Raw genomic sequence first — 65568 nt, forward strand, 5'->3', positions numbered from 1 at the left:
TCGAACTGCATCCATAAGTATAAATTATTCTTTTGAAGTGGACCTCTATCTCACCACTATGCCCCATGTTCCATGTAAAGATAATCCAAGGACTTGAATGCTCTACTTGACATGGATTAAGCCCATAAGGAAAGGGATGATGAAGCTCAAAGACAAGAACAGTTGAAGATGGCTGACACATGGTTTTTCATTCCATGAAGCCCAGAAGGTGTACCCGGTCAAGGCAGAAACCCCACCTGAGGTTTAAAGTTAAAACTAATGTTTCAAGCAGTACTTTTCCTGCAAATTGATGTTTATTAGGTAATCAAAAGTTAGAAAACATAGATGAGGAGTGAATAAAAGATCATCTCAGATAACCCACAAGGGAATACTTGAGTTGGTAAGATGAGTTTTGTCTAAGGAAGCTTGTGATACTCAGTTCAATTCAAGCTGAATGGTTCAACAGTCAACCATTCTGAATGACCAGCACACCACTTCATGGTTCCAATTGATGGGTCTTGTCTCATGCTGCACTAGAAGTCAATCATTTTGAAATTATTGTTTCCATAAATATCTATCATGTTCAATTAAAGGTAAAATAATACCAAAAATGATTAGTTCATGCAAAACCCATATACTGAATTTGTCATTTCAAATTTTTGAATAATAAATAATGGGGAAAACATATCCCTCTACCCTCTTACACTCTCCTCTCTATTCATGGATTGCTGCGATTTCCACCTCATCAACTTAGGTTATGCTTAGAAGATAAGAGAGAGAAAAAGTATTAGTAAAACAAAAACTGTGACATGGGAACCTCAGCTGCACTCAAGTGGTGACACTTCAGATTTCAATTTTTTCATTTTTTCAGTCTTTTATCAACCAGAACTGAATAAAAACTGGGCTGAATAAATCAAATCAATCCAATAATCATATTCGAGTACAGAATGTAGAAACTGAACCAGACAAAACACTATCAATCTGAGCACCTCAGATCTGCATTTGGTTTGGATTCAGATCACTTCAGGATTGGAACAAAACTGAAATTCCAGAAACCGGACTAATTGACAGACTTAATATGAACTGTGCGGCAACCTAAGAAGCTTCTATTCTTGTTCCTTTCCCTTCTTTCATTTCAGAAAAGAAAAGAAATTAATTTATAGATTAAAAGTAATTTAATTTATTGATAAGCCAATGAATGTAAAACAACAGGAATCAACTTTATTTGATATGATACAAGAGATAAGGAATGCGAGCAACTTATAATAACCAACTCAATGGAAGAAATGATGAAACTATTTTAGTATGACAACGACAATACTTGTCGTAGAACGTGTTTCCTCATATGCTTTAAGATATAACTAACCAGGCATCCCTTCAAGTTTGAGGAGTTTCTCCTTCTGCATCGCCTGGGGAACCAGGAACAAATGGTACAAAACCTCGGCCTCCAAATACTGGCCTCATGAATCTGTCATCAAACTTCCTCCAGTAGTAGTGAACAGTTGTTGTGGGGTGGCTCATTAGCAAGCCTAGACTACCTCTCCTGGGGACTGTTAATTGAACACCCTCATCACTAGGCCCTCCATCTTCGAGAAGTGAGATATGTAGCTCTTCAAAGCTTGGGAGTTCAGCTGCATTCACATTTGATGGCTTTTGTTGAAACAGCAAAGTATCAATCAGAGGCTTTGTTACCGATCCAAAGACCTATTGATGGAAAGCAATTTAGTTGGCTATCATAAAGTTCTTATAAGCATGTTAATATTCGAAAATTTGTTTTTAGACATCTACTTTCATGTACATAGAGACTAGAGAGATGTGCTTAGGGAATATAACTCACCTTCTACATACCTCAAAGTTACAATAGACTAAAGAGAAAATGAAAACCATCAATGCACTCATGAGACGTACCACTGTACTGAAGAGGACAATGATTATGGTGCAAGTGATCATTCGTGCACGCTCTTCTGTGGCTTTTGATGTTGAACCAGATCCTGTAAACTAAAATGTAGAATGTATATTGTAAAAGTTGATAGGTTTAGCCTCTCATGGAAGTATCTGCAGATCTTGGATTTACCTGATCATATGATAAAGCAATAGTCACTGCACCTCTTATTAGGCCTGCCCACCATATTATGAACTGAAATCGGAACAATCACAAGAGTTAAAAGAGGTCTCTTTTTTTCTTTCAAAAAGAAAAAACTTCTGTTACCAAGATAAAGTGGAAACTGTCTGGTAATTTCTTGCAATAGGTTTGTCATGAAAATTACTTGTTCACGTAGTGTAATCTTTGTACTTTCTTTTTTCTTAAAGTAGTTAGAAAGGTTTGCAAGAAGGAACACGAATGCAGCTCTTCCAACCAGCACTAAAGCGAGTAGTGTCACGCTGATAGCAATTGAAATCCCTGGACTGAAACAAACAGGTCAGCATGAACTGTCAGCTGTTGTATGTGCTACTAGTGTGATGCAGTAAACAACAGTATGAGATCAGCCTCCAAAAGAATAGACTACTAAAACATGCCAAGACAGTAACACTAGTGCAGCAAGAAATATCTATGACATTCCTGCTAATTAGGGTCTTAAGTGTGATGTTAGATACATGTAGTTCTTATTATATAACACACCACCACCGATTGGAGCTAACCCTATTTCTCTCAAATCAGCAGCACAACTTTTCTCCTACTATCTTCTTCCCTCTTTCTCTAGTTTCTTATTGTCTTCTCTTCTTCTTATAGTTATTTTTGGTTGTTCTCAATCCATCATCATCACAAACATCATATTGCATATCCAGATCAAATCAACATAATTTTTTCTTTCCCCAGAAGGATAAGAAAGACAACTTAATAGATCAAACCAATCATCATAAACAGTACAAACATCTTATCTATTAGTCAAATAATGTATGTGTTAGGCGAAATTTGCATGAAATACCATTCTCGGTTGAGCCGGGTCTATTCAATCACATACCTAACCGAGGAAAAGCTCCATGAGTGGTCAAACCAACTTGCACCAAGGACGTTGCATACTGGAGATATCTCTTCCAAGACTCTTCCTCAAAAAATTCCTATGACAAACCGAATCTCTTGTCTTATTCGAGGACCCATGTATCAATGCATTAAATGCTCTAGAGATATGTGTTGATATTACGTATGTATACACTAATTGCACCGTACGTATCAGAAGATCCTCTGGTGTTGAGTATATATGCCTAGAGCTTGCTTCCCACCGGGTTGTCGGGGGCTCCAGAAAAGGTGTTGTCACACTGACGGCCAGTAGACGACGGGATGAGTTGAGCAACTCAACCTCATTGAGAGGGATTGATGTAGGAGAAACCCTAGAAACTAGGGGACCTACAAAGTGGGCTACTAGACTCTTAGAATTAAACGCCTATTCTTGACAGATAGTAAAGAAAGGAATTTTGCAGCACTTGCAATCTGATTTATCATGCATGTAAGACAGCTAAAGTAGAGAAATAAACACGATAAGTCCTACTGGTAAGCACAACTAAACAAGAATCAATAGGCAAACAAGGGGATGGGGATCTTGGCACCATAACACTAAATTGAATGCAAGAGTATTAAGAAACTTAAAGAAAATTAGAGTTGTCCTAATCAATATTAGATTTCTAACAAGGAATTCAACAATTAACAATGTAAAGGGAGTCTTGGGAAGTTTTTGTTTTAAACAAATAAATGAGAAATATTTTAGAAGAGATAATGTTACCTGTTGATCTTGGCTGCAAAACAAGGGTTAGAAGAAAACATCTAGGAACAGAAATAAGATAAAGAAAAAATATTTTGAAGTAGTGGGAATCCTAGGAAAAGAGAAAATAATATTTTGAAGTAATGGGCGTATCCTAGGAAAAAGAGTAGGTGATAAGAGAGAGGGAGAGAAAGAAAAGAAACAAAGAGAAGGGAAAGAAGACTAACAAAAGACAACTAGACTAACAAAGAAGGAAGAAAATAAAAGAAGGTTTTTTTTTTTTTTTTATTCTGCTAGAAAAACAGAACCATGGGTTTGGGGAAGAAGAAGAAGATTTCCAGGAAAGCAACTAGGTCTTTTTTGAGGAAAAAAAAATAGATCTTTGAAGAGGAGAGCAAGGAGAAATTTTCTAGTGGGAAACAAAGGTGAAAGGAGGAGAGAAAGCTTACCTGGAGAGAGGGAAGAAAACCAGCACTGCCAAGGGAGAGAGAGAGAGAGAGAGAGAGCAACGTGAGCTTTTTCTAATTCTTTTCTTTCATTCATAAATTGCCAAAAACGAATTTGATACAAGGTTTAAATAAAAAAATTGATTCCTCACAACCCTACATGTTTAATTCCCAAAATAACCCCAACTTAAGTTGTATATATAACTCAAACTCAAAATCATTCAAAATTGGGCCCAAACAGACTCTAGGCCCAGCCCATAAAGACTCAAACATGAAATCAAAATATTTCAGTAGTAAACTACTACCCAACCCACTAAGACTAAGAAAAATAACATGACAAACTGCCTATGAGTAGTGTTTCTCATCGAACCATAGGATCCTAGCAATCTAATAACCTCTGAACTCATCATCCATCCACATAGATGCTGTCGTGGGATGATCTCTACGTCGGCGTCGCTGATAAACTCGAAACTGCTCATTGATGTCTTCATCAGGGATCCAATGATCCTCACACATCCAATGGTCCACCATCATCAAGCAAGGCTATAAATACCAATCATTTCGCAGGTGCCTAGTAATGTTCATTAATTCCCACTCACCTACTCAGCAACTCCATCTACCTGGGAATTATCTCCTCCTAGCGAGGATTCGTATTATTCCTTGTCTGACTTGACCTTTGGAGGCGACTGCCCGACCCCTAAGTTGGCCCACACTCATCTGTTTGTTTGGTGCAGTTCCTTGAACGAACCGTGGGAGAAAGCCTTGATCCACGGTTCAACCGAAGGTGGCAGATTTTATAACAACATTTGGTGTCGTCTGTGGGAAAGGAGTCAAACTTTTAACAAGCCATTCCTACTAAAGTTGCACAACAATAGCTGGAGAAACTTTGGCTAATCACGGCTTTGTGTCTCGTAGAGGAGGTGGAAAGCAAAAAGGGAAAAAGCCTTACACCCACAAGGATACAGCTCCCAGGGATCTCCCACAGCTACCCTTGCATGAAGAAAGCCCCCAAGGGCGCGCGATAGCTTCCAATGAGGATCTTCTAGTACAAGAGACATATGCCCCTCCTACGTTTGACCCAACACGGTGATGGAGAGTCAAATGCTGGAGATGGGCAACGTCTTTAAGAATATGATGGCACAATTGAGTTAATTGTTGCCCCCTAGGGACCCTATAGTGGTTCGCTCCAAGACTATAGTTCCCTCCCCCATCGGTCAATAGTTGGGGGCCCAAGGAGTAGGCGAGTGGCGTTACTTCTTGACCAATTATGTTAGAGCCCGGGAAGAAGAAGCTAAAAGGCATTGTTTGCAGCGTGAAGGATCCAAGGCTCACTCTTTAGTCTTCCAAAGACTTGGCAATCACAAGCCCCCACACTCCGTCCCTCTCAGCACCTTCTTGTGGAACCCCTACATCTCGAGGAATCAAAAGAGAAGAGAAGGGAGGACAAAAATGACGAGGCTGAATCAAGCGGCTCCAAGAGCATAACAGTCCCTATTGGGAGGCAAACCAATCATCAAGATGAGCAATTGTAATAGGCAAATTCAAGACATGAATAAATGGTTGTGCAAGCTCGACAAGAAGGTTCTTGATGAAATGCATGATGTTCTGAGCCAAGATCCCTTTGTCCCCGAAATCATGGCAATCCCTTTGCCGATAGGTTTCCGAGCACCAATATTCTCTCTATATGATGGAATTACCGACCCCCTAGTGCACATCAGCCACTTTAACATCATGATGACTATGTGAGGAGGTGGAGACGCTATCAAAAATTGGGACTTCCCCGGAGCTCTGACAAGACTAGCCACTACTTGGTATCCTCGTCTGGCTCGACACTCCATCCACAACTTCACGGAGTTAGGTTATGCCTTCGCTGCACGCTTCAACTGTGGAATCAAAAAGGAAAAAACCGAGGATAACTTGTTGGCTCTGAGTCAAGGCCAGCCAGAGTCTATCAAGGACTTCATTGCGAGATTCAACAAGACCTCGATAAAAATCAAGGATCTAGATGATAAGGTGGCTTGCACAACATTCAAAAGGGCGGTAACAAGCAAGAGACTCATCGCGTCAATAGTGGAGAAGAGGCCAAAGACTTTGGACGAACTGCTGGACCTTAGTTACCAAATGGCAACAGTCAAGGAGGTCTTGGAAGCCAATAGAAATGGCAACAAGGATGAAGGAAAGTCTGGTAATTTACAAGAAGAGTGATCAAGAGGAGTTCCCTGGTAAGAAAAACAACCCTAAGAACTAGAGAGGTAAGCAATCCTAAAGAAGCAGGCGCATGGTCAATGAGGAAGACGCAGCGTTCCCACCTTTGAACAAGTCATGATCTGCTATCCTCATGTAGATCCAAGACTCATGGCTTTTAAGGAAGCCTGAAAAGCCGCATGCTTGTCCCAAGGACAAAGCAGACATGTCCAAATATTGCGCCTACCACAAAGACACGGGGCACCATGCAAATGACTATCCCATACTGAAGATTGAGATAGAGAAATTGATTGCTAGGGGTCATCTCACCCAGTTTGTAAACAAAGCCAATCGACCTGGTGAGTGAACCCACTATGAAAGTGGAGGAGGTCCATGGTAGTAGAAAGAAAAGATATATAGGGGAAGGAGCCAATGTTTGTCAATAATGAGGAACTCCCAAAGATAAACGCTATTTTTAGAAGGGCCATGCCCAGAGTCCCTATATCAAGTCAAAAGAAACACTCATTTCGTGGGAACGGTGCAGGCATCAAAGAACTCGAGGTTCGTCGATTGTGAGCTAATCACCTTATTTTAGAACGAGCTGGTGATGTTAGCACCCCATACAATGATGCAATCATCGTCAAAGCTCAACTTGCCAATCACATGGTATATAAAGTCTTCGTGGACACAAGGTCTTCCACTAATATCATTTCTCATTTTCTCTAGAACTATTCCGCCAGCTTAAGATTGATCGCTTTAACACCCAATGGAGCTCTCCTATACGGGTTCATTGGGACTTCTACAACTATAGAAGGTAACATTAAGTTAGACCTCATTGTCAGAACCTACCCTCAGTAGGTTACACTACCAACCACGTTTATGGTCATCCTCAACATCTCGGCCTATAATGTGATATTGGGGAGACCGATGCTGAGTGCTCTGGGAGCAATTGTCTCCCCTAGACACATGATGATGAAATTCCCTACCAATAATGGGGTTGGAGTATGTAAGACCGACCTAAGGCAGTTGTGAAACTATTACCTAAACTTCATCAAGAAGCAACCACCAATTCCTATCGCTGGGATTTGCTCGGTGTTGAAATAAGGGACGATAGGATGAGGGAAAGATTTAAAGAGGAGAACCTGCAGAGAAACTGGAACATGTCCGCTTGAGTCCGGCTTAGGGGACCATAATAGGCTACGAGTAAGATGAAGATTTTAAAAGAGAACTATCTAAGGTTTTAAGGAATAATTCTAATGTGTTTAAATGGTCTGCCAAGAACATGTGAGGCATCGATTGCTGAGTGGCAAAGCACAACTTATGGATCTGTAGATATGCCAAACCTATTGTTCAAAGGTGGAGAAATTTTTTGATAAAAAAGAATTAAGCCATCGAGCAGAGGTAGAGAAATTGGAGAAATCCAATTTCATCCACCCTATAAATGGCCAACCTGGTTGGCAAATGTGGTAATGGTAAAGAAAGCCAATGGAAAATGGAGAATGTGTACTAACTACACGGATCTCAACCAGGCATGCCCCAAAGATAGCTACCCTCTGCCAAGGATCAATTTGTTGATTGATGCGATTGGCAGGCACAAAGTGTTGAGTTTTATGGATGTACATTATGGGTATAATCAGATCCTGATGAAAGAAGAGAATGAAGTTCACAATCTTTATGACGGATCGTGAAATCTATTACTATTCAGTCATGCCTTTCGATTGAAGAACGCTGGAACCACATATAAGAGAGCGGTAACCAAAATCTTCTGCAAGCAGACAGGGCATAACATGAAAGTCTACGTCGATGATATGTCGGTGAAAAGTGTGAGCGGTGGTGATCACATTTCTAACCTAGCCGAAGTATTTGATGTTCTCTGAACTTATCATATGAAGCTCAATCTAGAGAAGTGCACCTTCAGAGTGTCGTCAAGGAAGTTATTGGGATTTATGTATCCCAACGGCGATCAAAGATGACCCTGAAAAGATCAAGGCCATCATCGAGATGCATCCCAAAAAGATTGTCAAGGAAGTGCATAGTTTGACGGGGAGGGTGGCTGCCTTAAATCGCTTTATAGCCCGATCTGAAGATAGGTGTCAAGCTTTTTTCAAGGCACTAAAGAACCTTATCACTACAAGGGGGTGCTATAGAGCAAAGAGTGTCATACAACTTTCAAGCAGTTGAAAGAAAAGCTAAGTTCAACCCCTATCCTAACTCAACCCCTTCCTAGAGATGAATTGTATGTCTATTGGCAACTTTGTTGAATGTTGTAAGTGTTGTGTTAATCAAGGAAGAAGGAGCAATTTAAAATCCCATTTATTATATGAGTTATATCTTGTTAGATGCTGAAACTAGGTATCCAAAGATAGAGAAGCAAGCTTTAGCATTGATAGTGGCGGCCAGAAAGCTTAGGCCGTATTTTCAGTCACACTCCATTACCGTCCTAACCAACTTCCCTTTAAAGATCTACAAAGACAAGAATGGGTGAGAGCACTCATGCTATATGATTCCCAAGGCGATACGTGGTGCCTCATACTCCATCTCACAATCATGGGTGAGGACCCCTTCACCTCGAAGAATCCTTCTGTAAGATTTGGCATCAGAGGAGGACAATTTGGGTTTAACATTCAACTTATTCCAACAATCCTTGGAAATATCAGGCCAGTAAGTATGGCAGTCTTGAGGAGGTCAGCAAGCAAATGTACTGATCCCTCCAACCCTTGTTATTACTGGGTAAACTCTCTCTAACAAATATCTCGAGTTTTAGGGTCGAGGAACCCCTTTTACTGAAATAATACCACCCATCCTGAGGGAGGTCCTTCAGCGTGAACATCCACTGAAACAAATTCAGGGTGGCCTCCACACCCATGTTGGAGCAGTACCCCAAGAATCTGTACAAGATCATCCAACCATTGGGAGCCACCATGAGTGGATTAAGGTTGAATTTTTGCAACACTTGTATTATGAAAGGATGGAGGGGGACCTTGAGTCCTTCGAGCATGGAGTCATGGTACAAGGGGAACTCACCGCGAAGAAGACGGTTGGCTCTCTTATTAAACTCAGGGAGGCGAATCTCATGGCCATTTGGGATCCTAAAAGCCCTCCACATATGCTTAAGATGCCTATGACACAAAAGGCTAGGAAAAAATTAAGGTCCAACTTTTTCATGGTATTTGGGGTGCCTATGGTCCAAAAGCTGAGGAGATTTGTTCCTAGAAGTTGAGGTAGTGAAGGGCTCTATCTTGGGAGAAGGACTTGCAGCCGTCTTCTCAGGGATTTCTTCCACAGAATCCTCAACAAAATGATAACCCTGCCCTCTAGCAAGGGTCTAAAGGTTCTCAGCCTCCTTTGTGTCTTCCGTTATTAGAGGGCATGAGGGATCGAACGGATTGCCCCTGACCCCAAATTCCTCTTAGGGTTCAAGTTGGTGAATAGGGTTGCTCTTATCATCGTATTTCTTTACCAAGGTTCTACCCATTCTCGAGAGGAAGCTCTAAACTCAGTTGCAGAAATAAATGGGAGAAAAGTAAAGAAGCATAATACTTACTTTACCCCCTGGCCCCCCTTGGTTTGGTTCAAAAACCACATTCCCCGTCATTCTCTTACCCTTTGGAGAGCCCTAAACCTCGCCCTCCTCACCCAATCCTTCCTAGCTAGCCACCACATACCTGTAAACCAAAACTGCATCCTTTGTTGCTCTAGTTTGGCACCTTTTCTTTTCTTGCCCTTTCTCCAGCTCTATCTGGGGAAAATCCCTTTCCTCCATATGGCCCCGTTCAAGGAGTTCCTTCAGATTTGAGCGAGACTAGTCTTGGATTTTAAGAAACTTTTTAGGTTCTTCTATCTACAATCGGATTGGTAAGCTAGTGGTTTTGTGCTTGGTCCACCACCTGTGGTGGGAGCGAAATCTTCGGAGATGGACTTTCAAATCTTGCTCTGTAGATAAGATTTGGAATGCCATCTATTTTTAGGTTTCTTCTAGACTGGTAGCTATTCCCCACCCCCTGTTGATGATACCCCAAGGAACAGACTCATTGTTGTCTCTTGGGGTCTTAGTTATTCTTTCCAGTCTTCTGCTTAAAGTCCTTGTTCTTTGTTCCCTTTCTTTTAATATAATTATTTATTCATCCAAAAAAAATACTTACTTTTAGAAGGAGAAGAAGAACACTCAAGCACGCAGTAAATGAGGGCATAAGTACCTTTGGAGCGATTAAGAACACACAAACAAGGTTTCCCACAACTACCAAGAGGTTGAAGGCAGGAGAAACCCCCCTACTTCTACCAAGAAAAATGGCATTTCAAATTTCAAATGGACAGTGGAGATGAATCCAATTGGAGGGCGAAAGTAAATTCGTCGATTTGGATATCTAGGGCCATCATTACTCTATGCATACGTGGCGACGAATCTGGCGCCTTAAGTTACGTGCACGTCCTTTCAACTAGTAATGGTCATATCATAACTGCAACTATTTGTGTCCTCGGTAACAGCCTTGACCACATGTCTTCAAGAAGCCAGCCCCACTGTACCAACCTAAGGAGGGTGACACCATGATTTGGGGGGGTTCATATTAGGCAAAATTTGCATGAAATACCATTCCTGGTTGAGCCAGTCCGTACTATCACATGGCTAACCGAGGAAAGGCTCCAGGATGGGTCGAACCAACTTGCACCGAGGATGTTACTTACTAGGGATATCTCTTCCGAGGACTCTTCCTTGAACAATTCCTACGAGAAATCAAATTTCTTGTCTTATTTGAGGACTCGTGTATTAGTGAATTTAATGCTCTAGAGATATAAGTTGATATTCCGTATGTATACATTAATTGCACCATACGTATCCTCTGGTATAGATTATATCTGCCTAAAGCTTGCCTTCCGTCAGGTTGTTGAGGGCTTTAGAAAAGGTATTGTCGCACTAACGGCCAGCATTAATGGCAGCAAACGATGGGATGAGCTGGGCAACTCAACCTCACTGAGAAGGATCCATTGATCTTCATGCATCCAATGGTCCACCACCATCAAGTAAGGATATAAATACCAATCATTTTGCAGGAGCCTATTAATGTTTATTAATTCCCACTCACCTACCCGACAACTCCATTTGCTTAGGAATTAACTCCTCCTAGCAAGGACTCATGTTATTCCTTGTCTAACTTGACCTTCAAAGGTGGTTGCCCAACCCCTGAGTCGGCCCGCACTCACCTGTTTGTCTAGTGCAGTTCCTTAAACCAACTGCAAGAGAAGGCCTTGATCCACGATTCAACCAGAGGTGGCAGATTCTAGAACAACAGGACGAACCATGCAAATGCATAAGAATCAAAGAAACTCGAGAAACAAGGGAGAATACCTTATGTACTAGCACAAAAAAAAATTAAGAGAGATGTTTAGAGAGAACATCCCCAAATGTAGATCCACTAACCTCACTCACCTTGCTTTTGCAGATGATCTTATGATCTTCTATAAAGTTGATTCCTCCTTCATTTCCTCCATTATGTCTTCCCTCCAACTCTTTGAGCCCCACTTGGAGCTGCCATGTCAATCTCCTTAAATCCAAACTTTTATTCTCGGGTACCTTGGACACCCATGCCTCCTCCCTTCTCCAACTTATGGGTTTCTCCTTAGACGCCCTCCCAATTACCTACCTCAAGCTCCTTTTCCCTCCCATCTTTGTGGCTACTACCGCACACCAATGCCCTCCAACTTTGGGAAGATAAACTCCTCTCTTATACTGGAAGGCTAGTTGTAACCAAATGTGTCCTTCAATCTTCTTACATCTACTAGTGTGGAGATTTTTCTCTCCCAGAGTCCACAACCTAAGCCATTGAATCATTTTTCTGTAGCTTCCGCTGAAAGGCCAAGAAGCCTATAGATTTCTCCACCCTATTAGGTGGCCCCATGTTTGTAGGCCCTCAGAAGGAGACCGAAGAATAAGTAGAATCAAAGACTATAATGTTGTTGGGCTCTTTAAACTCATCTGAAGGATCTCCTCTAAAGAAAACTCCATTTGAATTAATTGGGTCTACTTCTACAGTTCTACCTCCTCAAGGACAACTCACTCTAGACAGCCACTCCCCCCGCCAATCCCTCTAGAACCTAAAGAAACCTCCTCTCCCTCCGACCAGCTCTCTCCATCATGGTTGTCAAAGCGTCCGCCTTGTTTTGAACAGCTTAATTGACGCCCAATCTGCAAAGGAACTCGAAGGCCCAAAGTGACCGCCCGCCAGCAACAAAATGTGAAGCATGAGTCATACTCAACATCAAGAATCAATGAATCAGTAAATGCCTAGGTGGACATTTGACAACTATGGTTTGATGAGATGAACTTATGTTTGTGTTCTTTTTTTGAATAATATTTCAAAATTATGATTCTTGAATGCTTTTTTTTTTTTGGATGAATGTGACTATTGAATATTTGTTTAGCTTATTATAGAAAGTAGTTGTATTGAAAAGTAGTTCAAAAATAGTTGTATTGAAAAATTTTGACCCAACCACTTTGGTCGCCTTATTGCTGCCTAGGCACCACTTGTCACCTAATCGCCTAGGCGGAGCCCCAATCGCTTTGGTCGCCTTGACAACCATGCTCTCCACCATTTCCTCTTTGATTACTGAGGGTTTTATCTAACTCCTTACTATGAGGGATTTTTTTTTCCCATAACCTTAAACTTGGAACCATGGTAAAAAATTCGAGGGAAACTCAAGTTTCTACCTGGTGAAAATGTGAAACTTAGGTGGAAACTTGGAAATTTTCAACGAAACTGAGGACTTTTCCGTACAAGTTTCGACAGGTTTTAGAGAGTATTTGGGGTGGGATCCTGTTTTAAAGCTAATTAGAATATAAAGAATACATTTGTTGTATTTTGCTAAAAAAATCAATGTAGATATGTCATTCAATGTACATAACATCAATGTAGAGTTGTCCAAAAAGTACATTATACACTTAACTACTTAAGCACATAACATTCAATATATAATTTCTAATTTCAAAATAGTTGACAATAAAAGGAAAATACAACTTAGTGTTATAAGGAGTGCCAATAGTGGATTCATCCTGTGAGCTAAGTAGTATGCATGTAACATCCTCTCCTCCAATAAACGAACATAGACATCCCATGACATTTTATGCCTATGGTTGTCAAGTTAATCGACAACTGTAACTTTATGAGTCTGGTCATCAATATGCTTAAGATAATCAACCTGAGGGAATACACACTTTGGATAGAGAAGTCCTGATGGAGGGGGTATTTGGAGAAACATGAAATAAACAAAAAATTGAAATTTTGGGAAAACTACAAAATTTACAGGAAAAAGTCCCAAGTTTCCACAAAATTTCCCAGGTTTCCACGAAATTTCCCAAGTTTCCACGAAATTTCACAAGTTTTCATGAAATTTCCCAAGTTTCCCACGAAATTTGGGAATTTTTTTCCTCATGAACCAGCTAGTCCAACTGGGTTGAACCAAGTTTCGACAGGTTTCGAGGTTTCGACGAAATTTCGACAGTTTTGATCGAACCTAAGGACTTTTTTTTGGTCCCCATGAGTTTCGTTTCGCATTTTCTAAAATGGGAAATTTCGGTGGAAATTTCGCAAGTTTCAATGGAATTTTGTTCTATGCTTGGAACCATATCCGCCCCCCTCCCCCTCCCATCCTGTTGGCTAAGTTTGTTTGGTTCCCCCACCAAGCCTTCACTACCTGTAAAACCCTCACTTATTGTGTTCTAACCCAATCCGTTCTCATTCACCACTCAGTCCAGGTTCCCCTCTCTTGTATCTTTTGCCCCAAGGACAAAAATATCTCCCATTGCATCTTCACCTGCCTCCTCTCCAAACAGATCTGGCATTGAGCCCTTACCTCCATTTGCCCCCTTAACCATTAAATGCCAATGGCTTACCTCCAACTTTATGGGTACCTCAATTTTTTATACTATTGAGAAACCGATACTTGCACCTACATCACCTACACTTGGATGGAGAGTAATTTTCACGAACGGCTTCCCATACCTAGATCTCCCGATCAGATTTGGAAAGCCATCTGCAAGGATGTTACCTCTAAGTTCCCCCATCCCCCCACAAACCTCTTGTAGACACCTAGGGAACAGACATTGTTAAATGGGGTTTGAATGGTTCCATTGTGTCTTCTCCTAGTAAGTTTAGCTTGGAGCTCTCCCCCACCTCATTCCCCCTGGTATCCTCCTCTCTTTGCCCTTCGGGGTGTTTATATTTGTTTATTCACTCAGAAAAGAACTAGTTGAAATTATTTGTTTTCTACTTTTCTGGATATGGTATGATCACATTGATTAGATGACAAGACCACGCGATACCAACTTCAGTCAATAGCCGCAGGTTTCCCATTTCCACCTCCAAAAAGGAGAAGAAAGTAGTTTGATTCCAAACATCAGAATGAGGAAATTAGCACTGTCATAATTATCTAACAGAAATGTTTTTAGAACCTAGAAATCTGCTTTCAAGGATCCAATCAAGCATCCAGGTTCCAAACACTGAATCAGACGAAGGATCATTCTTGCTTGAAGGATAAAGTTCATTATTAACAGGTCCAAGTTCCATTAAAAGTTGTGACCCATGTTACAGTAGAAAGCCATAGCAGAATTTGTCTAGGCAAAGACAATTGCCAGCAGCTGACGTGCATATGATTTTTGTAATAGATTTCTGTATAGTACTTTTTTATCTTCTTTAACTGTTTGAAGAGCAAACTGAAGTGATACATACACATGTATTATCGGCAAGAAAATCAATTTTTGAGCAAATCAAGAACAATTATAAACAGCTGGTAGTCCTATCATGCTTGATGTAACACACTTGATAGCAGCTTCAACAAACTAGCGATCAATTATTAAGAAAGTTAACAAAGTCCCACCTTGTATGGCTTGCTTTCCACTTGTCAACATCTAAGGCATCCATGCCAACATACAGGAATATGAAAGTCTCCGCAATAAATGAAATAGTTGCAAATGCATGCCTGAGATCATGAAAACATTAAATAATTAATAGTTTCCCACTGAAGATCCCATTGCATTTGTCTCTGTGGCCCAGACTTAAAACATTAAACATCACACTGAGAACATTAAACCCCCCCCCCCCCAAAAAAAAAAAAAAAAAAAAAAGGAATAATGTATCGCAAGAAAATAATGTTAACAAGGGAGGGGGTTACTGTCAAGCTGCATGGCCCCTGCAACAGCACAGGGGCATCCAACAGGGGTGGGATTTCTCATTCAAGAAGAGAGGTGGAAGTGGTCTTCTTTTTTTTTTTTGGTCATTTCTCCCTTCTTGTGACTGGGCAGAAGCTCAATGCAGCCTGGCAACCTATATATATATATATAGATATACAACTCTTCACTAATCAGAAGATACACTCTTACTTGGTTGTTATCCTTGATCTTTCAGTAACATTGTGCCATGTATAGTGTGACATGACAATGCCACAAAAGAAAATTGTCAAAATCCCACTAAGCGATAACAACTGCCAAGGGGGAAAATAGAGTTGTTAGGGAAATAATAACTGCAGCCACTAATGCACTGCATGAAAATCAAGTCAAATGGATGGACTAAATAATCTATTACACTAAAATTTAAATTGAGATCAACTTCTTATCCTTCTCCTTACTTTTGATACTATGTAGACTATTAAAAGTATTTTATTTTTAGTATAAATAATAAGTTTTATTTGTTAAAATATTATTTTTTCCCCCAGTATTTCATACATCATATAGCCTTACATGTTGGCACAGAATACACCATAATGCAAGAATATTTGAAATCAAGCATCTAGAAAGAAGACCAACTCACCCCACAAAATGGGTTGTTAATACCTTCCCATCTCATACCAGACCATATAGCATCATGTAGCTCTTTCTACTCATCGTAAAAGCGGCTATGCCCATTGAGTCCTAGGAACCAATCCTACGGTAGTGATTCCTTTCATTTTAGTATATGTGTTGCATGGTCCCAAACCCACATTTCAATGATGAATCTCAATATACATCCAGCCTTGTAAAGGGACCCACTAGATCCGACCCATAAGGAGAAGAAAACCCACATCCATAGGCCGAAGTACACACAGGCATCATGCATCGCAATGAAAAGAAAAGAAAAGAAAATCTGGCTTTATGTGAATCAGTTGCCACTGAACTCAGTTTTCAGCCTACCTTGAGATTTAAAAAGAAAGGCTCACACTTTCTAATTTATTACCTCTGCTATCATGTATGACAAATAAGCCATTATCATCATAACTGCAACTTCACGATCCGTGGAATGCCTGAAGTAACAAATCAATGATATGAAGCCAACTTGAAACAATGACAGAATTTATGATAATAAGCATAATTATTTAGTAAAGGCAAGATAAAAAGGCAACTGTTTTTCCTTCTCTTTGGAGTTAAGGCTGTGCCTCAAAATGCTCCTACAGACAAGCTGTTTTAAAAAAGCAGACACCAAGAAGGTGATTATCGATGCCCTGAAAGTGTAGTCTACTACCTAGCCACCTTATAGAATAGACAGAATTAGGTGACTTGAACACTGCAGTGGTTGCCTTTAATCAGTCTCGTTGATCCAAAGTTACTCTGAAGTTCAGTAGATGCTTAAACAACTGAAAACCTGATGGCTTAACAAAGTGAAATAAAAAAAATAAAAAAATGGAAAGCCTAATTAATTGAACCATAAAGAACTTTAAATTTCAAGTGGCAAAGGACATTCTCATACAAATCATTATTCACCAAGGGACCAAAAAAGCTGGGAAACTGAATTGGCAAAAACAAGACCCAGTATGAGTTGATGGGCATAATATAGACCAATAGTATGAAATAAGAGAAAAACTCACAATCTGATGGGAAATTTTTATCAGATTCCAATGAATCCCATCTAGATGGTTGACCAAAACATTTGAATGACTGCAACTTAAAAAGTTGACCAAGAGGACCACTGAAGCCTCAACGTGGAAAGGTAAATTAATGATTTTTGTGGTTCATCCAAGATTGATTGATGCAGAATTGAAGACATATTTAAGAAAGAAAAGGCCCATTGGGTTAGGCCCATCAAAGGCCTAAAGCTATCACATGAATCAGCCCATGGCTTTCATGGGCTAGGACTGTTTTAGTGGGTTAAAGGTAGCCCACATATGTTGAACTTCATAATCTATACCTAAGCCCAAGTCTAGTTTTGAAAAGTCAATAAAAGGGGCTGTGGTTTGAAAATAAAAGAACTCATTGTCAAAGGAGTTTCCTTTGTCAAAGAGTTAGGTAGTAGTTGAATTATTAATAGGTAGGTGGTGTTAGCTAGTGGTTGGATGTTACCATTAATGTTTATGTCTCTTGAGAATGCTATATAAAGAGACTTATGTAAGAGGTGAAGACACAACTCATCTATTGAAATCAATTTGCTTTGTTAGCATTCCTTCTCTATGGAGACTCCTTGTGTTTGATCAAGGTATGTTGGTGTTCGATCCAATCGATCCACCTTGCGGTGTGAAGCCCAGGTGTTACATTATTATTCTCAATTCCCTCATATTGTCCTTTCAATTTCTTCAATATAGTTTTGCCCCTGTTTTGAAGATCTATTCAGCCTGTATTGTTACGTTATTATCCTTATAATACCACTCTAGTTTCAGCCCTCTTTCACATCTAATTTCTGTTTCATCCTAAATTTATCAAATGTGAACTTTATTCCCTATGAAAGGTCCTATTTGGCTACTGTTTTGATCAATCAAACACAGTACTACATTATTGATTGTGATACAAAGAACTTGTCTCCAACATCAACAACAACCATAACTTTATCCCAACACGATGGGGTCAGATACATGGATCCTAACAAGGTTCGGTAAAATAGACAAGAGAAGTAACAATAATAAATTTAAGCATATATGAAGATAATTAGGAGACAAAGTCAAGACAGCATTCCAAGAACATCACTTTACAAGGGATCAGCCACATAGGTCCTAGCACATGCACATCCTTTCTTACTACTTCAATAGTCAATCTAGGCCCACCCATATTAGCTCCATCCAGATGGACCTAATCAGTCTTACAGGTGCCTCTACAATGTTCACTAAATATTCGAATTCTCCTAGTCATGTTAAAAATAGTTCTATCGTACTCTCATGTTATCCATTCTGTCGATTTCTGCTTTCCACCCCCATTTTCCATATAGGACGAAAATTATGTCTATAATAAAACCAACAGGGTCTGAACTAGTACCTGAAAAGCAGAAAGAGCTAAACCCATGATAGATTCAACAAATGTATCATGGTCCATCAATTTAAGCAAAATCAGAGTTAGACTCAGAGTGGGTTACAAGACAGGCACAACTTAATCTAATTAGACAAACTAGTAAAACTAAAGAAGAGCAAGCATATCATAATAGGGACTTCCGTATTTTGACTAAATATAGTATGTAACATTCTCCTGCAAGCCAGTATATGAAGCCCCAGGGCAAGAGAACACTAATCGATCTGCAGTCGCCGCACCAGCACAGGGGCCAATGAAAGCACCAAGAGAATCATTTCTTGTGGAATCTGACCAGCGAGAAAGGGACACAGTTGTGATATAATGTAACAAAATCAGGATCTGTAACTAGACCTTCAGAGCAAAGAGAGACGGGAGTCCATGATTACCTCAACACCTATTGTGATCTCCCAATGAACTATTTATAACAATAAGCACAATCAGAGTCGGATCTGATTAGGTTACAAGGCATACACAGACAACTTATTCTGACTAGACTCCAACTAGTAAAACTAAAGAACAAAGATAGCACAGTAGGGACACACCGTATTGTGACAAAAGCACATAACAATGTCAAAGTTCATGGCTACAGGTCAACTGACATGGTCCCTGGCTTTCATTGGTTTTGCTCTTGCACCTTTGTTAACGGTCTCCATTGAAACAGATATTCTTAATAATGACAGTGTTGTCTCTATTTAGTTAGATCTAGCGACTCACTTAATTTCCAGAATACAAAATTTTCCTACAAAGATTTGGATCATGTTTGGTCAGATGACTGAATTCTAGTATATTATATAGCTCAACCATTCCATGGTTCAAGGCCAACAGAAGCATTAGGTTTAATAACTCCAAATCAGAAGATGGCATGACATTTATGGAATCATCATTGCACTTGAAGGCTTAGCATACAAATTATCCTTCTCTTTAGGCACTGTCACCAAATCCTGATCGCACTGCAGTTTCTCTTAGCTAGAGCTCCTAATATTTATCTAATAAAATGTGTTACAAGCTAACTACAGTGTCATTGTTCCTTATCTTCAGAAGATCACTCATTTCTCCATTTACCTTCTTAAAACCATCAAAAAGCTTCCTTCATAATATGAAGAAATACATTCTATTGATATTTACATGTCAGACTTAGTGCCAAATGATGTGTACATATTTATTGGCACAAATCAAATTGTCTCATAGACATGAAAGCATCAAAAAAAGGCAAATATACTATGTTTTTGATTAATTACTGTCAGACATGGATGTACCTAAATAGCTTTAAGTGTACATAAAAACTTCAAATTTGAAGCCTAAAAGTTCTCGACAGTACCTTCCAAAGTATAATGTCTTTATAATGTAGGCACTGATGAGACCCACCTGCAAAGAAAGGCATGGCACAGTTAATAAAGAATTGAACTTTTGACAAACATGTATATGGTTCTTGAAAGTTATGGTAGAGATTTAAAAAAAGGTCCCAAAATTTATGAAATAAAGGAAACTACGAAACCAACTCAAACATGCAGGTCCAACAAGTTGAATCAAGCTAATTTGATTTTATGAATTCACAACTTTGAACAGCTTAATTAAAATAACAAACAAATAAAAGAGAAATATCCTCTGTATCTACAAAAATACAAATGCAAAACAAAAGGAAAAGAACAGAAAAAAATAAGCGAGATGTTGACATATTGAGTAAAAACTAAAGTGGTTATCCGAGACGGGGGCAAGAAAAGTAAGACAGATTGCTATCTTCAAATAGATTTGTGAAGGATTTGAGATTTACAGATGACTAGTGCTCTAATTTTGAGGTCTGCAGTTCAACATCAACTTGGACAAATTAAGAAAGTGGCTTCATTTGAATGAAAAAGGTGGAGAGCTAAGAAAGAGATGCAAGTACTTAGGAAACGATTTGGAAAACCCAAAACCACAATCAAGAAGTTACAAAGTACTTGAAGTTTTTTGAAGATTAATAGGAAGCAGTTGTCGCTCATTTTTTGCTAAAGCAAAAGGGTCCAGAGTGACCACATACTTCCTAATGAACATGCTTATTTTGATCTATAATGCAATACGTAACCAATCAAACTGAGAACTTACTGCTAGGCCAAGTGCTGTACTTGTTAAGAAGAGATAAAGGAAAGTCCCGAACAGTTTTAATGCTAGGAAAGCATTGATGCTGCTGAGATCAAGTTTTTGGACTGCATTGAAAAGTACAATAGAGGTCGCATCATTCACTACTCCCTCCCCAAATACAAGGCTGTAAAGTAAAGGGGTTGTGTCTTGACTGAGAACCTTTGATACAAAAAGATCAGATATCAGCAGTTACCATTAAAGTCACAAGTAACGTATTGGTTCTAATTTATACAATATTAGAATAACCTGTAATGTGCAAACAGAATCTGTGGCTGACAATATGGCACCAACAGCTGCAACACACCAATCTCAGGTTCTCAATATGAACAGAGACACAGAATAACAAAGGTGAATCTAGAACTCAATATAGTCGAGCAGTAGTGACCTAGATAATCTTGTACGCGCAAAGCTGCCACACCAATCCTTCTCAATAGAAAAAATGCACCTAGAAAGTTTCCAAAGAACAACTGAATGTTAGACATGATAAAGCTGTCAGTTGATCTAGCTCAACTCTGGTATCAGATTCTGAAGCTGTATATTGCAAAGAGATCTTTCAACCTTATTCATCTTATCATTGTTTACCACAAACAGGAGGAGGGAAGAAGGTAAAAAGCATTGGGCATCTCCTCATCAAACAAACTTCAACCATTGGCTAGAATAATATTCACAAGGAAGATATAGAATCTCTTGCCATGGGAGGGGTTTTTTGGGAAAGAGCAATGGCAGAAAAATACATACTAAACTCACCTAGGGAGGTAAGACAGAATGAAATGAGTGTGCCGAGCGCCCCAAATAACAATATCATTGAAAAGTTGCGAAAAAACTGCTTTTTCTTGACCTGAAAACTGGAAGTGTAATTAAAAAAATCATAAATCAACATCCAAGACCAATGACTAGTTTATCTGAATTGAAATTGGATTGACAGAATACCATGTAGAAGGCATTCAGTGTATCCTTATAATAAAATAAATAGCAGTTTTACCAAAAAGAATCAGCTGGAATAGCCAGGGGCAAAAAAGAAAGAAAGAAAGAACAAAGGCATAGAAAACTGGAGTTTAGTGGAATTTTAAATGATTTTGAATTCTTTATTCATATATTTTTACAGAAGGTGCATTAGAGGGTTGGGCCTTTCCTAATGGCCGCCTAAATGACCAATGGGTTTGGTCAGTCGGAAGGCTTGTTTGAAAGCTTAACAAAGAAAGACATGGTTTTTGGGCATATTTTTTGAGACATCCCTTGGGGGTGCCTCTTCTTCTCCTAGATAAAGAGAAGAGGTCTTGCCCATTTTTCTACCCTCATAGAGAAAATCTCAGTTTTGCTACTTTGTTATATAGAATTCAGTGCAATTTTCCTTGCCCTTAGTGGTCCAGTGAGTGAAGTGCATTGCAATAAGACACCACTGGCATCTAATTGATTCTTATACAATCATTTACCCATGGTATCAGGGATTGAACATTGATGGTGGCAATTATACCTCTTTTATTCATCCCTCCCCCCCCCCCCCCCCAACAAACAAAAAAGAAATGGTGAAGTGCATTGCCACTAGATACTCCATTGGGGTCAAAATCCCAATTTGCACTATAGGAGACCGGTCCTTTAGTTTCTCCATAGTTTTCAGGTACATGACACTTTTTTGCAGCCGTGGTCAACTTCAGTTTATCTAAAATTAAGATTTGTGATCTATCCCCTTATTACATGTGTTATCATGCATCCCTTTGGATGAGGTTTTCAAACAGGGAGAAATGAGGTGGACCAAATTATTTCACTATTTCCAGAACATTTCTGTCCGACTCTGTATTAGTTGAAACCTCTTGTTAAAGCATGACCTAGAATTAGACTTAAACACATTAACTGCAACCTACACTTTGTTAAGTCACAAAAATTCGTTTGAGTAACTGGTCAAGGAAAGATTGCGCTTCAGGCCTTCAAGAGAATCATTAGAAAGATAAGAGAGTAGGGAACTCCATAACGATAGAACCTTACCCAGCATTGAAAATGATAGGAGGAAGCAAATAAATGAAGAACAACTCCTCACTGAAATTAAGTATGCTCGAGCTATGGCCTTTAAAGATCAACAGGACAACAGATCCAGCACATAATCCCTAAAACCAATCGTTATAGCAATTATCATATCACACAAGCTGGGTATGGAAAACCCATATAGAACCAATCACCGCAAGCAAGGTAAAGAGAAAAAAACGCGGGGGGTTTGATACAAACCAGAAGAAGAGCAGTGGTGGACTCGTTAGCCCATCGATTCTCCTCAAGGAGATGACCAATCACGATACAAGCACAGAGTAGGGTGAAGAAAACAGATAGTGCAATAACAGTTTCCGTGCTGATGGAGGAAGAGCCCAGCTTCTGTAGGAGAGAGTGAAAGAACAGAGCAGAACCCGCCATCATCATCCAGTTTTAGATGTCTGAGTTGATTTGTGCATTTGAATTTCCAGGTCCTTCGCTTGGCGTTTGAAATATTGAAGGAGACAATGGGTGGCATGGAAGATTAAATTTTGTGGCTCATAACTCCGGCTGGCGATGATTCCTTGCCAGAGCTTATAGAGAAATAAAATCTTAAAGGAAGAATATCAAATCAGTAACATTCACCTATGATAAAGGCTCAAATATAACAGGGAAACGAAGAGGGAAGAATGGTTGTTGTTCAGGGCGGGGGCTGGTAGCTTTGAAGACGCTTGAAAAATTCATTTGAACTACCGCATTAACTGGGTTGGGGTGGGCCGGCTCAAACCGGGCTCTTATCTCGGGTTTTCATTGTAACAGAATAATCATGCTCTCAGGTCTGAATGATCTGCTAGGTAAGGATTTTGTTCCTTATTTTGGCATTTCTCTATGCTAGTAAAACAAAATATATATTGATTCTGTTCTTTATGTGCCAAAGAAATTGACCTCCTTTTGTGTCTGGAAAAAATTTAGAAAAATTTCAGGGTTATCTTACAAATTGAACGCTTTAGTGGGAGCTTAAACTCTGGATTACACGTTTTAATGTCATAAATTACAGATTACAAACTCTAATAATTACAAATTACACACCTTTAACATTTCATTCAAGATTATGTTCTCGTGAGTAAAATATTCATATTACTCTCATTAAAGTCAAATGACATAACTATCCCTATTTAATCTCTCTGATGCTCAACCTTTCACTTTACGTACAATTCACCAGAAACTGACCAAACCTTTCACTTTACGTACAATTCACCAGAAACTGACCACCACCTAAGGGTGTCAATCGGTACGGTTTCGGTAATTCGATACGGTACCAACTTTGAATACCGAAAACCAAAACCGTACCGTACCAAATTTAAACGGTACGGTACGGTTTCGGTATTTACAAAAACGGATTGTTACGTTTCGGTATTAAATCGGTACAGGAAAACGGTTTAAACACGGTATCTAGTGCGGTATAATTTTGGTACGAATAAACTTATGCCACTTTTGTTATTAGTTCATTAAGATCCTAATGAAATTGTGATCAACCAATCGATATAATTTGAAATTAACGAGATAAAACAAGTATTGACAGACATCCTTAGAGAGGATTTTCTCAACAGTTGTGCTTTAGTTTGATTTGGTTTTGTTTTTTTAAGAAAAGGAGTGAATGATGAAACAAAAAACTGAAATAGGGAATTAATGATAGGATAAAGGTAAAGTGTTTTAATTGTAAAATTACAATTTATATTCCTTAATTTGATACGATACTAATTCGGTACGGTTTCGGTACGTACCGCGGTATAAGTACCTAAAACCGGAACCGTACTGAAAAAATTCGGTTTCGATACATCTGTACTGAATTTTGAACAGTACGGTACGATGCGGTTTTAGACGGCACAGTTCAGTACGGTTAAACGATTTCGGTACACAATTGACACCCTTATCATCACCATTGTCAAAAACCACCCCAACCCCCTGCTGCCCACGGCCACCACCCTCACCTTCTCCTACTAGAAATCATCCCCCAACTCCTGGTGGCTTTGTCTGTTTTGATATTCTCCTTCTCCCTATCATGGCCATTTCCAATCAAATCTAAATCCCATCTCATGTGTAGCTCAACTTGAGCAACATAAAGGCATCAGAACCTAACATTCCGATTTCTTCGAACTGGAATCTGAGGCTTAAACTTCGCCAGATTCACCGTGTGAACAAATGCTCTGTCGAACACAAAGAGGTAGCGCTTCCTCTCCGGTCTCCACTGACCTTCTCATAAACAATCCCACTTTTATCATTTGTGATTATAAATAAAAAAAATATAATATCTAGAGAGAGAGTAGAGTGTGTGTTTTAGTGTTTGATTTATTACTGCTACTACGTGAGCCTTATTTCTTTCGAACCTAAAAGGAAAGGGAAAGTGAAGGCAAAAAGGGGATTCAACTTCAGTGATGCACATTAAATGCGCAGCACTGTGCTGTGATTGTCGAGATCAAATATTGACCAAGATTTTGATCTCGACCGTTCGTTTCAATTTTCACCATCTTCAAAATGGATGGTCGAGATCAAAATTTTGGTTGGCAGCAATTAATGCATAGCATTCAAGTTCACTCCAGCAAAAGAGTATGTAGAAGACCAAATGACTGCAGCAACTCATGCTCCGCACTAATTTCAAGCTTTCATCATTTCTGTTGTCTCTACTTATAACTGAGAAGAAGAAAAATTGGTAAGTGCCAAATACTCAAGAACTGGAATGATTGGTGAAGGTTAGATTGATTTTAGTGCCAAAAATTTCTGCTGAGGTAATGAAGGAGATACTAAATGGTTTGCTGCCAATACCGGCTTCGTTTGGAAGATCGTTCCACGCTTTGGCACCATGGTTATCTTCCAAGTCCATGTCTTCCGTCAACACCAATATTGGTTATGAGGATTTTTTTTTCCAGTCACTATTTACTTTGTTTTCTCAACTAATCATTTAGTATATATGTGTACTGTTGTGCACAGTAAATGATATTTTCTAGAAAAAAAGAGAGTTTCTAGTGAATTCCAATATGGGCTTTGAGTAAAAATGGGATTAAGCTTATTGGGGTCTTCTTCTTCTTATGGTGTTGCAAGAAAGTAATTTATTTATTTTTATTTTCTTTTTCATTATAACTCCATTGAAACTTGAGCTTAAATTGAATGGTTTTCTTCAAAATCTTGAAGGTGGAAAGGTATTTTCAAAAAAGCTTGAGAGGTAGTGTGACCGCTGTTGAAATAACATTGTATTATTTTCAAATATTTTTTTCTTTTTTTTTTGTAAGAAATCTTGTACAATCTTGAAGATTAAAATCGTAGATTCCCTCCTTATGGCTAATCTCAAACATTTCAGGTTAGTGAACCACGGTCAAATTCTTGTATGTTTTACATTTATCTTTCATTAGTGTGGTAGTTTGTTGTTACTTGCTTTCCCTCAGTAGCTTCTTTAATTTTTAATTGTTGAATCTCACACCGTCTTGGTGCTCTGAATTCAAATTGCAAATTTGCAGTGAAAACAAAAGAGAAAGTCATGGTTGGATCTTTGTGTCTGATCCGCGAAGTTTTGTAGGCCAGTTTTTGTGACAGACGGTTGAAGATTAGATGAAAAAAATACTTTCAAGGGAGACGTGAGGAAGTCTTGGAGAGGGAAGCTCCAATTTTTAAGCAAAGTTTTCTACTGGAATTCAAACTTGAATTTTGAATAGCGGTTGGGAGTAGATCAGATCCACCACCCGCTGCGGACTGGGACTGTATAAAAAACACAGAAAACAAACAAACAAAAAAACAAAGATCATAATTTTAGTTTTGATGATAAGAAAAAAGATAAAAGTTATAACTGTCTTTCTAAATAATAATAAACAGAATAGGGTAAAATCGTTATTTTTTATTTTTAATACAGTAACAGTAATAAAGAAATGTGTGTCTTTTCTCTAATTCAATTTACCATAATGAGAAAACAATTTGCTAAATTTTGACAGTTTCGGTAATCACTGATTTTTTTGGTCGAGAATATCGTCGAAAGTGGGCGAATACCAGTGAAATACTAGTAGGTTCGACACTTGCAAGTGTATTGACATGTGAAAGATATCTCGTCTAATTCTCTCTATAGCCTCGAGTCCAAATCCTGCATCACACCAAGAGATTAGGAATTTGTGTAAGGGTATTACACAAAATATTATCTAATGTTAGATTTTTTGATAACTAAGCTAATATTCTAAAACCATCCATTAAATTCTGAAATATGTAGTACTTATATACATCTTAGTGTATAGTTTATTAACTATTATTTATGGACCAATATTTCATGTCCTTGTAATTTACTAAAGTAAGAGTGCACTTAATATGTTACTAATTGATCTTCAACGACAATAATAAATGTCAAATTTTCATCATCTTTATTAACAATCTAGATTTCAAAATCTACTACTCAATGCATTGTATTTATTATAGTTTTTTAAAAGAAAAGAAAAGAATCAAAATTGAACACAATGAAGATTGAGTTTGGAAAGCAAGGAAAATATGTTTATAAATTTAACTTCTTTTACAAAATTACCACTACTAAATATCATGTCCTAATAATTAATTTGTATGCATAGCCGTCACAAAATTTATGAACCAGAAATTTTCATATGGCATCACCAATTTTAAATAAAAATAAATATTATTAAGAATCATTACATACTCACAAGTGAGTCTCCTACGTATTGAAGTATGAATAGAAAAAAGCAAAATCTCTAATAAATATAAAGTATAAAAAATTAATATCCACAATTTATAAGGGGAACGGTTCAATATTATATATATATAATTCATTAAAAATAAATTTTGTTATTAATCTTACTCTATTTATTAACCAAAAAACTTATCTTGACCCAATCTATCAAAAACTCATAATTTCTAACAATTCATTGGAAAATGGTGTCGATTTTGCTTTTATGAAATGAAAGTTAAGTGTTGTTAAAACTTAAAACAACGATGAGAAGACATTTTAATGATGAGCAACAGTCATGTAACTTGCATGTATAATTGGCATGAAATATCATTTTAAATATGAATTAAGTCTAATATTGTCTCTCAGTACAGTTTCTCCTTTAGTTGTTTCACCTCATTCTAAATGTAAGTTCCGAGAATAATATGAAAATCAACTTTAATGATAAACTTTATAATGCAAAGATTGAGATATTGGAGAAAACTAATACGGTAAGTACATACTAGACATAAAACTTAATAGCCTATTTTTTCAAATCATAAAATTATGTTGTTCATAGGCCCTTAAGATATTTTTCATGTTTAAATTATAAAATGTTTTTTTTTAATTATATTAGGTTTTACAAATAGAAAAAAAAAAAAAAACAAATTTGTATTTTATAGGAAGACATAAGAATTTAAAATGCTTGAGATGTTCATTGATTGAGGGAACAAATACAACATGGTTTGGCTTTTGTTCACTTGTATCAATCACAATATAGATGAAATGTTACATGTTAGCAAGCCCGCTCACGGAATTTTAGTATATTTTATCTTTCAAGAAACTAAAAGTTTTTTTTTCTATTGCTTGCAAATACATTCTAAACAAACATCACATAGTCAAGAAATATAGTCATATCAATAAACCTTGCTAATATCTTATACAAAATATAAAAATATATGTCAATTCTGTAAATTCACCACATCCACATGCTTATTGCTTAGCAAGCTCACTCACCATTATAATATACTGCTTTTGCACTTTTGCCCAAAATAATACAAAATGCATAATGAAGTGAAGAGTTATTTATAATTTATTGAAAAAGAGTTTTATATTATTTTTTATGCCAGATACTTTAATTAACATGTTTTAATGATACAAAATTAAGTATAAAAATATATTTTCTCACAATTTTGCAACATTTGTCTAAATTTGTGCACAAAAGGATAAGAAATCTATCCACTACTTTCATGATTTGTTAAACTGAATTAAAACACTGCACAAACGACAAAAATTAAATGAAAAAAAAAAAACGAGTTGCAAAGTTTGTCTCCCTCACTTTTTTGTTTCTCTTTTCCAGTACAGAAGTGAGAATACAAGCAAGACATGGTAAATGCAAAGAAAAGAAACCAACAACGGGCTTGGTAGCTTTTTGTGAACTATGTAGAGTTCATCTGCTAGTGATATTTGTGCTCCAAAGTAGTTATTTGATGTTATCTCTTTTATTTCTCCTCTTATAGGAGTCTTTCCAATGAATTGATGCGTGGGAGGGATAGGGTTTGGGTAGTTTTTGATGATGTAGAATGGGGTGATTTCTATCCTCTATGCTATAACTAACAGTAGCTAGAGAATTCAAAATTTGGTCGGAGTGTCCTACATTGAAGTTTCATTCGGTTGGGAACAAGTTGGGTTTCCCGGGTGGGTCATTTGGGTTTAAGGTTCATGAGAGTTGGCTGCATGGCTAAAGTTGTGTTCAGCTTGACTATGAAATTCCGTCTGATGGGCCAGGTTGGAGAGTTAATTTATGTTGGGTTTTGTGAATTAATTAGGCTTGTGAAATAATTAATGGATTCTTATAAAATATAATTTGAATTTTATAACCATTGTTGATAATATTAAATAGAATAAACATTTTCAAGTGGAATGGGAAGAGGTTTTAAGGGGAAATTCTTGATTACATTAGTGATAGAAGCGGAAGCAATAAGTGAATCTCTACTTACTTCAACTGACCAAGGTCATTCCAATCTTGATTATAGAAGGAGACAACCAAGCTCTAATTTTGTTCATAACAAATAAGCATAAAGCGAGTCAATGCCAAGGAAAATCAAGTACTTAATTCACACTGTACGAGAAGAGAACTCAGTTGCAGAACGTTTAGCATCTGATGCAGTGAAACCATAGTTGTTAAGGTGTCGCCTCGGCGTTCGGGTGCCTTTGGAGCGCCTCAAATCAGCATCCCCTCATGTGCCTCGAACGCCTTATACCTCAAGGCGTTCGCTTTTTTTTTTAAAATCACATGAAAGATGCCAAATTGAAGGCATATATTGAATTACTTATTAGATTCCCATTGTAAAGTATCTATTGTTTGAACTTATATGCAATATTGCATTATAATGACCCTATATGTGATCAAATGTTCATTAAAAAATAAAAATAAAAATTGAAAGAGAATAAATTCTTGATTCGAGTCTCACACTCTCACTCTAATCCTAATCTCTTTCTCTCTTCCTCTCTTCTTCTCTTCCATTACCACAACGACACTTCGGCAAGCAGTGGCCAGCGAAAGGCGACTTATTCTCTTGGTTTCTTCCGTGACTTTTTATTTAGGACCTACTATGTGTGGTTTGTAATATGTTAGATGACTTGAGGTAGGCTAATATTAGTTTTATTTATTTATTTATTTTTATTATATAAGATATGATGTATTTATAATGAATTAGAGTGAATGAAATGTACACTAAAAATTTCACTTAAAATGCCTCAACTGCTTTGAAAGTGCTTCGTCAACTCATGGCCTTAACTAGCCTAAACTGCCTCGTATGGCCTTGTTGCCGACAACTATGAGTGAAACATCAAAGTTCTTCTTCTTTATTTTCACCCCCTTAAACTATGCAATTACATCGAGGGAATCCCATGCTCTGCAATTGGGGAAGCGTAGACGAAGGAAAAAGAGGAAAAAGCTCCATGATAAATAAAATCATTTTTCCTTTTTATTCCTCTTCCTTTTTCATAAAGGTCGACCTATAAAAGTGTAAGAATATTGTTTTCAGAGAGAGGGTTTTCTTTTTGCTCTGAGAATCTAGGAAACCCCTTCTACTTTTGCGATCTCGCCTCTCTTTTCGGCATCAGGCTGCTTGGTGGTTCTCCACAGGGTTTTTTGAGACAACCACGATAATCAACAGCAACCTCCTGGTCGCAGATCCTGGGCCAATTTTTTCCAAGGAGGCAAAGTGATGGAAGGCTCAACCGAGCATCCCTTCCTATAACCTATAGTAGAAGATGATGAAGTTATTGCTGATTGCAGATTTCATACAAGAAGAAAACAGCCCAACCATTAGACCTGTAAATGGATCAGATTCGGCTTGGATACACTAGTATTCGAATCAGAATCCGATTAGCAAAACCGTTATCCTTATCCGGCAGAAATTTAGAAAAGACATCCGTATTCAAATTCGAAACTTTATCGGATATCCAATAATAATCCGATCCGATAAACTATCCAATTATTGATTTTTTATTTTTTATTTCCAATTTCCAAATCTAATTATCATCTCTTTTTAGAGAAAAAAATGTTGAATACTTTACTTTTTTTTTTTTTGTACAAAGGGGCTTTATTAAGCCGGGGGATTGGGATATTAATATACCTCAGCAAGAGTCAAACTCAAGACCTCTTCATTAAGATATGTTGGTTTCTCCACTAGAACAACTCTGCGTTGGCTTAAATACTTTATCTGAATAAATTTTTATCTGAGTATTATCTGATCCGATAAGGAATTATCCGAATCCGAATTTGCTTCCTTGGAGCATGGATACGGGCATTTTTTAGTAAGAAGAATTTGGGATACAAACATTTTTCAGATACAAACACCCTTAAACTAATACAAATGCGTATTCGGAGGCGGATTTCGGCTATCCATTTATAGGTCTTTAGTGGGGTACATATTCAACGCCAAACCGTTATGCACCAGCATGCAGCATGACATCACAAACAAAGGGACCATGTAGGAGGGGCCATTGTTTATAGACTATGTTATTCCCAGATTGACACTGAGAGGGGGGTGAATCAGTGTCTTCAAAAATTCACCACAATGTGGATGTGTCTACCAGACAGTGTACCACTCGTAGCTATCAACTGCACAAGGACACGTCCACCACACACCACAATGTGGCTGGGTCTATCAGACAGTGTACCACCACTCTGCAATCAAGGCACTCCAATATGTGCAACAAAGAAAAATAAACAAAAAACGCAATGCACCAGAGTTTACGTGGTTCGGCCAAATTGCCTACATCCACGGAGTAATACCCTACCTAGGGTTTCGTATATTACACAATACACTCCTAGATATTATGACTGCTACAACAGTCCAGGAACACCAATCCCTGCTATAGTCTAAAATGCAATTCAGACAAGGGCACCAACCCCAACCCCCTAGACAAGCTCCAACTTGCTAGGTCACAATGTAAACCAATAATTCAAGTTCCCCAAATTACATTCATGATTTAGGTTCTTCATCTTTAAACATAACCTAGAAAATAATAGACAATAACTTGTGAATACAGGTTACCTCAACTTGTGTAAGATGCATGGTAACAATACTTGTTTCTCTTTTTCTCCAACTCTTTTTTTTTCTTTTCAATCTTTTTCAGTTTTCTCTCTTTAAAAAAACCATACAACCATGTTCCCTTCTTTTCTTCTGCTGCTTCTTCTTCTTTCTCTTTCACTTTCTTTCTTGTTCAGCAAAAGAAAAGACTTCTTATTCCCAAGCTTCAGATCTCCAAAGCCAACCAACGTCTTCTGGTTCGACCTCCACGCTCTTCCCAAGCTCCTCAAAACGTCCTTCCTCTTCTGTTGGAGTTTGCTCTCCTTTTATAGATTAATTAAACTCAGAGTTTGAATCAAACTCAGAGTTCCTATCTGACTTAAACAATGAGTGTTTTGACATACAAATCGAACTAACTTAAAGATCTCCAATGAACAATCCCACCGTTGGATTTGAAGATCAAGAAGTCGTGAAGCTCTCCTCCAAAAATCGGCTCAATCGGACACTGGATAACCATCCGATGAAGAGGTTGATCAAAACTGGACAGAGACCCTCAAACACGGGATTCTTGAGTTTTCTTTATTTGAATTGGATTCTTTCTCTCGGAACCTTTTTGTGTGTTGCTGTACCATATCAAAGCCCACTTAAGTTGCCAACAATGACAACACCTTCATTTTAGGCCAATGGAACAACAGACTAACAAAGTATAAGGGTTTTATATGGAGGGGATGGAGATATTAAATATGCCATCAGCGCAAGTCAACCCACAACCTCTTGAGAGGTGTTAGTCATTACCAATCGAGCAACCTCTTGCAATTGGAAGTCGATGGATGTTCGGATCCGAACCTCTAATCTTGCGACCTTGGTCAGCAGCAATCTCAATGAAGAAAAAAGATGAAACTGAAGTACCAATTTGGATTCGCATATACGGACTAAACCTTGGATTTTTCTTTGCAGTAGCCACTGCTAGCTGCTGCCAACGGTGTTGATCGCGTCACATAATCAAAATATGATTGTATAATAGATTAAGTATTATCTTGACCCTTGGTCCTCTACCACCTGGAGCAGTCCCACCACCAAGGAGCTTTCGATGAACCAAAAACTCTGTGACAGCTGCATCTCTGATAAATTCCTCTTTCAACATAATTTGATCCAATATGATAGAAATCTCAATAGCATGCATGCATACAATGTTTTCATGACATCAAGCAGGAACTCTCAATAAATCTCTCACATGAAGTTTACAAGATCTCTCACCCACTCATTGTGGTGTCAACACACCCCAAGTCTTCCAAGATGTATAAATCTCTTAACACAATTCTAACAAATTTCTCAGATGCATTTATGTCTTTGAAACATTTATATTAACCCAATGAGTAACCTAAAGTCCATAGTGGTCAATTTGATCATCTATTTAAATACAGGGTTTTCCTAATAGCTAATACCAACCAATAAAACCCATCAAGTAAATGTAGAATTCAGCACAACAGAGAAGATGAACAAGGAATTATAACAGTATCACATTCAAATCAGACAAGTGAAATAGGCATATCATTACCAGACATATTTACACTTAGAATCAGTTCAGCAAGGTAGAGAAGTGAACAAAGGCATTCAAAAACATGGTAAACACAGAGAAGAGACTCACTGGCCGAGTTTAATATCCTTAGACAGAACCAAGCGATCGAAGATGCCCCTATAATTATATAAAATTACATTGGATAAAGTATTGAGTAGCCAAATTATCATTTAATTGCAAATTTTATTTTATTATTATTTTTTTTTTTTTGTTGTACAAACGAGGTCAAGAAGACCTGAAAAGAAGCAAAAAGCAAACACTATGTCTCAGCAAACTGGGCATCCGTCCTAAAAATCTCTTCCAATTCTTGGGGAGGTTGACAAAACACACTGTCTCAGCAAACTGGGCATCTGTCGTAAAAATCTCTTCCAATTCTTGGGGAGGTTGACAAAATATTACCTAACAAATGGTGTAACCCTTTATCCCTTGGGTGTGAATGATGCAATTATAGAATAAATGCACAATATGAATATATCCACCAATAAGTGAATTGTCCCAATGCCTTCAATTACAGAAATGAAAATGACACAAGTCAAGAACAGTATTCTCAGTTGATAAGGATGAATGATGAATGCTCGCTCTCAAGGGAAATAAATGTGAAAACCCATTTAGAGTTCTGAACAGGTTTACCCATTCAACTCCGACCAAATTAAGAAACCAAAAAGGTTATATCCCACATCAGATGATCGAAATATAAGGTAGGCAGGTAAAAAAATGATCAAATACTTGAAAGCAACAAACAAACAGAATTAATTCCCCATCCAACCAGCTGGTCTTCAAATAAATGGTGGTTGGTGAAGTGGTCAAGATTGATGCAATTAATAACCCCCTTTATTAATTAAAGAATCCCTGCTGCTTCGATCTTTCTTAAGCTAATTAATAACTTTGTTGGTATCGATCAAGAGAATTAACCAAACCATCGCTTACGCATCTTGGTCAAATCGCTTATTCTTCACCACTGAGACTGAGACTGAGACAACCCTTTCAGATACGCATTTCTTCCAAGGAAAATAATATATAATTACATATTATCAAATTAAGGACCTCTAGCTACCTCTAACCAAAGACAAGTCGCCATACATCAAACTATACATCAAAGACCGACCCGAGTGTCGACCATCCACGTGAAAGACGCGCGCGAAAGACTAAAGATGGAGTCTTTCATGGGCAAATTAAGACCGATGACACCAGAGTCTACCCATAGCAGGGCACGTCTGAAAACCGTTTATATAGTTCCCTTCACTGGGATCATTTACCTGCAACAACATTACTCACTCTTAATTGCCATTTGAGTAGTGATGGCTTATGTGCAGTTGGTGTTTCCATTATGTTGGGTTAACGTGGGAATATTTCTCATTATTCTCTGGTGTGGCAGCTTCATGAGCATGAGCTTGGCACAATCACTATCATTATCATCATCATCACTCAATGGAACGGATGATCGGCTAGCCTTGCTTGCCTTCAAGGCTCGCATAACCGAGGATCCGTTTCACGTTTTGAGCTCTTGGAATGATTCCGTCCCCTACTGCAAGTGGCAAGGCATCACGTGTGGCAGTCGCCGGCATCCAAATAGGGTTAAAGTGTTGGAGTTACGGTCCTACAAACTGATAGGATCCATTGCACCGGAAATAGGTAACCTCAGCTTCCTTGGGACGATTTCTCTCGAAAACAACAGCTTACATGGCGAAATCCCTCATCAGATAAGCTTTCTAGCCAGGCTTCAATATTTATATCTGCAAAACAACTCTTTTGAGGGGAAAATCCCACCCAACATATCACGTTGTTCCAACCTTAGAACACTCCGGTTGGATTACAATTATCTTGCAGGGAAAATCCCGATAGAGTTCGGGTCCCTGTCAAAGCTTCAAGTCCTTGCAGTCCATAAGAACCATTTAAGTGGACAGATTCCAACCACTTTTGCTAATCTTTCATCACTTGAAGCCATTTCAATGATGTACAATGGATTCAGTGGAAGTATTCCAAATGCCTTTGGCCAAATGCCAAGATTAATGAAGCTCCTTTTTTACGGAAATAAGTTATCAGGTACGATACCTCCTGCTCTATATAATATTTCATCACTCCGTCTTATTGATTTTGGAGCTAATCGACTTCATGGGAGTCTGCCACCAACATTAGGATTCAATCTACCCAATCTAGACTGGTTTTCAATTGCAGCAAACCAATTTCACGGGTCTCTTCCAATTTCAATTTCGAATCTATCAAAACTCCAGGTGTTTCAAGTTAGCAACAACAATCTTGTTGGGAAAGTGGCAATTGATTTTGGAGGCTTATCAAAACTAACTACTTTATTCTTAGCCTTCAATCATTTGGGAAGTGGAGGGAGTGATGACTTGAGTTTTATCTACACAATGACCAATTGCACTAGTTTGGAACATTTAGATCTTGTTAGTAATCTATTTGGTGGTGCACTCCCAAACTCCATGGCAAACTTGTCAACTCAAATGAGATTGCTTAGAATCGCTAAAAACCAAATATCTGGAAAAATCCCAACAGGGATGGAGAGCCTTGCAAACTTAGAGCAGTTGATCTTAGGTGAAAACCTCCTAGAAGGCAGTATCCCATCTTCATTTGGAAGATATGAAAAGCTATATATCCTTCATTTACATGGGAATAGATTCACGGGGTCAATCCCTTCTTCTCTTGGAAATTTAACAATATTAAGTGATCTCTATTTACATGGTAATCATTTGCACGGAAAAATACCTTCAAGTCTTGGAAAATGCAAAAGTTTGTTAAGATTGGACCTCTCCAACAATAATTTCAGTGGTATCATCCCCAAAGAAATATTTTATATTTCCACACTAATAGGACTATACTTGAGGCAAAATCATATCTTTGGTTCTCTACCGTTGGAAGTGGGTTCATTGATCAATCTTGAAATCTTAGATGTTGAAGAGAACATGTTGTCTGGTGATATCCCAAAAGCACTTGGTGCTTGTACGAGCCTACAATACATTTATATGAGAAGAAACTTATTTCAAGGGTCTATACCACTCTCTCTAAGTTCTCTAAGAGGTCTTGAAGATTTAGATATTTCACACAACAACTTCTCTGGTCTTATCCCAAAATATTTGGGAACATTCAAGTTTCTCCAAAATTTGAATTTATCATCTAATAATCTAGAGGGTGAGGTACCAACCGAAGGAGTCTTTAGAAACTTGAGTGCATTTTCAGTCCTTGGGAACAATAAGCTTTGTGGTGGCATACCAAAACTTCATTTGCAGGCATGCAAGATTCAAAAGCCCAAAGAGCATGGTAAGCTACAAGTTCTCAAATTGATAATCACCATATGTGGTTGTGGGGCTTTTTTATCTTTGATTTGTACAATATTATTTTTCATTATTCATCAGAGAAGGAAAGATAGGAAAGAATCCACGATACCTTTGGTGGGGGGTCATCATTTTAAGGTATCTTATGCTCAACTCCTTAAAGCTACTAATGGATTTTCATCAGGGAATTTGATTGGAGTAGGGAGTTTTGGTTCTGTATACAGAGGTGTTTTCAATCATGGAGATACAGTTGTTGCAGTTAAGGTCTTCAAAATTGAACAAAGAGGTTCATCTAAGAGTTTCATGGCTGAATGTGAAGCCCTTCGAAGTATACGGCATCGTAATCTTGTCAAAATCTTAACGAGTTGCTCAAGCATAGATTTTGAAGGGAATGATTTTATGGCTTTAGTGTATGAGTTCATGCCTAATGGGAATCTAGAGAAATGGTTATATCCGCATGCAAATGGAGTGGATGACGAACAAAGGCATTTAAACCTCATTCAAAGACTGAATGTTGCGATTGATATTGCCACAGCATTGGATTATCTTCACCACCATTGTCATATGCAAATTATCCATTGTGATCTAAAGCCAAGCAATATTCTTCTTGACGATGATTTAACTGCACATTTGGGAGACTTTGGCATATCAATAATTGTTTCAAGAGCCACAGGAATATCTCAAAATCAATCTAGCTCAATCAGAATAAGAGGATCTATTGGATACACCGCACCAGGTAATGTGCCATCTTTATTATCTAGTATGAATCTTTTTCTCTTCTTTTGTGAATTCATAAGATGAGTCCAAGTATTTGTCTCTCATATTCCACTTCAAATTTGAAGGCATGATTATTATTTCACTAACATGTTAAAGTATATTTGGTCTCTTCAAGATTCAATGTCTTAAACAATTGAAAAGTGATGCAAGAAAAGTGTTATCCTTGACTTCACTTGACTCCTCTTCTGCTCTTTATTTCCACCGCAAGCACATATAACCAATGCAATTTCGTCCATGTTATGCTTAACTTCACCTTTGAATTCAATAGAATAAGAAGAGAACAAGCCCTTCCTTTGTCATGTTTATCTTATTGTAATAATCAATAGGAAATTCATATTCTTGCTAGTTCCAATAGTATTTACTATCCATGACACATATATTGCAGAGTATGGTGGAGGAGCTAATGTATCAACACATGGTGATGTCTACAGTTACGGCATTTTGTTGTTAGAGATGTTCACTAGGAAACAACCTACCGATGAAATGTTTAAGGATAGTTTTAATCTTCATTTCTGGGCAAATATGGCTTTGCATGATGATGTGATGGCTATCGTTGATCCATCATTTCTCCACATGGAAGAAGATATTGATGAGACAACTGAAACTATAGCTGAAATCACTAAGAGTCACAGATGCATAAATGAAATTGTTCGAGAATGTTTCAATTCAGTTATTGGAATTGGTGTTGCTTGCTCAGCTGAATCACCATCGCACCGAATGGACATTAGTGTTGTGGTTAATGAGCTACAGTTGATCAGGGACATTTACCTTGGAGCTGATACTTTGCGACAAAGAGTATAACCCAAACTTAGAAGGGTTATCGAACTTGGTAAGCAATCACTTCCTTTAAGAATAGAAGCTTCTTGTCATCTCAATGTATGAGTAAATTCATTAAAGTTTCCTAAACTTGCTGATGTAGGACTATCTTCTAAGGAGTTTGGGAAGATGGATGCTTTTCTGGCTGGATAATTTTCTTCTTCTTTTTTCTTTTTATATATTTCCTTTCTAAGAATTAGTGTCATTGTTTTTGGTGCTCTCTCTATCATGGGTCAAGTAGTTAAAAAGGAAATGATGTAATGTTTTCTGGGCAATCTTTCTTCTCGTGTATACCTTTCTTCTTCTCAATTAAGCAAGACAATTTGTATTTCGAAGATGACCAATTGTGGAAAAGGTTAGTAACAAAAGTGAAGAGGTTTTAGTGTTACCATTGTTGTTAAGGTTCAACTTGTGAATTATGATGGAAGTATTTGTTAAGGCCACATTGAATCCTCAGTATCCTTCAACTTATATATCGGAAACTTTTGCATATGAAGGCAACAGAAAGGTCGCAGATCAAGAGAAGGAAGGCTAGGGTCACCTGAAAAAAAGTTGGTCAACAGTAAGGGTTTCTTGAAGATTAATTCCCTCCTTAAACAATTTCTTTATTCCACTCTGTTCTTGTATCACCACAAGTTTCAGAGGCTTTATTTCTCATATACAATACTTGATAGCAGAAGTTATATAGGCTTTATATTGCCAAGCTTTGTGTTGTTTTTTAATTCATTAGAGCGTTTTCTTTGTTAAATATGTTATGCGCAATATCACATAAGTTTCTATTGGAGGCCTTCGCAGGTTTTTTTTTGGGTCTAAATTTTTAATGGATCAGATTTCAGAGGAATGAGTAGTCAAAAGCAAAAGCAATAGAAAAGACTATGATGAGTTCCTGCAACATGTTACTGGCATGCTTACACAAGTATCTGAACCCCACTAGGTAGTCTCATGACAGGGACTATAATTTTACAGGTCTAATGGAGAAGCATCTCCAAAAGCTTGCAGATTTGAAGGCTATTTCAAATTCTATGGCCGAAATGGAATTGAAGAAGAACTAGCTCCTCAACAGTTTGATGGACAACACTGGTGAGCTACATATAAGTATTAATTCCATAATTTTTTTGTAAACAGACATAAATGCTGTATTTTTTGTTACCTTAGTTTTGGTTTTAGCTACACATCTAACTTCTTGATTTTCTCTTTTGTTTAATAGAGATGAAAAAAACTACATCAGAATGAACAGAACCATATCAAGAGAAGAATTCAATTAGAAAAGGAACAAGCTGACAAAGAACGTGAAATTAAGCAGTTAACAACAACATCAAAAGGAGAGCTGAAGACAATGAAGCAACAGCTGTTTGGAAAAGGAGATCGATCAACAGCTTTGATTTTCTCTGAACTCCATCTGAGTTAGCCGTCTTGCTTTCTCTTCATTTTTAGCCTTTTCATTGCTAATCCTATTGATTTTTTGCTCCTCTGGCCTATCTTCTCTCTGATTTCTGCTTGTGGCTATTACACCTTCTTTGCTTCAAACCCCCTCTATTAAATGTATTTTGATAAAAACCATTTTTGGATTGTTATATTGGTCTCTTTATGTGCTGATCAAGGGTGTCGATTATCTGATTCCAAACTTCTCTACTTCCACACAGTTAACCAATTCTCATGCTCTCACATTTAACTGTTCTCTAGAACAATGTAATCCAAGTAATCTTGCTATGTTTTGCTCTGTTCTGAAGTTTCTTTTATGTTTGCTTAACAGTTTCTTCTTTTGGTGAACGTTTGGCTTAACAGTTTAGGTTCACGTTTCTGTCATTAGAAAAATTACCAGCTAACACACATTTAATGTCCATTTACATTATTATAGGGGTCTTTTCTTTTTATTATTGTTGGCCATTGTCTCTGGGGATCTCAAGTCCGAAGGAGCCCAGGAAAAGGAAAAGGAAAAGGTGTGGTAGGACTTAGGAGCACAAATTCGAGCCCATGACCTCCTTTGAATTATAGCCTCACAATCGAGTCTTTTCTGTCGTTTTGATTTAACAATCTTTACTTTCCATTTTTGGGTACTTTTGGGACCTTGGTTTCAATGGAAAACTCGTGTATATGAAGCCCAAAAACAGGAAACCATGTAAGACTCGACTACTGCTTTGATCATTCGATGGGAATCTAAATTCCACAATATCTCACTCAAATTTGATACTACGGATATCAATGCAAGTCTAAACAATCCTTCTTCGGTTTTTTTTTTTTTGGTAAAACAATCCTTCTTCGGTTGGTGTTAGGACTCCAAGCTAGATTTTGACTCGAATTCATGAATCTCTCTATTATATAAACACCTTCCAAGTTCCAATCCTTCAGACCTATTACACAATCTCTGCTTTTTTTTTCTTCTCTGCTAATCTTCCGTTCCGTAATCAACCCCTCTCTCTTTCTCGATCTCTCAGAATGGCAAGATTGCCAGAAAACAAGAATGGAGGAATAGCCGCCTTCTTCAACAACAGCTTAAACAACTTCTGAAGACTCCAGTAGAAGGATTCTCTGTGGGTCTGGTAGATGAAAACAACATATACGAATGGAGTGTTAATATCATGGGCCCTCTTGATACTCATTATGAATTTGGTTCTTTTGAAGCCCGCATGAGTTTTCCTCAAGATTACCCATTTAATCCTCCTAAGGTCAAGTTCGTTTCAGAGATGTGGCATCCAAACGTCTTCCCTGATGGAGCAGTTTGCATCTCCATCCTTCACCCACCTGGTGAAGACCCTAATGGGTATGAACTCACTAGTGAAAGATGGTCACCTGTTCATACTGTGGAAAGCATATTAATCAGTATTATTTCCATGATTTCTAGCCCTAACGATGAATCTCCTGCTAATGTTGATGCTGCAAAACAATGGAGAGAGAATAGACGCGAATTCAAGAGGAATGTTCGCTGGATTGTCGAAGCCTCGCAAGGATAATACAGCTTTCTGATTTCGTCTGCCCTGCTGCAACATCGATTACACTAACTAAATTTCGTTTAATTTCTCTACTTTACTGTTAATAGCTAGAAAGATTTTTTTTCTTCTTCTTCTCAGTTTCAGTTAAATTTCCAGAATATGATCATGTTAGATAATTTCTGTAGCGAAAATTTCATTCTCTTTATCATTAACAAAAATCCATTGAAGTTGTAAATTTTTTGCGGAGAAGTTCATGATCAAATCGTTCAATTTCCCCATCACTTTCTGTTGCGGAAATTTTATTATCTTTATCATAAAGATAGTTTTTTTTTTTTTTTCACAATTTTTTTTGGATAAAGTCTTTTAATCCTTGTGAAGATCTTTGAGCTTGTGGCGTCGTTGATTCCTTGAACGTCCCAAGAGAGAATCCTCATTGGATATAAATTGATTCGAGGGCTTTGGAGGAGATCTGCAGCAAGCATTAGTCTTGCTTAGGGGTGCAAGTTTGGCCCTGCTTAGGGGTGCAAGTTTGGCCCTAGCGGCCCTGACCCACCCTGAGCTCGAATTGGGCTTGGGCTAAAGATTTTGGCCCTAAGGGCGGGTTAGGGCCAAGGGCAGGCTTGAGATTACTCTCTGGCCCGCTCAGCCCATCCCGGCCCGTCCCTGATTTTGACCCTGATCTCGACCCTAATCTTGGCCTTCTGGGCCCTGATTCGACCTTGATATTAGCCCTGATTCTAGCCCTGATCTTGGCACTAATGTTGGCCTTGATTTAGGCCCATGATTGTGGCCCTGATTTGAGTCTGGACCCTCCACCCATATAGAGAGGAATTAATTATAATCCACATGGGTGAATATTTGACACATGTCAAATTTTAAAAACATGATCATGTTTTGTAAAAAATTAATAAAAATAAATTATATATTCATTACCAATGTAGTAAGTATCCACTTGATTTTGGCCCAATCCTGACCCTAATTTTGGCTCTAGTCTTAATGTTAATTTGACCCTAATCATGTATTAGATTTTTACTCTAATCTTCACATTAACATTGATATAACTATAAGTCTCAATTTTGACCTTCAGTCATTTTGATCATATTAGACTATGAGTTCATTTTTTATATTATTTTTAAGATAATTTTTATTTTTCGAACTAAGTCAGTTTTAGTTCCAAAAATTAATTGATTTTTTTTTTGGGGCTAAGACGAGATAATATATTATAAATAATAAAAGCTAGTATATAGAGAATTAATATCTAACAAATCTAGACCCCAACTTCTCATCATGAATATTGACATCTTTATTTTGCCTCCAATGTGATATTTCAGAAGAAGGGGGAAAAAATATTAAGGATAGATAGCTATGTTTGTAACTAAAATATAATTTTCTTTAACTACGAAAAAATATCAATACTAAATTATCGTTGATTTACTTGTTAACAAAGTTTTGAATATGATTTTTTTTTTGAATAAGGATATTAATGGTAGGAGTTTTCAATTTCCATCACCAAAGTAATGTGAGAGGTTTTCAATTTCCATCATCAAATTTTGTTGAGAGACTTTCAGAGATCAATATAGAATTATGGAGTATGAATTTATTTATGTTTAAATCAACATTATCAACTTATTGATTATTTTATCATTTTGTATGAGCTTGAATCATCTTATATTTCTATGAATTTTATTTTTAGTTTACTATGATACTTTTATTTTTATAAATTTACATTTGATATTTTAGGTCCAAGGATAGGACCAATTCAGGCTTGGGCCAAGATAGGGTCAATCAGGGCCAAAGACAAGGCTAATCAGGGCCAGGGCCAATTAGGGCTAGGGACAGGGCCAATCAGGGCTAATCAGGTCAGGGCCAATCAGGGCTAGGGTCAGGGCCAACCCATCCCGACCTAGCCCAATTAGGGTCGGAATGGGCTTGGCTTGGTCCTGTAGGGCTTAGGGCCAAGGACAATAATTCTTGGCCCTGAACTAGCGTCAGGGCGGGAAATGGGCTCGATTATAACATATATGGTTGGGCTTGCGAAAAGCCCGGCCCAGCCCGGCCCAATTGCAGCCCTAGTCTTGCTAGATATCCTCCATAAAAACTCCTACCTCCAACATTGCTGCAAAAATCTGCAAAAATGTGTATACTATAGTTGGAGAATTCATGATTTCCAATTGCAGGTACTGGGAGGGAGTAAATCCATTCACTTGATCAAGCTGCTTTTCTGCAAACATTCACAAGCATTAGTCTTGTGCTTCTAGTCATCGATCGATGCTAGTTTTAATTATTTGAGTAATTGTTGGATTAATTATACGTACGTACCTATTGTAATATGTATCCTAATAAGCGTGAGCTCTCTGTATAGAAACTGAAGAATGAACGTCAATTATCTTTAGAAATAGATTTAGTAAAACCTGCTATTGGATCAAATTTGAGTGAGATATTGTGGAATTTAGATTCCCATCGAATGATCAAAGCAGTAGTCGAGTCTTACATGTTTTCCTGTTTTTGGGCTTCATATACACGAGTTTTCCATTGAAACCAAGGTCCCAAAAGTACCCAAAAATGGAAAGTAAAGATTGTTAAATCAAAACGAAAAAAAAAGACTCGATTGTGGAGGCTATAATTCAAAGGAGGTCAAGGGCTCAAATTTGTGCTCTTAAGTCCTACCACACCTTTTCCTTTTCCTGGGCTCCTTCGGACTTGAGACCCCAGAGACAATGGCCAACAATAATGTAAATGGACATTTTGCTGTCTTTATGAAGATAAAAATGAACATCTTTTGAAGTGTGTACATAATCTCGATCGATAACATAATTCCCGAGTCCTCAAGTCTTTGTTTTTCTCCTTCACCACTGACCATAATATAGTTTGTGTTAAAAAAATTTTAGATTTGCAAAAACTCATTCCTTGTAATATTTCAAATTCAAAATTTGAAGTTCAAATAATTTAGGCTTTGATGGAAAAACAGGATTTTGTTCCAATCTAAACTCAGCCATCCAGATTTAAATCAAAGTCGTTATTGTTGTTGTTGTTAGATTTTGATTATAATAGCTTGTTTAAAATATTACCCTCAGCCTAAATTAGGCTTTTAGTCTTCTAAGTTTACTAATTCATTTTTTAATTTTTATTTAAAAATTAGGTTTGTTTAACCCAGATTTTATTAGAGTGGATTTACAATCACTGTTGATGGAAAGAAATTTATGGAACTGAATGACGGAGACGAAGGCTGGCTCTTGGCTCCTTTTGAATTTTTAGTTTGTATGTTCGGTTTGGTACTTTTTAAGAGTAGCAACAACAACCCTCTCTTCAAACAAGGGAAAAAAAACAGAGAGAGAGGCTAAGAAAGGCGAAATTTCTTTTCTTGAATTAGGGTTTTAAATCTCTTTTTCAGATTTAGTTTTCACACTCTGAGAGAAGGGGATTCTATTATTTTGAGACGAAGGAAAAATACAAAAATGTTTAATCATAAATAAAATAGATTTTTATGTGTGGGTCTCTATAATGGACTATAAATTAATGTTGGATCTTCTTAATGTAACATATTACATGTGGGTCCCAATTCTACTAATATTGTCAATGCAGGATTGGTAGAGTGATAAGATCCATACTTCTCAGTGGAGAGGTCATGGGTTCGACCCTTGCGAACCACAAACATCCCCTGAGAATGCAATCATGTAATCAAGGTGCGCGCAAACTGGCCCGAATGAACCTCAAATACTAAACAGGAAAAAAAAAAAATTCAAATTTGAAAAGACTAAAATGCCCCTCAGGTTATTTAATATAGTGTGTTATGGTTAAAATACCTTTAATTATTCACAATATATATTTTTATAAACTACATATTAATTAACGTTTAATGGAAAAAAAATTATGTTGTGAATAGTTAAGGGAAATTTTAATTACAATATATTGTATTAAATAATCTGAAGGGTATTTTAGTCCTTTTAAGGTTGAAATTTGGATACATTTAACGGCGGTGTTAATCTGGTTGGGACCCACATATAATATATTGCATCAAGGGACCCAACATTAATTTATGATCCATTAAGGAGACTCATACGTAAAAATCTCTAAGTAAATCATTTTTCATTTTTATTCCCATTTCTTTTTAAAAAAGATCGACTTAAAAGTGTAAGAATTTTGTTTCCAGAGAGAGGGTTTTCTTTTTGCTCCAAGAATCTAGGGAACCCCTTTTGCTTGTGATCTTGCCTCTCTTTTCAGCATCATGTCGCCTGGTGGTTTTCCATTTGGTTTTCGGCGGCCTTCTCAATCTGAGATAACCGTGATAATCAACAGCAACCTCCTAGTCGCAGATCCTGGGCCAATTTGTTCTAAGGAGGTTGCCATTAGCGTGAGTCGAACCCACAACCTCTTAAGAGGTGTCAGTCATTACCAATCAAGCAACCGCTTGCCATTTGAAGGTCGATGGATGTTCGGCTCCAAACCTCTAATCTTGCGAGTCTGCGACCATGGTTAGTAGCAATTCCAACGGAGAAAAAATATGAAACTGAAGTACTAATTTGGATTCGCTTATACGGATTATGGACTATGTCCTAGATTTTTATTTGCAACAGCAATTATGGTTGCTACCAACAATGTTGATCACATCATGTAATCAATACCCAAAATATGATTGAACAGTTGGGAATCAAATGGTAAGGGTTTATTTGTAAATACTATTTTTTTCTTTTTACATTTTGAGGGTTTAAAGTTTACAAAGTCATACCCCTCATTTACCCACTCCTAAATCCCAGTTTCATTTGATTTTTTTTATCACAGTGAGTGAATACAAGAATTGTAGAATTAAGAAATTTAGTTTTTCTCAGATTTGATTATCAGGATCCTCCAACATTTATACTGTTTATGATTTATGATAATTTATGACATAAGATACTTGAACACTTGCATCCTGGTAGTTTTCAACTACAACATCCCTTCTGGAGTAGAGCAACACAAGGTAAAGCTCTGATAAACTCCTCTTTGAACAAAATCTGGATCGGTTCTGTTGCTGAAACCAGTGAGGTATTCATTGAATCCACCACCAAGTTGAGCTGATGAAGCTGGAGATGAAAAATAGAAGAAGGAACTCCGAGTTGCAGACTTTTAGAAGGTAGGTGCAAAATATGGTTTCAAAGGATTCACAATTACCAGATTACATATTTATAATATTTCAACTGGGATCTTCATCTCTAGCAGCTTCATCTTTTCGGTAAGTGGTAGTTGAGATTCATCTCTTTGCCAGAACCACCGATAATGCCGGAAAGTTAAAACCCTAAGGCCCTAACCTTGATGTTCTATAAATGCACATACTCCACCGATATTGCCGAAAAGTCGAAGCAGTCATACACCGGAGGAACTCTTCCTTGCTTTTTGAACCTGGTAGGTTAATATATTTGCAACGATTCAACTCTAAACTATCGCCAGAAATGTTGGCAAAATTTGCCAATTCACCAAGTTCGCCATGGGGCGAACTGGCAAATTTCTCCGAAACTTCGCACTATGTTTACCATTCTAACAGAAAGGGGTTGTTGCCATTTTAAAAAACATTTTGAGGTGTCTTTGTCAACTTGATATATTTTTTTAAAGTATTTGTGATTTTCACTATATATTTGAGGGTGTCTTTGAAAATTTTCCAAAAAAATTGAAAACATTAAAAATATTTCACCAATTGTTGGAACATCTTTTTTTTAATTGAAACATTTTTCTTGAAATTTTTTGGAGCCAGAATTGAAGGAGATTCTTCGTGTTGATTTTCAAGCTAGTTAATTTTTATTTTTATTTTTTCTGTTTTTTCTCTTGTTTGTTTGGGTCTTTTATGTACTCAAAAAAAAAAAAAAAAAAGGCAAGATAAGAGCAAACACCTTCAGGTCTACAACTCTTTGTCTTCTAAATTTGCCTCAGCGTTTGTGAAAGAATTTTGGAATAAGTTAACCAACATCTTTTTAGGTTTTAAAACGTTTTCCTTTTTAGCAAATTGCATTGGCACCTCCAAAATGGAGGCTTTAAAACACTGACATCTCCACTTTATGTTTAAAAAACACATAGGCCTTATTCTATTAGAATGGTAATTAATTATATTATCGCCAAGACTATTATACCCTTCCAAGAAATCTTATTTTCATTTACTAAAAAAATATATATATATAATTTTTCTGCCTACGAAGCTTATTTGATGAAGACATTGTTTTTTTATTTTTGTTCTCCTCAGATTTTGGTAAAGGCATTTTGAAATTAAAGAATAATAAACAGTGGTTTACTGTTTCACTAATAGAATGGATTAATATGTTTAATGAATTGGGATGTCCATGTTTTTTAAACATAAAGTGAAGTGTCAATGCTTTAAAGCCTCTATTTTGGTGTGCCAGTACGATTTGCTCTTTTCTTTTTCTTAAAAAAAAAAATTCTTTTATTTTCTTTTAGCTTTGCCACTTTCGTCCATCATGCTAGCTGCTAGCATTATGCATAAGAGCATTCCAATGCTGAAGATCCCAATCCATCACTGAAGAACTGAAACCATGACTTTGTTTAGATCATAAATCTCTTAATACTCATCAAATTGATTAGATTCTTTTTGCATTGGTTTATAGGCTTCAAGAGGCATTTGAAGCATTTCATTTAAAAAAAATGATTGGTTTAATTCCATTTCTGACTTAACATTTGAAGCATGGCTCCATCAATACTAGACCAATTAACTCGATTATTTTGTGTATTGGCTTAGAGAGGTTTATTTCATGTAAAAGATATTTGGTCTTATTCTCTCTGTATCCTTGGGTCCAAATCCTACATCACACCAAGAGATTAGGAATTTATGTAGGGGAATTACACAAAATATTATCTAATGTTAGATTTTTCGATAACTAAGCTAATACTCTAAAAACATCAATTAAATTCTGAAATATGAAGTACTTATATACATCTTAGTGTTCAGCTTATTACTTATTATTGATGGACCAATGTTTCGTATTCTTGTAATTTACTAAAGTAAGAGTGCACTTAATATGTTACTATATGATCCTTCAATGGTAGTAATAAATGTCAAATTTTCATTATCTTTATTAACAATCTAGATTTTAAAATCTACTATTCAATGCATTGTATATATATGAGTTTTTTTTAAAGGAAAAGAAAAGAGTCAAAATTAAAAACAATGAAGATTGAGTTTGGAAAGCAAGGGAAAGATGTTTATAAAATTTACTTCTTTGAACAAAATTACCACTACTAAATATCAAGCCCTAATAATTAATTTGTATGCATACCCATCACAAAATTTAAGAATAAGAATTTTCCATATGACATCACCAAGTTTAGATAAAAACAAAAATATTAAGAATCATTGCATACTCTTAAGTGAGTCTCCTACATATTGAAATATAAATAGAAAAGGGCAAAATCTCTAATAAATTGAAAGCATAAATAACTAATATCCACAACTTATAAGAACTGTTCAGTGTATAAACATTAAAATTTTATTTTATTAATCTTATTCTATTTATTAATCAAAAAAACTTATCGTAACCTAATCTGTCAACAACTCATAATTTCTAACAATTCTTTTTTTTTTTAAATGGAAAATGATGTCTATTTTGCCTTATGAAATGCAAGTTAAGTGTTGTTAAAACAACAATGAGAAATATTTTAATTATGAACAATGGTCATGTAACTTTGCATGTATTATTGGCATGAAATATTATTTTAAATAAAAATCAGTCTAACATTATCTCTCTATACAGTTTCTCCTTCAGTTGTTTCACCTCATTCTAAATGTAAGCTCTGAGAACAATATGAAAATAAACTTTAATGATAAACTTTCTAATGCAAAGACTGAAATATTGGAGAAAACTAATTTGGTAAGTAATGATTGGGCATAGCTATTCTTTTTTTTTTTTTTTTTTTTTTTTTTTTGGGTAGAAGGCTATTCTTTCTTTTCAAATCATAAAATTATGTTGTTCATAGGCCCTAAAGATATTTTTCATGTTTAAATTATACAACTTTTTTTAATTATATTCGGTTTTATAAAAAAAAAAACACACACACACAATTTGTATTTTTAAAGAAAAATATATAAGAATTTTTTTTTTTAATTGTTGAGATGTTCATCGACTAAGGGAACAAATACAACACGATTTGACTTTTGTTCATTTTTTATCAATCACAATACAGATGCAACATGTCAGTTAGCCCACTCATGGAATTTTAGTACATTTGACCTTTTAAGAACTCAATAAAGTTTTATTTCCTACTGCTTGTGCTTGTAGATGCATTCTAAACAAACATATGGATATTCACAAAATGTAGTCATATCAACAAACCTTGCTGCTGACTTGGTACAAAGTACACAAATAAATGTTGATTTAATAAATTCACCACATCTACATGCTTAGCAAGTTCACTCAATTATAATATACTATTTTTGTAGTTTTGTCCACTAGTCAAATCTCATTATTATTGGACTTAAAAACATAAATAGGAGTATTTGATATGATTTAATCTCATTATTATTGGACTTAAAAACATAAATAGGAGTATTTGGTATGATTTATTGGCACTATTTCTATTTAAAATAATACAAAATGCTTAATGAGGTGAAGAGTTGTTTATGTTTTATTGAAAAAAAAAAAAAAAAAAAAAAAAGAGGGGTTGAATATTATTTTTTATGCGGCAGATTTTAATTAACATGTGTTTTAATGATACAAAATTAAGTATAAAAACATATTTTTTTACAATTTTGGGTGAATTATATTCTCTGTTAGTGTAACTAATAGTAACTAGATAATTCAAAATTTGAGATGGAGTATCCCACATTGAAGGGCTTGACTTCAGTACTGCACAATTAATGCGCAACACTATGTTGTGAACGGTCGAGATTGAGATCTCAACTGTCCGTTTCTCAAATATGTGCAAACATACTTTTCAAAAATGAACGATTTTATATCGAAATTTCAGTCGTTCTCTACAATTGCTGCACATTAATTATGCAGCATCCAAAGGTGGGTCATTTGGGTGAGTTAAGGTTCATAAGAGTTGGCTGCATGACTAAGGTTTTGTTCAGCGTGACTATTAAAATTCATCTACTGGGTAAGTTGGGAGGGTTAATTTATGTTCGGTTTTGTGGGTTAACTAGGCTTGTCAATAATTAATGGATTCTTCCAAAATATAGTTTTTGAGTTTTATAACCATTGTTGACAATATTGCATGGGATGAACTTTTTCAGGTGGAATGGGGAGAGATTTTGAGAGTCAATTCATGTTTACATTCAACTCAAAATAGGGCTCTCAGAAACAGCAGCAATAAGAGAATCCTTAATTATTGCAATTTTCCAGTCTTTTCAATCTTGATTATAGGAGACAACAAATAAACATAAAGCTGGTCAATGCCATAGAAAATCAAATACTAATTTATCGGATTTTTTTTTGCGGCTACGCAGATGACTTCCGCACAGAGCCTAGGCTCTAACACATATCCTGATTTTGATCCAATAGTTTAAATTAAGTGGGTCAAATTTAATTTAGAGTTACGGAAAGTAACAGAGAAAGAAAGAGGATTGGTTCAGCCGTGCAAAAAAGTCTGCTTAAAAATCCTTGGGAAGTACTCAAAGATTCTGAAACTGATTACGATCTATCGGTAGAATTTCATCGTTCCTGTTACGAAAAATGAAAAGAAATTTATTCTTTCTCGGATTTTATTATCAGGATCTTCCAACACTTGCATCCCGGTAGTTTTCAACTACAGCATCTCTTCTGGAGGAAATCAACACAAGGTAGAGCTTTGAAAAACTCCTTTGAACAAAATTTGGATCGGTTCTGCTGCTGAAACCAGTGAGGTATTCATTGAATCCACCACCAGGTTGAGCTGATGAAGCTGGAGATGAAGTACCAAGACAGATCATAAAACCATCAAACTGATCCTATAAAAACAGTCGATTTATTAACCCATGACTGAAAATGCAAAAAAATGATAGATAACACCTAGAATTCAAAGCTGTGCCAAAGTGGAAGGGAAGCTCAGGAGGCCTATCATTTATTCATACTAATACAAGTTTAAGAAAATACTTATTTCCTGGCTTTATTTGTTGGTTATGCAGTAGAAGAAGCTAATCATTTCTCTTCGTGACTTCCATTTTTTTCTTGGAAAGATCTCGACTTCTTCCACCTGCTGATGCCAGGCATTTTGTTCGAATCCATTACTTGCAGAGATATAGAGTTGGATAACAAGTTTAAATTGATCAATAGAAAGGAGTTGTTGAATTTGACAAAATGGAGTAGAAACTGAAAGCATGTTTCCATTACAAATGAGCTTAGTATAACAAACTCAAACCTCATCACTGAGTAGGATCTACAACCAGAAGAGTCGCAACAAAGAGCATTAAGGTTGGTAGACCCACCGGCCCTTTACGATTTGGACCACTCCCTGGTCCAAGAATCTTCCGACAAACCAAAAATTCTGTTAAAAAGCTCCGGTATTCTGCTCCCTCGCAAAATTTGGATCCAGACTTGTGCTTGGACAGATGAAAAATATCTGGAAATCTACTGTCAGGTCTAGAAGACGAAGCTGAAGAAGATTTAGTAAGACAGATTAGTAAGACCATCAAAGCAATAATAAAGAACCAATTATTTGGCTTAGAGTTTAAGCACGAAGTTGCTTAAAAAATCTAAAGATCACCTGTGGAATGTAGGAATCATATCTAGTGGACAGTAAAAGATCAACTCTATTGGATAAATGTCATCAGAATAAACTCATATCGACTCTAGTAGTTACATTTCGTTGGGAAGGACCTGGATTTATATCTTGAATTTACTGTAAATTACCTCTTGCACTATCAACTAAGAAACTCTTTATGTGTTAGCTGAATGGAGAGTGACTCAGACTGGTTTCCCACCCTGGATCAAGACAGGAATCTTCTTATGTACAGGGTTCATCTGGAGAAGCAAAGGGCTCTTCAGCCATTGTTCAACAAATCTTGTTGAGCTTGAAGGTGTGATTTAACAACAAAAGAAAAGATAATTAAAAGGTTCATAGTGTGACTTGTTTTATTGAAATGCAAGAAAGGAGCTCTGATTTGTTGACTTATTACGTGAATCCCCTGATCATGTACGCAACCTGAAATAACTGAATTGGTAGGCTGACTACAAAGTTTGAATATCTAGAAGCAACTTCTCTTTTTTCCTTCTGGAAAACTAAATTACATTACAAGCCCTTCGCAACTTGTAAAATCACATCCATACTTCAACTTGTATTTAACCAGTACGTCAAAAACTTCGAAGCTGATGAAACAGGTTGAATCACGTCCTTTACTAGATCGGTTCAATCTAGCGCCCATACACTAAATTGGACCCCATTAAACACGTATCATTTAAGTCATCTAAATAACTAATATCCACAATTTATAGGGAGAATTGTTCAGTATATTTGCGTTAATAATTTATTTTATTAATCTTATTATATTATTTTTATCCTAATCTAATCTATCAAAAACTCATAATTTCAAACAATTATTTTTTTTAATGGAAAATGGTGTCTATTTTGCTTTTATGAAATGCAGGCTAAGTGTTGTTAAAACAACAATGAGAAATGTTTTAATTATGAGCAATAGTCATGTAACTTTACATGTCTTCTTGGCATGAAATATTATTTTAAATACAAATTAAGTCTAATATTATCTCTCTATATAGTTTACCCTTTAGTTGCTTCACCTCATTCTTAATATAAGCTCTGAGAATAAAATGAAAATGAACTTTAATGATAAATTTTCTAATGCAAAGACTAAGATATTGGAAAAAACTAATTTGGTAAGTACATATTGGACATATTACTTTTTAGGCTTTTTTTTTTTTTCGAATCATAAAATTATGTTGTTCATAGGCCCTTCTTAAGATATTTTTCACGTTTAAATTATAAACGTTTTTTTTCTTAATTATATTAGGTTTTACAAATAAAAAAAACCAATTTGTATTTTCAAAGGAAAATATATAAGATCTTTTTTTAATGGTTGAGATGTTCATCGATTAAAGGAACAAATACAACATAATTTGGCTTTTGTTCATTCTTTTGCAAGGTTTGTCTCTTACTTTTTTGTTTCTCTTTTCCAGTAGAGAAGTGACAAATGCATTCAAAACGGGGTAAATACACAGAAAAAAAAAAATGAACAAGGGGCTTGATAGCTTTTTGTGAACTATGCAGAGTTTATCTGGTATCATATCTGTGCTCTATGGTAGTGTTTTGATGTTATCTCTTCTATATCTCCTCTTTCAGTAATTTTCCCAATGAATTGATGAATGTGAAGGATAGAGGTTGGGTGGTATTTGATAATGGAGGATGGGGTGATTTCTATTCTCTGTTACTGTAACAGTAACAAGCGAATGCAAAATCTATGTTGGATTACTCCACATTAAAGGGCTCGACTTCAGTGTTGCGAACGGTCAAGATCGAAATTTGGACCGAGATTTTGATCTCGACCGTAAATTTCTCAAAAATGTGAAAATAGACTTTTTGGAAATGGACGGTTGAGATCGAAATCTCACTTGATCTCGACTGTTCTCTGCAGGTGCTGCGCATTAATTACACAGCATCCAAGCAATTTCCCACATTGAAAGTTCCTTCAGATGGGAACAAGTTGGGTTTCCCGGGTGGGTCATTTGGGTGGGTTAAGGTTCATAAGAGTTTACTGCATAAGTAAGAATCTATTCAGTCCGTTTAATAGGTCAGGTTGGGAGGGTTAATTTATGTTGGGTTTTGTGGGTTAAGTAGACTTGTGCAATAATTAATGGATTCTTCCAAAATATAGCTTGTGTTAAAAAGTTTTCAGATTTACAAAAACTCATCCCTGGTGATATGTGAATTCAAAATTTGAAGTTCAAATAATTTAGGCTTCGATGGATTACAGGATTTTGTTCCAATCTAAAACCCAGCCATCCAGATTTAATTTCTCGTGGTCCAAGTTGTTTGGATTTTTTGTTTGAGAAGAAAATGAAAAAACCAAAGCAGATCAGAAACCCAAGGTAAATCAAAGTCGTTATTATTGTTGTTTAAAATATTACCCTCAACTTAAATTAGGTTTTTAGTGTTCTAAGTTTTACTAATTTCTTTTCTAATCTTTATTTAAAAATTAGGTTTGTTTAAGCCAGATTTTATTAGAGCAGACTTACAATCACTGTCGATGGAAAGAAATTAATGGATCTGAATGACGGAGACGAAGGTTGGCGCCTGGCTCCTTGTGAATTTCTAGCTTTAACGTTGGGTTAGGTACTTTTTAACAGTAGCAACAACAACCCACTCTTCAAACAAAGGAAAAAAAAGAGAGAGGCAAAGAAAGGCGAAATTTCTTTTCTTGGATTAAGATTTTAATTCTTCTTTTCAGATTGTATTTTCACCTTCTCGTAGTGCAAAGTAAAGTAGAATGACGACTTCAAAGATTGCAGGAAAAAATCCTGTAATTCAAACTCTGCGAGAAGGGGTTCAATAAATGCAGGGAAACATCAGAGTTGTTTTTCTTCTTTATTTACATACCCTCTCCCTACTATCATTTGTAACGTTCTATTTGATGTTGTAGGCTGGTTTTAACTTCAAATAAATGCTAACTTCTTCTAATAAAAAAAAAATTTTAGAAAGTTCAATTGTAGAAACCGGTTCTCCTTTTTCTAACGTACATTCTACAATCCATCTAAATAGATTATTAGTTCTCCTTTCCCATCACATATATTTTAATTAAAAAAGAAAATGCTCAATTATAAATAAAATAGATTTTTATGTGTGGGTCTCTATAATGGACTATAAACTAATGTTGGGTTCTTTTAGGGTAACATATTACATGTGGGTCCCAATCATATTAATATGGTTAGTCGTCATTGAGTGTATTCAAATTTCAAATCTGGAAGGACTAAAATGCCCCTTAAGTTTTTTTTTTTTTTTTTTATAAAACGGGGTCAAAAGACCCATAAAAAACAAAACAAATCAAACTAGAGCACAACTCTTTAGACAATCCACAACTCTTTAGACAATCCTCTCTAAGGATGTCTGTCATTTCCTGCGGGGGATCATTGAAAAAGACCAGATCATCTCTTCCAATTAGCCGCCTCTTAGACAATCAATCAGCAGCTTTGTTATTTTGACGCCTCACATGACTAAATCTAACATGGCCTCAAGAAGCATATAGGCTTCGAATTTCAGCAACTAATTTTCCCATCGATCCTTGCTCATTAACTTCTGGGTCCAGTAACCTTATGGCCTTCAGCGAGTCTGATTCTAATTGGAGTGGCCATGCTCTCATATCCAACGCTACCTTTACCCATTCTTTAATTGCGCGCATTTCCGCCTCTACTACATGGCATAGAGGAATCTTGATAGTAAATCCTCCTCTGAATATAGTGTGTTATGGCTAAAATACCTTTAATATTTAATATAGTGTGTTATGGCTAAAATACTTTTAATTATTCACGGTATATATTTTTATAAACTACATATTAATTAACATTTAATGACAAAAAAATATATTGCATTTTAGTCATTTTAGACCCCTTGGCCCAGAGCTCTTCAATCCAAGCCCCGCCGTGAACCCGCCCAAGTGCTCCTTATTGGGCCCCTTGTCCCATGGACCCATGCCCTTCAGTCCAAACTCCACCTGTGACCCAATCCCTAACGAGCTCGATTCGAATCCCTTTTTCTCCTCCTCACCCATATTTTTAATCGTGCTGAGTGTAGAAGGAGTAATCGTTCTGCCAAGGGGCACAACCCATTTGGCGAAGACTTTTTGGTTGACCTCAAGTTCACAAAGAAAAAGAAGAACAAGAAAAAATCCACAAAATAGTCTCTTTAGCCACTGTTCGGCCCATCCTCTTTGGGTCCTGCCCGTGTTGCATTATCAGTACTTTTTAATCTTTGCTTTATTTATGTCATGTTGTAAGTGTGTTGCTGTCTTTTAATACAATTTCTTATTCATTCATAAAAAATAACTAGAATTAGCAGTCAAAATTCTTAGGCGCCTTAAAAACCTTCCTCGTAACGACAAAACCGAGATCCATGCGGAGGATAATGAAGTAACTTTCCCACAAACTTTAAATCAAGTGTTAACCGTTAAACACTATCCTGCTTGAGATGGATATGATATGCACCGTTGATTATACACAACGTACATCACGGCGCCTTCGCAAAATGCTTCTGAAGCTGGTAGATTGGTCTGAAAAGACCTAAACGCCCTTATCAGTTTCCATGGCTGACGCGTTAAGTGGAGCCCGAGTCTTATCCATATTTAAACTCAACCACCCAATCCAAATCGAAAAAGTTCTGGGCCACCAAAACCAGATTGGAATGAGAGAATCCAATAATCACAAATGAAAACCAAAGAAGTACTGAACAAGAAAACAGTGAGAGAGAAATCTCTCTGCTCGTTTCCATGGACACCATCTTCTCTCCTCACTCATTCTGTCCTCTGCTTAAATCATCCTCATCAAAAACCATATCTCCTCTGCAACCTAAGTCAAACTCTCTCTCTGTCGTCAGTCCCATCAATTCAAATCTCAGGGGATCATCTCCTTCATCATTAAAAACCCCACCTTTGATCCCCAAAAGCTGGATTTCTCATGTTCAGCATGGATTAACAGCTTTAGCTCTTTCTCTTGCAATCAATTTCTTCCCAGTTTCTGTTACTGATTCAGCAATGGCATCTGAATATGACATCCTCAACGAAGGACCACCACCAGCATATGTTGTGGATGATGCTGGAGTTCTTAGCCGAGTGACTAAATCTGATCTCAAACAGTTACTATCGGATTTGGAGTCAAGAAAGAACTTCCACATAAATTTTGTGACAGTACGCAAGCTTACTGTAAGTTTTCCAACATTCCCAGTTTTCTCTAGCTGAATCTATTCCCTTCTGTCACACTCATATGGCAATTATGTGTTGTTATTTGTTAGAGAACTGTACAATAATTTGGGGAAATAGGAATCTTTGAAATTTATTTATTGTTATTTTTCTTGGTACTAAACACTTCATATTGATATAGAATGGATTCTTTCTAGGATTGGAATCCAGTGTTACAAGTGTTTTTCCATTTCAAAATTTTGAAAATATTTCATTGCAGAGTAAAGCTGATGCTTTTGAGTATGGTGACCAAGTATTAGAACGATGGTATCCAACAGTTGAAGAAGGAAACAATAAAGGAATTGTTGTGCTTGTTACCAGTCAGAAAGAAGGAGCAATCACTGGTGGTCCTGCATTTATCAAGGCTGTTGGAGAGAATGTTCTTGATGCTACAGTATCAGAAAATCTTCCTGGTAAGAATGGACTTGGTTTCAATTGCATTATAACAATCTAAATTTTGCTGCTGTCCTTTTGATTAGCTACTCATTCTCTGAGGCATAGGCTGCATTTCCATCTCTAGGTAAACAAACAAGAAAATTTAGTCCTAAGCAGATTCAGTAGCAAAAATTTGAATCTTCATAAACTTCATGGACCAAAACACCAATCTGTAATAATACTTACTGCCTTGTTTTAATATTTGAAACTCATTTTCTATAGCTAAGATCAATGCCAAGTAGAGCACTGAAATCTTTGGAGAGGCTCATTAAGTGCGTCATGTTCAGAATCAAGCAACCCAAATAAGACTTCTTTGTACTTCCTTCTGCAATATTATCTCATAAATTTCTGTTCTAAAAACTGATTGATTAATGATCAAAATACTGGAACATATTTGCAGTCCTGGCTACGGAAGAAAAGTACAATGAAGCCATATCTAGCACAGCCAAGCGACTAGTTGCTGCCATTGATGGATTGCCAGATCCTGGCGGACCCAAGTTTCAGGAAAACAAACGAGAATCCAACTTCAAATCTCGTGAAGAGACAGACGAGAAACGAGGGCAGTTCACTCTTGTAGTTGGAGGTTTATTAGTAATTGCCTTTGTTGTTCCAATGGCACAGTACTATGCTTATGTCTCCAAAAAGTAGGTCATCTGTTTATAACATTACTTTTTTTAAAAACTTATATAGAGAAGACAGTTAAAATGAAACTGTTAACAAGAGAGACAAGAACTGATTTTTTTTTAAATTAGATTAACATGAATTTCACTGTTACTCTGCTTTTAGTCATATTTAGTATTGATCTTATTAAAGAAAAACTCACAAACAACAGCAAGTAGGAAAAGTAACCTGCATTGTGAAAATATTTTGGGTTACGAAGCACTTCTACTCCAATTTTTAATGTGCTACCGTTTGTAAGTATAGATTTCAAGTGGAAGTAAGAAATGTAAGCATACTTCATCAAGCATGTTTTAATAGTGAGAGTGGCATACATTAAAAAACCCAAGGGCACAAAACATATAATAACCATTAAACTTCTATTATTCACACAATCTCCATTTATATAGGCCTAAATCTCAAGCTCTTCAACAGATTATTGGAAGACAGTATTAGATTTGTGAAGATAGTAACTTCACACCATTGAAGTCTACTAAATGCCTACAAAAGTTGTTGAAAATAGAGGGAGATTTTTTTTCTTCCAACAATCATACCTGAAATTGTGCTTTATGAATTCATTTCAACCCTCAAATTGGATATTTGAGGTGAATAAGCAATAGGGTGAATTCTGGTTAAGGGGGGATGGGTACTTCATGCTTCCTCCTAAGATTTGAAAAAAAATCTTTGTGGCCTTTAAGCACCCCATCCTACTGATCTGAGGAGAAATCATTGTTATCTTATGTGCTTAATCATTCATCAATGCATGAGGTAATATGCTCCGGTTAATTTCTTTAACTATGCCAATGAAAGACTCAGAGGAATGGACAGACTCCACATCTCCAATAGTCCACATCACAGAGTATTCTTTTCCACAGATTGTTCCTGAATAATTGTGTATTATTCCCAGTAGGCATCATCATATTTAAAATCTGGCAACTTATCCACAAGTTTTTTTTTTTCCAAAGCTCAAATGCTAGTTCTCAAGAGTTTCTACAGAGTTAGCAACGTCATTCTCGATTCACTAACTTGTGAAGAACAGAACAAGTAAAGAACAAAATAAAGAAAATAAAACCAAGGCCATATTAAAATCATTTAGATATTTTCCATCGTTTTTCTTGTGTGAATTGATGATGTTCTGAAACACAGTGAGCTTGGCCTTGAGAAGTCTGTTCTCTCTCTTAATCTGAAATCCACAAAACAAAGAGATAAGTGGCCTAAGTTTGTCTGGTAGAAAATTGTCTGTAGTTTCACAGGTGAGAATTAAGACTTCTCTTTTTACCATTCCAACAATGCGCTCAAGCTCTTCCACTCGTTGCAATAAGAAAACTGTTTCAGAGGCTTCATCTTCATAAGCTGATCCCACTGCTGGCTTGTCCTCTAACTGTCAAAAAATTCACCTGCTTAAGTTTGACAAATTTCAAAAAGAAGGAAACACATAGCTTCCTTAACCAGCATCCTGACATTGTCCAGTGTCCAGTCACATGATTCATCTTTAGTTGACAGTTCCAGCAGCTCCTTTTTATCTTTAATGCTATTAACCCGTGGTGATGTCTTTATATGCTTTGCCCTACAAAAATGGGGCAGTAGGTTAGACAATTTCTTCTAATTTTTTGCCTAAATAGCAACAGTTGTATTGAATTGTAATGACATGCCTTGCACCAAAGCGAAGAGTGGAGAGGCTTTCTGATGCATTTAAGGTGCTTGGTGAGCAGCAACATAGTAATGCAGTTCGGGAGTTTCCACCCTGAAAAGAGAGAGAGAGAGAGAGAGAGAGAGAGAGAGGTATTTTAAGCATTGGTCAACAGACAACAGTAATTTTGCTAGAGAAAAGTTAGGATAGGAACCAACAAGAGCATCTTGCAGAATCCGAGTGAGCTTTGAGTCACGATAGGGAACGTGGTTCAGTTTGCCTTGTGAGCCACTGGTCAGAGCATTGATTACATTCCCAAGGGCTGAGAGGGACTTGTTGATTGTCTTCGCTTCTTCAAGAACTTTCCCTTCAGCACCAGTTTTCTCAATTTTCTCAGAACCAGCTAAGTCCACAAGAACTAGCTTCCCAGCTTTGACTCTGTCCACATTTTAACAGAGCAGAAGACTGATTCATCCTGAGTCCTCAAAAGTAGATAGGGAATATTGCAATCTCAATTATGCATAGATAGTACCTTCTATGTTGTTCCTGCAGAACTGTAAAAATGTAGGCACAGTGACTTCTGCTGCTGGCCATGTTCATATCTGTTGTGTTAAGGTCTGACATAGATTGAAGCTTTCTACAAGTACTACATAACCATGTTACTTTGTCTAGATTTTTAACTTCATCTACTACAAAAAGGCCAACAAATATTATGTTAGATTTTAAGAGGGTTGAAAAAGGATGCTTGTCTCTCCGACTGCCCTGTTAGCAATCCCACACTGCATTTTTTTCATTTTCCAATATCAAGATCGAAACTATAAAAATTTAATGCTGAGATGAATTACAAAGTTCTTATCTTACTGATAAGTTTTGCAAGGCTTCTGCTGGATCTGATATAGTGATCTGAGACACAAGGGGAGTAAATTGAGACAGCATAGTATTACAAACTTTTCTTTTCTTTTCTTTTCTTTTTTTTGGTGACTCTAAGTTAATAAATAAAATATATAAATAAGAAAAGAAAAGATAAGAGAAGTTGGGAGGGGGAAGGGGATGGAACTCCAGGGCGAAGGCACCAACTGAGAAGGCAACAAGAGAGATGTATCCTGACCCCAGGTAAAAAATGTGCCTGTTCCTTGGGGAGTCAGGTAATGGTTAAAATTTCAAGTCTACATTAAGATTGCATTCTAAGTTCTCACTTGGATTACTGAACTGCATAAGCAACTTGGTTGGCAAAAATGTTGTATAAGTTGGAAATTTGAACTGAGTCTGTGCTTCATCATATCCATTTGTTGATATTGGCAGTGATTTGTGGCAATGAACAAATATTTAAATCCTAGAATTGATACAGGCACCACATATATGTCTAGATCAGATCCATTTGTCGTTGGCACATTTGTGATAGAAAATGAAGATTTAAATCCTAGAATTGACTCAGGAACCACATACATGTCTAGATCAGATCCACTCTCAGACCAACTTGACTGTCTATCTCAAAACATATCAGCATTGGTTTGGTGGAGTTGCACAGTAAGCAATTTTTAATTCCATAAGTGATATAGATTCAAATAAATGTGGAGAACATTAATGGAAACCAATATTCAGAACTCAGAATCAAACATGGTTTCAAACATGGTACACCCTTCCACCAAGCCTGATTCTGACCAAGTCAGAATTTGATGGCACCAGCTGAAACCCTAGAAAATTAAATCAGGAATAAGCACGTATTTCCAAAGGTTTTTGGGATTTTTAATTTTCTTTTTATTACTGATAAAAATTCTTGTAGATCTACAAGATGTAACTTCCATTGATTTTCTGCACTTAGTGACTAAAAGAAGCAGAAAATGGAAATAAAGAAGATCTGTGTACACATATGGCAAATTCCAGAAGAGGATCCCAGAATCTGGGCTACTGGCCAATTCGGATTTGAATAGGTAGATTTTTCTCATTCTGATCCAATGTTCTTAATCAAAATAGAGTCCTGATTTGTTACACTAGAGTTGAAGAAGTTGGTAAAGAAATAATCAATAGATTAAGTCCACAGCTAAAAAGTATTAAATATTTTCAGTTTCTCAAATTGTCAACTACCAAAGATGCAGATGACAAAGCCTTGCTAGGAATACAGATCAGCTAACCTCAGTTACTCCTGAAATTTGTATTCCCTGCACTTTATCCTCCTTGATTTGTAGGTTGTCTTTAGATAAATCTAAAAGATCCCTGGGATACAGATAAGACCATATGAAAGGTATAGGAACATATTAAAATGTGAAACCAAATGAAAATTAGTCTCATTTTGTATTTTATGTTTGAATTTAAAGAATATCATTTTCTCCAAAAATGGTTGACTAATCTGCAAGAAGTTGCAACACATGAGAATAAGTTTATCTCTGGGGTATACAAACCTTACTTTCTCCATATAGATCTCCACCTAGAAGATCAACAATAAAAGAATTAACAATTACACAACCTAATTTATGGTGAAATTCATGTGCTTGAGAGGTCCTAGTGCAAGAGAAAGGAAATCACTGTTTTACTACCATTGACAACTTAACAGTGTAAACTGTCATCACATTATTAGCACGGTTGAGACACTGAAATATTCCATCCACTACTCGTGGCAGCAGTCCTTTTGTATTCTCATCACAACCAAAGATATTGGCACCCTGATTCAGCAGAAAAATCATTTGTTTTGGTACCACATATTCTGGTAGGACTAAACACCCAAGGGACTAGAACTATTTATATTCATGATTTGATCATTTCACCTCCATGCTATATGTCTTCCCTGCTCCTGTCTGTTCAAAAATCATTCAAAGGTAAATATTGTTAAAATGACATGAAACATGGTACACTTCTGAGTAAACTTCACTGCAAAGAAAATTATAGAAAAACAGAATGCACCAATAGCATGCATTTCCTACATGTTTAAAAACTTGTTTCTGCTGTTCAACTGCACAAGAATTGAGAAGTATGAGGCTTCTCTATATTATATTATGTCCTTCATCCATAATGAGATGGAGTTGTCAAATTTCAAGTAAATTTTTAGGTCTACTCCTTCAAGATAAATCGATTTAAATGCACACACACACACACACAAAACATCTGTCCTTCAGTGTGAATGGCATTCATGCATTTGGTGCAATATGTCTGATCAACAGATTATATAATACCTGTCCATAAGCAACGATTGTTCCATTTACAGCATTAAGAGCATCTGCATTGTAAATTTAAATTTAGTAATTCCATACAGAGAACAATCTGAACATACATATTATATTTATAAACCAAATCGCATGAGTTATTTCTTCTACGAGTTTGAAGAAGGAAAAGACAAATGAATTCTCCGTGAAAACTAAGCAAGTTTGTGGCGTTTATGCAACAATACTGAATGTGGAATAAACAACGTCAGATCACCTTGCACAATAGGCAGAGCAAGAAATTCATACACATCAGATTGCTCAGATCCTTGATAGAACACCTTATCAAATCGGAATGTGTTGTCTTCTCCTTTCTCATCCTACCGTAATTCCATAGAAATATTTCAGTGAAAATGAATAAACGAGGATTATACCAATATAAGAAAATGAGAGATTCCAGTATGAGATAGATAACCTTAAGAACAAAAGTTTCAGCATCTAGGAGCTGGATGCAAGTTGAATCACCGCGATCTCTTATTTCTCTGGAACTTAAAGGTCTGAATCGTGCACAAACTGTTATATTGGACATAACTCTCAAGCTGTAAGATCAATATCCAGAAGAAGATGAACTCCTGCAACTGATATCAATGCTCAGTAATGGATCTACAAAGCAACTCGCTATGGCGTCACTGCGTTTTCGAATTCTCAATTGGCGGAAACCAAAATCTTTGGACATTACCATTCGTTCCAAAATTTTCAAATGAATTTATACGTGTTGTGACGGGCGAACAAGGTGACACGTGTTCAAAAAGTTGTCGCTGTTTTGCGGATATGAAACCGGGATTGTAAGTAACGATTTTATTCCACCTGAACCCGTAACTCCAGGTAACGAGTTTAACGACAGTTAATCGCGGAGCAGGGTTTGCATTCGTGACTCATTACTGAACTGTGATTTGAGACGCCCTTGAAGTTTGTCGTAGGTAAATGCCTGAAGCTCTAAGTAGAAGGGGTTTCATAGAGGATGAAATGTTTCGATCCTCCAATCACTGCGTGTTCCCAGTTCCCATTGTCGGATTTTATTGATCTCCTGGTCGAGGTACCCTTTTTTTTAATTCTTTTTTTTATTTTTTTTATTTTTTCATTTTTATGTTGAATTTCTAAATGTTTTTTCAAGCTTTTGTTTAAATCCGTGATGAAGTCTTGACTGGGAAATTTTTGACAGAGTAGAGAAACCTTTTCTTGTTCATGATTTCCAATGCCGTTGGCAGTTTGTCATCCCCTGGGGGAGAGGTGGAGCTCTTGATTATCGAAATCGACTCTGAAAACCTAAAGGGTCATTGGGAACAGAAATTAAAAAGGAGGTAGTTTTGCCAGTGCTGAAATTTGGGTCTTGCTTCAGTTGATTGTGAGAATTTGCTAATCATCTAGAACCAGAACTGTTTAACATTATTGAAGTACATTTGTTTCTCTGGGTTATCCAAAAGTGTGCAGCTGAGATTAAAGAATTAGGTATTACAGAAGGGACATGTCAGTTGTTTGGATTGTCTGGACCAACGAGTGTGTCCATTTAGTGTTTCTTTTTAATGCAGATCCATCATAGTATAATGGCATCTAGTAAGCTTATCATCTGAAGCAGTAAAATATGGGCAATGATAGCATGGTTAATTGAGATTATAGCTTGAAGTGCTTCCTGACATTGTTTGGCTTAGCCATATTGTTTATGAAGATGGTGCACTTGATATAGATGACAGTGATCATCTCCAATCAGACTTAGCTTCCTGACATTGTTTGGCTTAGCCATATTATTTCGAACTGATCGATACAGGACGGGAATGGCAACAGGAACCAGAAAGACTTCACTTTGGTAAGTTACAGTGATAAGAATGTTAGCTTGCACTGGGCACAGTTTGGTTCCAACAAAATAAATTTGTGTTTATGACATAATTGAGTGTTTAAAATATCTTGGCATGATAAATAATTGTCTACCCATTCTAATACTCTTTGGATGACTGGTCCATTGGCAGGCTGTGAAATTTACATGTTGTGTATCAGGTTTTGGGAGATTTACATGATCTATCCACCTGTGCTTGATTGTGGAATGAAAAATAGGCAAAATGCTCTAGATAAAACGACATGAGGCATAAATGGTGATATTATAACACCTTCAGTATCTGGAAATTTGTGGTGTGTTAAAGTTAAGGATCAGACCTCAAATCTGGAATCTTTGTTTCCCTTTTTTTTGCATCAGCATGAAGATGTGCTACATAATAAAGATAGGGGGTCTGAGTACTGGTCCTATGTGAAAAAATGGGGCTTATAGGATCTATATTTTGCTGATGCAAATGAAATGTTGTTTGCTACTCGTGGCTGCTTTTGAGATCATTTAGTTCCAGTATTGTTTCATCAGGAGAAGAAGAAAACATGGTGTTCAATTGACTTTTTACCATTCTCTATTGCACCCCTTTGGAAGATTTAGCTAGATGTTTGTTTCAGCGAAAGTTTTTTTCCACTCAGAAGAGAGCAAAGCAAAGCTGCAGACACTACTTCATGATCCATTTATAATACAGATGGTAAAATGTCCTATAAAAGCTGAAATAGTACAACACACATACAAAGC

The 65568-nt window shown here is 36.7% G+C and overlaps 5 protein-coding genes across 6 annotated transcripts in view; 2 read left to right on the forward strand and 3 right to left on the reverse strand.

Annotated features, from left to right (window-relative positions):
* Positions 1-689: 689 nt before the first annotated feature.
* On the reverse strand, positions 690-23332 carry LOC149010562 (sodium/hydrogen exchanger 1-like). 2 transcript variants are annotated; one of them, XM_089164435.1, is made up of 14 exons: positions 22878-23331; positions 22641-22759; positions 21405-21502; positions 21043-21102; positions 20904-20950; positions 20622-20816; positions 19858-19904; positions 16507-16573; positions 15678-15778; positions 15176-15277; positions 2247-2385; positions 2054-2116; positions 1888-1977; positions 690-1683 (listed from the first exon to the last, which is right to left on the reverse strand). In XM_089164435.1, exons 1-14 carry the CDS (start codon positions 23061-23063, stop codon positions 1357-1359), a joined length of 1641 nt encoding a protein of 546 aa, XP_089020561.1. In that variant the 5' UTR covers positions 23064-23331; the 3' UTR covers positions 690-1356. The 2 variants fall into 2 exon arrangements, with proteins under 2 accessions (XP_089020561.1, XP_089020562.1); XM_089164436.1 differs by having other exon boundaries at positions 1594-1683; positions 1888-1970; positions 22878-23332.
* Positions 23333-34793: 11461 nt separating this feature from the next.
* LOC149010563 (uncharacterized) lies at positions 34794-41263 on the forward strand. The gene is made up of 3 exons (XM_089162447.1): positions 34794-37455; positions 37882-38291; positions 40748-41263. Exons 1-3 carry the CDS (start codon positions 34809-34811, stop codon positions 41261-41263), a joined length of 3573 nt encoding a protein of 1190 aa, XP_089018573.1. The 5' UTR covers positions 34794-34808.
* A 15279-nt stretch (positions 41264-56542) lies between these two features.
* TLP18.3 (thylakoid lumen 18.3 kDa protein) lies at positions 56543-58286 on the forward strand. The gene is made up of 3 exons (XM_089163672.1): positions 56543-57059; positions 57316-57508; positions 57931-58286. The coding sequence occupies exons 1-3, from the start codon at positions 56628-56630 to the stop codon at positions 58176-58178; spliced, it is 873 nt and encodes a 290-aa protein (XP_089019798.1). The 5' UTR covers positions 56543-56627; the 3' UTR covers positions 58179-58286.
* A 916-nt stretch (positions 58287-59202) lies between these two features.
* Positions 59203-63671, reverse strand: LOC149010565 (ATP binding microtubule motor family protein). Its single transcript, XM_089163671.1, has 15 exons — positions 63427-63671; positions 63229-63331; positions 62985-63028; positions 62580-62609; positions 62352-62477; positions 62217-62242; positions 61950-62031; positions 60679-60720; positions 60563-60596; positions 60350-60419; positions 60036-60255; positions 59840-59931; positions 59600-59754; positions 59467-59552; positions 59203-59370 (listed from the first exon to the last, which is right to left on the reverse strand). The coding sequence occupies exons 1-15, from the start codon at positions 63538-63540 to the stop codon at positions 59209-59211; spliced, it is 1386 nt and encodes a 461-aa protein (XP_089019797.1). The 5' UTR covers positions 63541-63671; the 3' UTR covers positions 59203-59208.
* A 1789-nt stretch (positions 63672-65460) lies between these two features.
* Positions 65461-65568, reverse strand: part of LOC149010566 (membrane protein PM19L-like) — a 1357-nt gene continuing 1249 nt past the window's right edge. Inside the window, exon 4 of the mRNA XM_089164355.1 lies at positions 65461-65568. This exon is cut by the window's right edge and continues 189 nt beyond it. The gene's annotated coding sequence lies outside the window, so the exon portion shown is untranslated.

This window comes from Hakea prostrata, chromosome 7 (genome assembly GCF_041222555.1).
Source record: "Hakea prostrata isolate BN-2017 chromosome 7, UWA_Hpros_2, whole genome shotgun sequence".
In the NCBI taxonomy this organism is placed as follows: Eukaryota; Viridiplantae; Streptophyta; class Magnoliopsida; order Proteales; family Proteaceae; genus Hakea; species Hakea prostrata.

Coding starts and splice junctions, on each gene's coding strand:
- LOC149010563 (XM_089162447.1), top strand. CDS start 34,809: ATGAGCATGAGCTTGGCACAATCACTATCATTATCATCATCATCACTC. Junction 37,456..37,881: donor TATTGGATACACCGCACCAG/GTAATGTGCCAT, acceptor CATATATTGCAG/AGTATGGTGGAGGAGCTAAT. Junction 38,292..40,747: donor CTGATACTTTGCGACAAAGA/GTATAACCCAAA, acceptor TCGATCTCTCAG/AATGGCAAGATTGCCAGAAA.
- LOC149010565 (XM_089163671.1), bottom strand. CDS start 63,540: ATGTCCAATATAACAGTTTGTGCACGATTCAGACCTTTAAGTTCCAGA. Junction 60,721..61,949: donor AAATTTCAGGAGTAACTGAG/GTTAGCTGATCT, acceptor CTTGTGTCTCAG/ATCACTATATCAGATCCAGC. Junction 60,597..60,678: donor AAGCCTTGCAAAACTTATCA/GTAAGATAAGAA, acceptor AAAAAAATGCAG/TGTGGGATTGCTAACAGGGC.
- TLP18.3 (XM_089163672.1), top strand. CDS start 56,628: ATGGACACCATCTTCTCTCCTCACTCATTCTGTCCTCTGCTTAAATCA. Junction 57,060..57,315: donor TGACAGTACGCAAGCTTACT/GTAAGTTTTCCA, acceptor ATTTCATTGCAG/AGTAAAGCTGATGCTTTTGA. Junction 57,509..57,930: donor AGTATCAGAAAATCTTCCTG/GTAAGAATGGAC, acceptor ACATATTTGCAG/TCCTGGCTACGGAAGAAAAG.
- LOC149010562 (XM_089164435.1), bottom strand. CDS start 23,063: ATGATGATGGCGGGTTCTGCTCTGTTCTTTCACTCTCTCCTACAGAAG. Junction 22,760..22,877: donor CCACCACTGCTCTTCTTCTG/GTTTGTATCAAA, acceptor GATTGGTTTTAG/GGATTATGTGCTGGATCTGT. Junction 16,574..19,857: donor AAGACATTATACTTTGGAAG/GTACTGTCGAGA, acceptor TTGTTACTTCAG/GCATTCCACGGATCGTGAAG.